At 58.7% G+C, this 69,529-nt stretch overlaps 1 protein-coding gene across 1 annotated transcript; it reads left to right on the top strand.

Annotated features, from left to right (window-relative positions):
• Nucleotides 1-47,630: 47,630 nt before the first annotated feature.
• LEMD2 (LEM domain nuclear envelope protein 2) lies at nt 47,631-59,716 on the top strand (the record flags this gene model as incomplete). The annotated part of the gene is made up of 9 exons (XM_080710662.1): nt 47,631-48,153; nt 49,581-49,621; nt 52,007-52,082; nt 55,283-55,359; nt 56,284-56,363; nt 57,732-57,877; nt 58,680-58,781; nt 58,869-58,971; nt 59,566-59,716. 9 exons carry the CDS (start codon nt 47,631-47,633, stop codon nt 59,714-59,716), a joined length of 1,299 nt encoding a protein of 432 aa, XP_080566788.1.
• Nucleotides 59,717-69,529: the final 9,813 nt, after the last annotated feature.

Raw genomic sequence — 69,529 nt, 5'->3', positions numbered from 1 at the left:
CAGGGTCAGTGTTTACCGAGGACCAGAATGTACCTCGAAGCCCCAAAGCCCCTGCAGGTGTGTGGTAGAGGACTGTGCCATTTAGGAATGGCATGGTGGCGGCCGGCCTCTGTCCAGCTCGGCTGGCCCAGTACTGCCCGTCACAGTCTAACGCCACGAGGGGGGCGATCTGCCCACGGCTCCCCTGCCAACTCACACCCGCCATCACACGTCTGCCCTGAGCGCGCGCTCAGTCCTCTGCCACCTGGAAGCTCCAGGTCCTGGGGCCCCTCCTGACAGCGAGACCACACAGCTGGGCGTCATCTGGAGCCTACAGCTGGCAGGGGCCAACGTGCCCCACAGGGCACCCCGCCTCGCGGGGCCAGTGGGAAGGCGCCACAGGCGCTGCCTCCAGCCGCAGCTGGTGACAGGTGGCCCCCGCAGGCCCCAGGCAGCCGGCCGCCATTCTGTGTAGAAATCTGCCAGGTCTCGCCCAACCCGCCTCCCACCAAACCCAAATCCTCCTGCGGTCCCCGGACCTTGAAGAATATTTAACCACCTGTTAAATGATTTATCCCATGGCGGCCTCAGAGCTCAGGGCATCTCACGGGCCTCCTCGAGAATTAACTAGGGCCATAAATCAAAGCGACATCTGAGAAATTTCTAGCCGCTGCAGACAGCAGGCAGCGGCCCCGGCCCAGACGGGGAAATGGCATTTCGGATGGAGAAACCAGAGCGCCGAGCCACCTGCTCACAGCTGGGAGGGAAGGAAGCATCCTCGCCACGCCAACAGCAGGCGGCGCTGGCTCCCCCAGGGCCCATGGCCCTCCACCCACAGCCCAAGAGCCTGCCCACCTGCTGTCCCACCTGGTTTCAAAACTGCCCGGGAGCGGGGCGTGGCGGCCCTCGTCCCAGCACTTGGGAAGCTACAGCAGGAGGGCCGCAGGCTGGAGGCCAGCCTCAGCAACCTAGCAAGACCTGGCTTCAAAATAAAAAGGGCTGGGGTGCCGGGCGTGGTGGCGCACGCTTGTAATCCCCGCGCTTGGGAAGCGGAGACAGGAGGATCGCGCAGGTTCGAAGCCAGCCGCGCGCGCTGGCTTAGGAGACCCTGTTTCTAAATAAAAATATAAAATAGGTCTGGGAGTGTAGCCCGGAGGTAGAAGGGCTTCCAGGAACCCCAGTACCACAAAAAAAAAAAAGGGGGCTGGGGTGGTTCACCCTGGCTTCCGCCCCCAGTACCTACAAGTAAATAAAAAACACACAGCCAGGGGGGCGGGTACAGCAAGAACACAGTGCGGCCTGGTAGAGAGGTCCCAGGCATCTGGGACAGGCTGGGGACAGTTCGGGCTTGTGGCAGCCAGGAGTGGACGCGTGTGGCTGGACTCGGGCACTGGCGGTGACTTGGGCTGGGCACCAAAGCACAAGGAGGCCAGGGGAGGCTGCGTACAGACTTCCAGTCGTGGAGGGGGCGTGTGGGAGGCATGCGCTCCACCCCCACACTGGTGTGTGTGTGTGTGTGTGTGTGTGTGTGTGTGTGTGTGTGTGTGTGTTTGTCGGTGCTGGGGATGGAACCCAGGGGCGCTCTACCTCAAAGCTACACCCTCAGCCCTTTTGATTTTTTATTTTGAGCCAGGATCTTGTTAAATCTCTGAGGCTGGCCTCAAATCTGCAATCCTCCTGTCTCCGCCTCCCAAGTACTGGGATTGCAGATGCTCACTGCCACACCCGGCTGCAGTCCCCATCTCACAGGTGAGCAAACAGAGGGAGCCTGACCTGCCCAGGCTCCACAGCCCGAAGCTGACTTCAGAGTCCACTTTTCTTGGGCTCTGCCAGGCCTGCTGAGGACGAAGGCCGCAGCCTCTGCCAGCGCCCTCACAGCTCTGGCACCAGCGGAGGCCGTTCTCCCATTCCCTGGGCCGTTTCAGCTGACCCAGGGCCTCTCTGTGCGGCCACACGCTTGACTCTGGCCACCCAGGCTCGGTGGCAGTACCTTCCAGGCAGCAAGGACACTGGCTCTGTAGGGAGAGAATTCCCCACAGACAGCACACAAGCCCGAGCTCGAGGGCACAGCTGAGCAGGACACGGGGCTGCCCATGGACAGCCAGGCTGCCGGCATTGGGCCTTGGTGGGCCCAGGCACACCGAGGAGAGGAGGAGGAGGACAACGACGAGGACGAGGACGAGGAGGAGGAGGACGAGGAGGAGGATGAGGAGGAGGGAAGGGGGAAAGAGAAGGAGGAAGAGGGTGAGAAGAAGGAGGAGGAGGGGAGGAGGAAGACGAGGCAGCGGTGGCGGCAGCGGCTGCAAGAGAATGCTATCTAACACCTGCCACAAACGTAAACCTCACATAGTCTCTGGCTTGCAGCCGTGCACTCGCCATGGTAATTTTGCATCGACTGCTTGGTGGCCTCCACTGAACAAGGTAACTCAGGAACGCAGGGTAGCGTCAGGTGGGCCAGCGTCGTTCTGTGGGTGCCCGGGGTGCAGGGCACCGCGATGAGCCTGTTCACGGGCAGGGCACAGAGCGGAGATGCCCAGCCCAGCCCTGGCCCAGGCACCCGCCCCTCCCCACAGCACCCCTCGGGGCAGGCAGGGCGAGGCTCAGTGTGGCTGGCTGCACCTAAGGACAGAGAAGGAGCCCCGTGGAGCCTGCACTCACCCTGAGACCTGGAGTAGCAGGTGGGCTGGAGCAGGGCTGGATGGTTGCTGGGGTCCCTAACTCGAGCCCCCTTCTCTGTCCACACCACCTGTCTCTAGCAAGGGTCGCCTCTGGGCACCTCCCCCCACGCCTGCCTCTACAGACAGCAAATCCCTCAGGACATACTCTGGGCTCTGGAGTCTGGCCCCAGGGGCGTCTCGCTCATGTAAATAACGGGTATGAATATCCATAGTCCCCAGGGCAGCGGGGAAGGCCAGCTGAAAGTATTTAGCCTTGCCTCCCGGGACCTGCTGTCTGCAGAGGCCCCGGCTGCCCACGTGGAGAGGCCCAGAGCTCAGCATCACCCTGATGGCGACAGCGGAGAGGGAGGGGAGACCCCGTGCTCACAACCTGGTGGAGGGGCGAGTGAGGAAGGGCCCCCGGGCTGTGAGATAGGTGGCAGGGTTCCCCAGGCAGGCAGAGGGGATCCCCCAGGAGGAGGCAAATAGCCAGATGGCAGAGAAGAGGCGCCGGCTGCAGCCTCCGCTGGGAAAATTAATTAAGCTTTCAATTAACACGAGCCTGCCCCTGTTGGCTCCAGAGGGCACCCAGGGCCCCAGCTGCCCGGCCCACACCCGGAGCTAATAACTCCCCCTCTAATGGACTCCACGGAGCTCAGCCAGACCCGCCGGCCTGTCCGCCCTTCGCCGGCCTCCTCGGGCCCCTCATCCACCTCACAGGCAGCCAGAGAGCCGCATGGCCGCCCCCTCCTCCCTGGAGCCTGTACCCAGTGCAGCAAGCGGGAAAGCGGATCCCGCACACAGGGCAGGCCCGTCCCAGAAGCTGCATCTCAGTGCTCGGTGCTGGGCGCTGTGTGGCCCTGGGGCCATAGATAAACAGACCCCAGCCCTCACTCCAGGAATTTAAGGCCAGCGGGGTGGTGTGGGCGTGGGGGTGATGTGGGGAGAGAAGGCACGGCAAGGCACTGGAGCCATCGTGGCTGTCAACAGCGGCCCCTCCAAGCAGTGGGAGGCTGAGACAGGAGAGTCGCAGCTTGGAGGCCAGCTTCAGCAACTTAGTGAAGCCCTCTGCAATGTAGTGAGAATGTTTCCAAATACAAAATAAAATAGGGCTGGGGGTGTAGTTGGAGATAAATGCCCCTGGGGTCAATCCCCAGGACGACACATACACACAAACAACAGCAAAAAAAATAGTAGGAGGGGGCCTCAGCTCAGGCCCAGGAGGACTGCTCAGAGGTGGCCAGGAGAACCCAACATCAGGTGAGACTGGCCCACTTACTGTTTTATATGTGAACAACCCAAAGTCCAGAGCGGGCGGGTGACAGGTCCAAGACCACACAGATCTTCAGGGTCAGGACAGGAATCGGAGCCTGGCCCGTAAAGAACAGGAACCCACCCGGGCGTGGTGGCGCACGCTTGCCATCCCAGCATTTGGGAGGCTGAGGCCAGAGGATCGAGGTTTGCGGACGGCCTCGGCTGCTTAGTGAGGCCCTCTGTGTTTGACCTTTGCGGGTCTGGAAGGGCAGACATGGCTCTTGCTTCTCTCCTCTGCACTGTGAGACGGGTCACACTCCGTCCGCAGTAGCTGGTTCTCAATCCCACAGTCCCTCCGCACCCCGTCACTGAGGGCCTGCGGCTGCGTCCCACTCTGGGGTACCAGAAGAAGGCCGCAGTGAGGATGGCCACGCGCAGCTCCAGGCCTTGAGCCCGCCTGCCGACGGGCTGTCTGTGAGCGGACTTGCTGCACTGTGGCCTTTCTGTGTCCAGGTTCAGTCGGTGCCAGCAAACAACGTCCTGATGCGGCTGTAGCGCTCTGGGCCCAGCGATCGCATCCGGGACGCGGGCCTCGCCTGCGCTTCCAGTGGCCAGTGACGCTTTGAGTTCTCTTAGGTTTATTGGCCGTTTGTGCACCCTCTTGTTAAAGTGCCTGTTTAGGTCTTTTGCTAATTCTAAATCAGATGGTCTGTCTTTTCCTTATTGATTTAGAAGAGGTTTTTTATATATTCTGAATTGCAGTCTGCCCTTCAAAATACGTATTGCAAATATCTTCTACTTACTATCTTGCCTACACACACACACACACACACACACACACACACACACACCTTGGGATCGATTTTATAAACCCCTTTCCTAAGAGGTGTTTAATTGGTGGTGGTGTGTGTGTATGTGTGTGTGCGCACACACACATATTAGCAGAGACTGATGGCCTGTAATCTCAGTACTTGGGAGGCCAAGAAGGAGGCTTGTAGATTCAAGGCTGGCTTCAACAACTTAACAAGGACCTCAGAAACTTAACAAGACCCTATTTCAAATTTTTTAAAAAAGAGCTGGGAGCTGGGCATGATGGCGCACGCTTGTCATCCCAGCACTTGGGAGGCTGAGACAGGAGGATCGCGGTTCACAGCCAGCCTCAGCTACTTAGTGAGGTCCTCTGCAACTCAGTGAGACCCTGTCTCAAAATAAAGAATAAAAAATAAGGTGATGGTGTAGCTCAGAGGTAGAATGCCCCTGGGTTCCATCCTCAGTACGTCAAAAAAAAAAGTCTGGGAATGTGGCTCAGAGGTAGAATGTCCCTCGGTTCAATCCCCCCTACCAAGAAAGGAAGGAAGAAAGGAGACAGGGAAAGAGGGAGGACGGAAAGAGGAGGAAAGAAAGGAAAGGGCGAGGGGTATTGGGTTCCCTGACCCAGCTTTGGGGCCCTGACCACTCTCCCACGGGGCTGCTCAGAGCTTTGATAGGACGGCGTCCAGGGGCACTCCACGGCATGCTGACTCTGTGAGCTGGGCCCTCGTGTAGGGAGCGTCACGTAAGCACTGGATGCATGTACAGAAAACACCGCAAGGAATCAAATTCCTCCTCCCGACCCCGGAGGAGAGGGCAGCTGGAAATGTCCGGTCCACGGGGAAGGTACGCGACCCCTTGGGGCCGATTTTATAAACCTTTCCTAAGAGGTGTTTAGTTGGTGGCATGGTTTGTTTGTGTTTTTTTGTTTTGAGTTTTTTAAAATTTATTTTATGTGCATGCATGCGTGTGTGCGCATGTGTGCACATGTGTGTGCATGTGTGCGTATGCCTGTGTGTGTGTATGCGTGTGTGTATGCGTGCATGCATGCTTGTCACTGGGGATCGAACCCAGGGACATTCTATCTCTGAGCGGCACCCTCAGCCCTTCTTATTTTTATTTTGAGACAGGGCCTCACTAAGTTGCCAAGACTGGCCTCCACCTGCTGTCCTCCTGTCTCAGCCTCCGGAGTACTGGATCAAAGGACCACCGCACCCAGCTCTGAGGAGTCTGACTAACCTCAAGTGAATCTCCTGGGCCTGTGCCCAGCGGGATAAATGCACTGTCGCTGGACATAACTGACCTTCCCGGACTCAGAGACCCAGCAGGCCAGTGTAGGAGGCTGGCCCTCAACCTCCGGCCCCCGCAGCGGGAAGGAGGTCAGGAAGGGCAGCCGGAGGCTGAGACAGAGAGCTCAGAACAGCCGGCCCAGAGGCAGGCGGTGTGGGCCATAGAGCGGGGCCTCCCCTCCCTGCAGCTGCTGTGGATCTGCTGGGGCCGGATCTCTGCTGAGATCAGCTAAGCAGCACCCCCCACACACACACACACACAAGCTGTGAGTGCTGGAAGGCTGGGACCATAAATCAACGTCAGGCCAAGGAGCCCAATCGAAATCCCCAGGGGAGCAGGTGGCGGTCCTCCGTAGAGTCCCTCTGGCCGGCGCCAGTCGTCCCCATCTGGTCTGTCTGAAGGCATGAGAGGGTCCAAGGTGGGCTCGTGCCCTCAGGGTCTCCTCGTGGCTGCCCTGGAAGGCGGTGGGCAGCCTCTGCCTCCCTGGCCCTGGGCTGGGGAGCCTGGGCACTGTGCCTCCTCCTGGCCTCCTGCGGAGAGGCAGAGGGATGGACCCTCGGGCGCCCAGGCCCCAGGCCAGCTCCCCTTCCTTCAGCCCAGCCCCAGCCTGCCGACCACCGACCACCGTGTGGCAGCAGCTGCTTCCCAGGCGCCCTCCCAGGTCCTTCTAAGCACGGCTGCCCCTTTGGCAGGATGAATCAGGATCACCGCGGCCAGCTCTGGGGAAGTGATGCCAGGTGGGACCCATCTGCCTCAGAGGGCAGGGCTGAAATCAAAGCCTGCGCCTCCTGCTACTCCACCACCAGCGGCCGAGGGCGGGCCGCCTGCGGGCCTCGCGGCCTCCCCAGAGGAGACCTGCTGTCCCAGAGGAGCTAGGGGCCAGGCCATCCCAATGCCCCTGAGCCAGGTGCGTGGGGCAGAGGGGGTCAGGCCAAGCCACAAGCCCGGTAGGCTTCCTGTAGGGAGAAGCGTTGAGCAGCCACTGGTGGCGCCCAGACCACACGAGGGGGTGGGACCCAGCACTCTGTGCTGAGGGGGATTCACTTGTGGCGGGCTTAACCAAAGGATAAGACACTCCCCAGAGGAGTCTCGCGCTGAGCGTGGTGCCGCACCCTGGAATCCCAGTTCTTGGGAGGCTGAGACTGGAGGGCCGCAGGTTCGAGGCCAGTCTCAGCAATGTAGCGTGGCCCCGAACAACTTAGCAAGACCTTGTTTCAAAATAAAACACAGAAAGGGCCGGGGTGTGAGGCTCAGAGGCAGAATGCCTCTGGGTTCAATCTCCAACTCACAAGAAGGAGGAGGGGGATTTGGAAGAGGAAGAGGAGGAGGAAGAAGAGAGGGAGGGAGGAAAAAAGGAAAGAGAATACAGATGATGAGTGGATGCCCCACTGTCCTGGCTGGAGGGGGGTCGACAGTGCAGCCCCTGAGCACAGCGGGCGCTGCCGCAGGGGCAGGCGTAGCGCGGGGCCCTTGTGCGCTTTCTGGTGGATGGAGCCTCGGCCTGCAGCTGGGGGAGGAGGCGGTGCAAGGCCAGGCCCCAGAACGGGGTCACCTGGAACCACGGGCGGCTGGAGCTGGCGGGAAGTGCGGACGCCAAGGCTCACACAGTGCGCACCCACCCAGCCCCCAGCCGGGCTCCCGGAGCCTCCACCGCCTCCCGCTGCCTCCAGCAGGATGGTGCCAAGTGATTTGTGGCCCTGACAAGGTGAATTGCAGGTAAAGCAGCTGTCCAAATTGGAACAGCAATTCAGCCAGCGGCCATCCATCAAAGAGAGAGATTATCAGCTGCCCAGCCTGGCCCTCGCTGCCTCCCCCCTGGCCCTCGCTGCCCCCTAGCCTGGCCCTTGCTGCCGGGCCTGCTGGCGAAGAAGGCCCCTCCTCTCGGCACCTAGGGTTGGAGGACAGGGGTGGTGGCAGGAGGACCGGGGTCGCCCTTTCCCAGGCTTGAGGGTGATTGGTCTACTTTAGGCTCTCCCATAGAATTTGCATGTTGTGAATTCACATAAAGGTGTATATATTGGCTGAGCCTGGTGGCCTGTAATCTCAGCACTTGGGAGGCTGAGACAGGAGGATCGCAGGCTTGAGGCCAGTTTTAGCAATTTAGCCAGACTCTTAGCAACTTGGCGAGACCTTGTTTCAAGAGAAAAAATAATTTAAAAGGCCGGGGGTGTCGCTCGGAGGCAGGACAGCCCTGGGTCCAAAGGTTCAATCCCCAGCGCTAAAAACATATACATCTCCCAAAAGGTGCATATAATTACAAACTGGGATCCGGAGACACGGAATATCCAGGTGTCCGGCTGCAATGCGCCTGGCATTTGCAGAAGCTGAGGCTCAGAAGTGGTTGCTGGGATTCCTGGGATCCCTGACCTGGCCTCCCGCAGATGGAAGAGCGTGGGCTGCGGCGCGGGGCGCTGGTCCAGGGGCCACCTGGCTGTGTGAGACCCGGGTTCTGGTCCCAGCACTGACGGAGAGGGAGAGGGAGAGGGAGAGGGGAGGGGGGAGGGAGAGGGAGAGGGAAGGAGCTGAGGAAGAACAGTTCAAAAGCCAGTGACCATCCCGCCTGGAGCCAGCCCTAGCTCCTGAGGATGACGAGGAGCCTCGTTGTCAACCCCGAGGAGCAGGAGCCCCAGAGGACACGGCGAGCTGAGGCGCCCTAAGGACTCCGTCCCTGCGGGAGCTGCGCCCCCACCTGAGCCCAGCCCCGCACCAGGCCTCGGCAGGGGCCCCAGCTCCTGGCCTCGAGGGCCAGAGCAGAGGGGCCCCTGAGCCCCTGGCTGGAAAAGATGGGCCTGGCCAGTCAGACTGGAACTGGAAGTGGGGCTTGAGCAGCCCAGTCAGGGGGCAGAGAGATGTGTGCGTGTGTGCGTGCGCACGTGCGTGTGTGTGCGTGTGTGTGTGTGTGTATGTGAGTTACTGGGAATTGAGCTCAGGAGCATTCTACCTCCCAGACCTTTGTCTGAGTGGGACCGTCCACTGTTCTGAGCTGTAGAGATGGTGGAGGCTAAAAATCTGCCCCCTCCCTGAGACATGCCCACACCTAAGCCAGGCCGCATGGCCATGACCTTCTATACCAGAAGAATGCCATTGCCTCGCAGGCCGATGTCTCCGTGGAGGGTGTGGAGCCTCCGTGCCTTTGCAAGTCCTGAGGAGTGCTGAGACGCTCAGAGGAGAGATCGGCCCACAGGAGAAGTAACGTGGCCGCTGCCCAGCAGCAAAGGAGGCTTCATCTCTAGAGTCTGGCGGGAGCTTGGTCCTGCTGACCACCTTGGCTTCCATTTTCAGCCTCCAACACTGTGAGAGCACACATGGTCGTCGGAAGCCACCGAGTTTGTTATAATCATTAGGGCAGCCCCAGGAAATGAACACACTCCCTGAGTGCAGGAGCACTGGCAGCCACCCTGTGTCATGTGGAGAGGGAGGAAGAGGGAGAGACAGGGTTCGGGCAGAGCCCAGGACACTGGTCACCCCTGAAGGCAGCCTTCCCTGCCTGGCCTTTTCCTAAACATAAACCAACACTGTCTCTTCTCACCTAGGCCAGTTTGAATCTTTTCCTGTTACTTGCCACCCAAAGAGCCTTAACTAACACCCTCACCCAGTAATTATCAGGAGCCTTAAAAATAGCTCACATCCTTCACCCAGTGATCCCAGCTTTCTGCTCCAAGAAAATAATCTGTAAGGATAGTCACTGCCGTGAGAAAGAGAAAAACAGAAATAGCCTATGCATGCAATGATAGGAGATGTATTATAAATTACACCATCCACATGGGAAACCATGGGATCACTGGAAACCAGGTTTTCCTGCTCATTATAAAATAATAAGCAAAAAGCAGGACATCAAAGATGTATACATACACGTGCAGATTTATATATAACCAGAACATCTCTACTTTGGAAAATTTTGGCTCAGAACGTTTTTAAAGAAGAAAGCGCCAGCCGCGCGCTGGAACCCTCTGTACGCTTCCCCCTGGCCTTCCAAAGCCCCTTCCCTCTGGGCTGGGCTTGTTCCCAGACGTGCTTTTAGATATTTACTGCCGAGGTATCGTCCATAAGTAAGGCGTGATGCTATCTGTACATTTTTACATTTTAATAAGTAGCGCGAGGCTTCTGCCACTTGCCTTCTCTCGGCCAACAGCCTGTTTGTGCATTTAATCCGCCTTGATACCGCGCAACTCTAGCTCATTAATTTTAACGGCTGTCAAGAATTCCATTTGCGAGCGGCCCACATTTTGTTTACCGTCTCTCTGAGAAATAAATGCTGGATGATTGACAATATTTTTGACTGAAATGCGGCCGCACTTGTGTTTCCTGGTACGCAGGCGCGATGTCTTCGGCAGCTGGGACCCTCCCTTGCCGGGCGCGGCCGCCTTGTGCCTCCGGGCAGAGCTGCCAAGGGTGAGCGGACCCCAGGCCCGGGCAGGGAGCTGACTCCTGTGCGCTCCAGGTGCCTTTCCCTCTCAGAGCTCCGCTGCTCCGGCTTGGCCTCCGCCCCTCCATCGTCCTCATCTGAGCAGTGCTTCCGGGCACCCTTCTACCAAGGCGCGTGCCTCTCCAGGAGAAAATATGTTTACATGACCTACACCCAAATGTCAACAGGGTTTAACAATTTTTTTTTAATTGAACTCAGGATCATTCTAACTCCAAGCTGCATCCAGCCTTTTTTAGTTATCTACTTATTTTGAAACTTGCTAAGTTTCTGAGACTGGCCTCAAATCTGTGATCCTTCAGTGTCAGGCTCTCAAATACAAGGATTTCTCTTCCCCTCCTCCTCCCCTCCTCCTCCTCCTCTCCGTCTCCTCCTTCCCTCCTCCTCCTCCTCCTCCTGAGGATTGAACCCAGGGGCATTCTACCTCCAAGCTATATCCCCAGCTCTATTTTTTTATTCTTTATTTTGAAACAGGGTCTCACTAAGTTGCAGAAGGCCTCACTAGGTAGCTGAGGCTGGCCTCAGACCTGCGATCCTCCTGTCTCCGCCTCCCAAGTACTGGGATCACAAGCATACAGTGCCATGCCCTGCTCTTCTTCTTCTACTAGAGATGACCCAGGGGCATTCCATCTCCAAGCTATGTCCACAACCATATTTTATTTTGAAACAGGGTCATGCTCAGTTGCTGAGATGGCCCTGAACCTGCGATCATCCTGTCTTAGCCTCCCTAGTACTGAGATGTATTTTCTTTTCTTCTTTATAGTAATAGAGCACTTCGTGTGGGCAGGTGGCCCTGTCTGCCTTTCCTTTCTGGAGGTCACGGCCCACCTCGCCGCGCCCCTAGCGCTAGCCAGCCCTTGGCTAGCGTCTTACCTCGTCCCGCCCACACGTCGCAGTGATTGGTGCGGAGTTGGGCTGTGACACCAGCCAGGCCAATCAGCGCCTTCCCTGGTGCTGCAGTTGGAAAAGTGGCTCCTCCCCCTGAAACTCTTTGCCAGGCAGCCAGAGGGCAGGCCCCCATCCCACTGCGGTGCTTAGAGGGGGTGTTGAAAGGTGAGTAGAATCACACGGGGTCATGGGGCGCCGCCCCCGTGACTGACACACACACACACACACACACACACACACGCACACACACACGCACTCACTCACTCACTCCCGTCTCACACCATGTGATGCCCAGGTCAACTCAGGACTCTGCCAGCAAGCAGTCCATCCCAGAGGCGACCCCTTGGACTCGAATCGTGAGCCAAAAGCATCCTCTTCCCTTTGTAGCTCGGCCAGCGTGCGGTCCTGCGTCGTCCTTAGCAACAGCAAGTGGACCAAGACACGGGGGGGTTCAAAGCGGAGCTGGAGGAGGGTGGAGGGCAGCGCTGCGCCCTGCTCGGTCCAAGGCTGAGGATGCGGACCCCATCCCAGCTGCGCGGAGGGCAGCCGAGAACAGACACAGCACGGGGTGGGAAGGCGCGGGGCCGGTGGGCAGCAGACCTCCCGGGCTCGGGCACCCCGCCGCACAGCCTTGGGGTGGCCCCCTGGCCAGAAGCCCCTACTACGCAGGGTCCCCAGCCTTCGGCAGCCCACCACCAGGCTGCGCCCTACCCGGCCTAGGGGGACCCCGGCGCTGACCCCAGATCAGGACTGTGGGAAGCCGGTTTCCTTGGGGTCCTTCCAGGTGTCTCCTGCCCCGCAGCCCCGGCATCCCTTCCCACGCAGGCTCACTGGAGGCTTAACAGAAGTGTGTTCCAGAAGATGTGGCTTCTGGGAAAGCAGCAGCCGAATCAATGATAAAACCCTTGCGCAAACACGGCTACTTCTGTCATTTTTAGAATGTTCTGATTCGGGCCACGAGAGAAATTAAATTAGAAACGCAGAGACTCCGGGTCAGAAGCCCAGCCACTCTTGTGGGTTTTTAATCTCCTATTAAGCGATCTATCTTCCGATCGCTTTTTTCAGCTTATACTGCGTAATAACCTGGGACGCGTGGCCCGTTGACCCCTGGCTCATCCACAGGCTGAGGGGGAGCGTGTTGCTGACAGCCAGGACCTCAATGGGGATGGGCGGTGGGACCACAGGGGAGAGCAAGGGGTCCAGAGCCCCGGGCATGGACCTCAGCGGGGGACAGGGTCATCTGTGGGCCCTGGCATTACAGACGCGCCACCAGGAGCCCGGGAAGCAGGAGTGTTCCCAGGTCGCCTTCAGAGGCAAGTTTGGAACCCGGGAGCCCTGGGCCCGCCCACCGGAGGACCTGAGCGCAGCCCCTCCTCCTCCCAGACGCTCAGTGTCGGAGCTGGAATCAGAAGGAAGCTTGCTCTCCATCTGCAGAATGGCTGGAGACCGGGCAAGTGGCCAGGCTGCCAATCGCAGCCCTCCCCAGGACCTGAAGGGCACTGCGCAGACACAACTGCCCCACCTGCACCCCACAGCCTCACCTGCGCCTCCTGGGGCTGCTCGGTGCTCCCCATCTTCTGGGCCCACTCCCACACGTCCCTCTCCTTGGACTGGCCAACAAGCCTCAGCTTTCGGCCTTCTGTGTCTCTCTCAGAAAGCCAGGGACCCTCCAGCACCCCCCTCCTTCCTCTTTCCTGGGCCTGGGCTCCTCCCTGAGCACAGACAGCAGAGTCATCCCAGGAAACAATCAGCACGGTCACGCCTGTCGTGGCCCTGTGCCTCTGACCCCCGGGCCGGGGCTGAGGGCGCAGGTCACTGAGTCCACAGAACAGGTGGGCTTGTGACTTTGCAACCCGGCGGGCTGTGGGTGGCAGATGGGGTCCCCTTTATGTGAGCAGTGGGGGTTGAATTGAGAGCGTACTATACCCCAGCCCTACTTTATTTTATTTTGGAACAAGGTCTCGCTATGTTGCCTCAGACCTGCGATCCTCCTGTCTCAGCCTCCCAAGTCCTGGAATTACAGGTGTGCTCCACTGTGCCCACCTCGGCTTTCTACTCTGCCCACAGGATCCCTTCTTCTGTGGACACCACGTCTCCTCCTACTCTTAGGCGGCCCTGGTAAGAGGAGCCCAAGGCCCTGGATCCAAAGCGCCCGCTTCTGCAGGCAGTGTGGGCAAGGCCCAGCCTTGAGAGGAAGGGGCGGCCCCTGCCCCGCACCTTTCCTCCTTCCCAGGACCTGCACGTCTTTACACCTTAATAGCCTTGAACTTGGGATCTAAAAATTGATAGCGTGTGCTGGTGTAATCAGCAGCGCTTTCCCCCTTGGTGGTAACTAGAATAATGGATCCTTTTAAAAAAATCAATGCTCTCTAGAGTTGATGAGATGGGTGCCTGGGAGCACCTGGGAGGAGGTGTGCCTCTCCATGGGCGCGGGAGGCCAGACCTCTTCCCGTGTCTCCTGCTCCGGTGAATATCTGTAGTCCCAGTACCTGGAAGGCTAAGACGGGAGGATCGCAGGTTCAAGGCCAGCAATTTAGTGAGACCTGGTTAAAAAAAAAAAAAAAAAAGGAGGGTGTAACTCAAAGATACAATGCCCCTGGTTTAATTCCTAGTCAGCCAGACGTGGTGGTGCACAAGTACTTTGGGAAGCTGAGACAGGAGGACTGCAGGTCCGAGGACAGCCTCAGCAAGCCGTGAGACGCCCATCAACCTAGCGAGACTCTGTTTTAAAATAAAAATAAAACAGGGCTGAGGATGTAGTTCAGAGGTTGAATGCCCCTGGGTCCAATCCCTAGTGCCACACACAAAAATTCCCCAGTACTGAATGATGAAGATGATGATGGTATTGCACCATCCAGGGAAAGGACTAGTTTGTGAAGTGCATAATGTAAACGGCTTGGGGTGTGTGTGTGTGTGTGTGTGTGTGTGTGTGTGTGTGTGTGTTACGGGGATTGAACTCTGCTTGAACCCAATGGTACCTTACCATAGCTATACCCCTACACTTTTTTTCATTGTTGGGGGTAGAACCCAGGGGCATTCTATCTCCAAGCTATACCCACAGCCCTAATTTTTTATTTTTTATTTTGAAACCGGGTCTCACTGAGTTGCAGAGGGCCTCACTAAGTAGCTGAGGCTGTCGGCAAACCGCGATCCTCCCATCTCAGCCTCCCAAATGCTGGGATGACAAGTGTGCCCACCACACCTGGCTCCCTACTCCTTTTTATTTCTTTTTAGTTTTCAAACAGGGTCTCACTTGCCAGGCGTGGTGGCGCACGCTTGTCATCCCCGTGCTTGGGAGGCAGAGACAGGAGGATCGCGCAGATTTGAAGCCAGCTGCGCGCGCTGGCTTAGGAGACCCTGTTTCCAAATAAAAATGTAAAAAATAGGTCTGGGAGTGTAGCCCCGAGGTATAAGGGCTTCCAGGAACCCCAGTACCAAAAAAAAAAAAAAAAAACAGGGTCTCACTACCTTGCTGAGGGTCTAAGTTGCTGAGGCTGGTCTCAGACTCCTGATCCTCCGGTCTCAGCCTCCCAAGTACTGGGATCACAGGTGTGTGCCACCACACCCAGCTGAGACCTAGGAATTTTGAAATAAAAATGCTGTCCCAGAGGAGGGAAGGGTGCTGCCCCCGCCGCACTCTGCACCAGGCCCTCCGTCTCCACTCCCCGCTGGCCTGGGGGACCCAGCTGGCCATCTGAGCAGACTCTGAGATCAGAGACTCTTGAAACAAACAGCGAAGACAGGGGAGGCTGCCCCGGATCCCCAGAGGGAAGCAGCAAGGTGCAGAAGGGCGAGGAGGACTGCAGGGCAGTGTAGACAGAGGCACTGCGCGCCCTCCTCACCTGCCCGCGGAGCCCACACAGCAAGAGGCTTGTCCACACAGCAAGAGTCCTGTCTGCAGAGCAGGGGGGCAGCACGCTCCCCGCTCCACAGGCACGCTGAGCAACCGCTGCAGGCTGGGTGCTGAGCTCAGGACCCACAATGAAGCAGACAGGCGAAACCTCTCCTCCAGGCGGAGAGACATATATTTTAAAAAATCCACGCAATTGCGGTGGTATGGCTCCTTGGCCCTTTTAACACTTTTACCAAGCGTACACAGACAGTGGTACAGGGCCGTGAGCTAAAATACAACAGAGTAAGGGGGCTGGGAGGGACGGGACAGGGAAAGCCTCTGGGCAGAGTGGACCAGACCTAAGTGAACGAGGAGCGGGGAGAGGACCGCAGGAAGCTTCAGGCCCCTCCGGCTGTAGGTGCAAAAGCCAGGACAGGCGTGAACTTGGGCAGGCCAGGGAGATCAAGAAGAGCGGAGCAGGAGTGGAGGACGGAGGGAAGCCAGGTCTGGGGCCTGGGATCCCGCAGAGCCCCGGGGCCCCGCGAAGGACTCGGGCTCCCACTCGGAGGGAAGGGGGACCGGAGAGGCCCGAGCAGACGCCGCAGTCTGACCTGGGCAGGACAGGCAGGCGGGACAGGACGCCCGCGAGGAGGCCGTGGGGATCTCAGCCAGGGCCGCGTGGTGGGGCGTGGGTACATTTAGAAGGCGCAGCGTCCAGTTATCTGTTGCGCGTAACAAGCTGCCCAGCCTCGAGGCTGCGAGTGACTGCACTCGTTTGCTTTGCTCACGCGTCTGCAAGTCCAGGCAGGGCTGAAGCGTGGGGCTCCCGCTCCCAGGACACCGGGGCCTCCCCGGGGCACTGCCCTCTCCTGGACGGGTCACCTGGTATGGCCCGCAGGCCAGGCGTTGCTGCTGGTGGCCGGAGCGTAGCAGCCGAAGGCGCCTGTGATCTAGCCTGGGAGGCCCAGGGCATCAGGTCCACCATTTCCTGCCAGTCAAGGGAGCGTCCAAGCAGGCTGGGGTGGTGCACGCCGGTAATCCCAGGACTTAGGAGGCCGAGGCGGGAGGATCGCAGGTTCGTGGCCAGCCTCAGCAACTTAATGAGGCCCTCAGCAACTTAATGAGACCCTGCTTCAAAAAAAAAAAAAAAAAAAAAAAGTAAGCCAGGCGTGATGATGCACACTTGTAATCCCAGCATTCGGGAGGCTGAGACTAGAGGATCGCAGTTCGCGGACAGCCTCAGCTACTTAGTGAGGCCCTCTGCAACTTGGTGAGACCCTGTTTCAAAATAAAGAATAAAAAATAGGGCTAAGGGTATAGCTCGGAGGTCGAATGCCCCTGGCTTCCATCCCCAGACCTGAAAAAAAAAATTAAATAGAGCTGGGGGTATAGTTGAGGTAGAATACCCCTGGGTTCCATCCCCAGTTCCACACACACAAAAGAGCAAGTCCATAGCTAGTCCATTCCAGGGGGCCTTAGACTCCACCACTGAGTCACAAGAAGATGTGTGGCTGTCACTAATCTGCCCCTGGGTGCCCCAGTACCACACACACAAAAGAGCAAGTCCATAGCTAGTCCATTCCAGGGGGCCTTAGACTCCACCACTGAGTCACAAGAAGACGTGTGGCTGTCACTAATCTGCCCCTGGGTGCGGAGAAGGGGCTGTTGAGGTGGCGCCAGGATTCTTGGCCATAACACCCTGGGCGATGCCAGCTGCGCCCAGAGGCAGCTGCGTGACCTTGGCCAGCCCTTTCCCCCGCTGGACGGGGCCCGCTGCTTCCCGTCAAATGGAGGGTTTGCACTAGTGACAGCTGTTTGCACTAGGGACAGCTGTTTGCACTAGGGACAGCTGTTTGCACTAGGGACAGCTGTCCTGGAAGCCTTGTGCACTGGCCACGGAGGGGAGCGGCCTGTGTGTGCACCCAGGGGTGATGTCTTCTCCCGAGGCCTGCAGGGGGGCCAGGCCCTCGCCCCTCCGTGTATCCCTCCTCTGCCCCCAGCCGGGCTCGGCTGCGCCCCTCCCCTGCACAGTGGGCCAGAGCCATGGAGGCCCACACTCTGGAAAGAGGGGGCCAGGCCCAGGCTGCTAATGGCGGGTTAGGGTTTCCAGAGTCTCTGAGCCTGTATTTATCAGGGTATAATCATGCATCAGGAGACCAAGAAGCCATCAGCGGAGCCCTGCGTGCCTTCCCTGGCGCAGCCGAGGGCCAGGGAGGGCTCGCTGGCCCAGGAACAGCTGAAGGGCACCCGGTCCCTCTCCTGCGGCAAGGGAGCAACGTGTGCCACCCCAACCCTGAGTAGCTGAGGCTGTCCTTAAACCACAATCCTCCCGTCTCAGCCTCCCAAACGCTGGGATGACGAGTGTGCGCCACCACGCCCGGTTGAGACAAGGTATTTTGAGGAATTTGTTAAGAGGGGACTTTCTGGCATTATCCACGGGTCAGACAGCGGAGGCCTCATCAAGGACCTAGAAGAGGGCCAGGCGACTAAACCACCTTGTGACCAGCAGACAGACGGCGCCCGCACGTGCCTCCCACACCCTTCATCAAGGTACTTTTATTTTTATTTACTTTTACTATTTGTTTGCTGTTCAGCGGTCCTGGGGCTGGAACCCAGGGGCATTCTACTCTAAGCTGCATTCCCAGGCCTTGTTTATTCTTTTATTTTGGAACAGGGTCTCACTAAATTGCAGAGGGCCTCACTAAGTCGCTGAGGCTGGCTGGGACCCTGCCATCCTCTGGTCTCAGCCTCCCACCACGCCCAGCATCAAGTTATCTTGGGAGGCTGAGACCAGAGGATCACAGGTTTGAGGCCAGCACTCAAGAACTTAGTGGGACCTGGTTTCAAAATAAATGAAATAAGGCTAGGGATGTAGCTCAGAGGTAGAATGCCCTGGGTGCAATCCCCAGGGCCACAACAACAACAAAATAAGAGCTGGGAGCCCCAAGGCTTCGCTCCCTCCCAGTGGCCCCATTCCCGGACTGCGTGTACCTCCTTTCCTAAATAAACTCCGAGCCTCTGCTGACAGGAGCTGAACTTCTTTCCTGTGTGAAGGACCCTGCCAGTCCTGATTAGAGTCCTCCCTCTCTCTGTGAGCTCCTCCAGACCCTCTTCCAGAGAGATCTCTTCTCCCACGACCAGAGGAAGAATCCCCTGTCCCCGCAGGCCTGGTGTGAGGGCCCCCAGCCCCGGCCTGGAGAGGAGGCTGGCCTGGGGACAGGGGCACGGGAAGCTCCTGGCTCCCACCTCCCGGATCCACCCTCCCCCCAGGGCACAGCCCAAGCGCCAGGCCCAGGAAGCTGTGCTGAGGCCAGCCCAGTGACCTCTCCCTAAGCCACAGCAATGCCGGACGGCGCTGAGACCTGCAGCCCCGTAGGGATGTCTGGCGCCACGGGCATACTCACACTGCAGCAGAACTGAGACCCTTTCTACTACAAGCAGAGCCCCCCACGCGAGGCTGAGCCCCAGTGAGAGCTGGAGGTCTGGTGGCCCCAGGGATGGCGGCAGCTCCTCGCAGACTCCCCCACACCCCGCCCTCGTCTTCCCGCCCTCCCCTCTCTCCCGCCTCCTTGCACAGCTATTTTTCTGGGGTGAGCACCACCCTCTCCTGTGGCCTCATTTCAAAGCATCTGGGGATGTTCTCTGGTGTAGCAGGGACTTCCCTGGAAGTCAAGTGAGAACAGAAGGTGGGACCAGACAAAGAGGGAGGGAGGGGGGAGGGAGGGGAGGGAAGCTAAGAAACGGTCTGTGCTTGCCCACAGGGAGCAGCTGGGCAAACTGGGCTGAGCCAAAACGTCTCTGCGATGTGCCCAGAGCCCCGCGCCCGGGCAGGGCAGGGACCTGGGAGAGCCGTCGCCTGTCCACCGCACGCCCCGGCCCCAGAGCCCCACCGCCCACCTAATGGACGCAGCAGGTGGAATTGGGTTCTGAGGCGCAAAGGCCGCCGTTCCCGCCACACACGCCACGCACAGTGACCAGATGCGCAGGTCCATCGAGAAGACAAGTCCCAAGCCACTCTCTCACCCGAGCCCCTGGACCGTCACCCTCCCAGGAGCCCGTTCTCACCCCGGTCCAGTTCTTTAACGGCTGGCCCAGACCTCACAGGGCTTTACAGTGTGGAGCGTTCCCAAAATCTCCGTGCATGGTGGCACACGCTGTAATCCTAGTACTTGGGAGGCTGAGCTAGGAGGCTCGCAGGCTAAAGGACAGCCTCAGCTACTAAGTGAGGCTCTCAGCAACCTAGCAAGGCCTGTTTGTGGTTTTTTTTTTTAAGGTGGAGGCTGGGGTATAACTCAGAGACAGAATGCCTCTGTGCTCAATCCCCTCCCTGTACCTCCCCTGGAATTAAACCCCGACTACAGATGGGATATACTGTCCCCATGCTTGCTTTGCTGCTTTGCAATTGTCTAAAGATGCTATTGGAACTAATAAAATGCAAATTCACCCAAGCCGCCCCTGAATCCACTGTGGATTTTCACCATTGTGAATTTCCTACACAGTGACAGATGTTAAAAGAACAGATAAACGGTTTTGTTTTCAAACAAAGTCATGCCCGATTTTATTCTTTTTTTGACACCTTTTAAAAGTGCGTGTGTGTGTGTGTGTGTGTGTGTGTGTGTCTGTGTGTCTGTGTGTGTGCGTGTGTGTGTGTGCCTGTGTGTGTGTGTGTGTGTGTGCGCGCGTGTGTATGTTTTACTGGAGATTGAACTGGGGCTGTTCTACCTCTGAGCTACAACCCCACCTCCTTTTTTTTTGAAACAGGGCCTCACTAAATTGCTGATGGCCTCGCTAAGTTGCTGAGGCTGGCCTCGAACCTACGATCCTCCTGTCTCAGCCTCTTGAGTACTGGAATTCCAGGCGTATGCCCCACTCCCGACAGGGTTCTTCATCTTTCAACACCATTGCCATACTCCAAAATGAAAAAGAAGAAAGCTTAATGGTGACTCGCTGGCAGGCGATGCTGCCGGAAGTTTGTTGGGTTTTTATGTCAAATGTGTGTCCTGCGAGGCATGGCGGCACACCCGCCATCTCTCCCACACTCACGGCGCTGGCTCCTGGCAGCCCCTCCCCCGCTGGTGCTGAGTCGGGGGCCTCCAAAAGCCCCAGCACGCCCACCCGCACCCCAACTCGACATGACAGTTGAAGTAGCTGAGCCAAGATGGAGGAAATACCTCGACATTTAGTGCGCACCTGCTGTGTACACTATATTGTGCGCCTGCTGTATATACTCAGCTCCTTCCCTCCTTACTTGTTTAATGATATCCCAGCAGGGCAGGACTTATGACCCTCATTATTCGCATGAAAATGTTTCTTGCAACTTTAATGGCCAGAAGCAGGAATGAGCTTGTGTGTCGAAACCGTCCGCCATTCTCCGGATCACGTTGTGGGAAGACAGCTCCTTTGTTCAGAGAGAAATGATGTAGCAGGTATTTTTTGGTGGGTGTGTAAAAGTACAGCCAGACTCTTCTGGACTAGAGGGGATAGATCTGATGAGGGCACAGGATTCTACAGGCAGAGCGGCCTCCGCGTGATATCTCTCTCTCTCTCTCTCTCTCTTTATCTCTCTCTCTCTTTATCTCTCTTTATCTCTCTCTCTCTCTCTCTCTCTCTCTCTCTCTCTCTCTCTCTCCTTCTCTCATACTGGGGATTGAACCCAGAGGTGCTTTAACAACGTGGAACCCCCCTTTTTATTTTTTATTTTAAAACATGACATGCCGGCCTCCAACCTGTGACCTCCTGCCTCAGCCTCCAAGTACTGAGGTTCCAGGTATGCACCACCACGCCTGACTCAGGCACTCTTTTTTTTTTTTTTTTTTTTTTGTGGTACTGGGGCATTTTACCTCTGAGCAATACCCCCAGCCCTGTTTTTTTTTTTTAATTCTTTATTTTGAAACAGGGTCTCACTAAGTTGCAAAAAGCCTAAGTAACTGAGGCTGTCTGCGAACCGTGATCCTCCTGTCTCCGCCTCCCGAATGTTGGGATTACAAGCGTATGCAACCATGCCCGGCTAGTCTTTATTTTGAAACAGGGTCTCACTAGGTTGATGAGAGCCTCGCTAAGTAGCTGAGGCTGGCCAGGAACCTGGATCCTCCTGTCTCAGCCTCCCAAGTGCTGGGATCATAAGCGTGCGCCACCGCGCCTGGCCCAGAGGCACTCTCGTCAAAGGTATGAGTGGCCTATAGCCATCAGATCCAGCCCAAGCTGAGAACAGCACCGTCGGGGGCAGGACGCCGGTGAGAGGCGTTGCCATGGATTTGCTGATGGGCCAGAATTCCCCGGGGATCCCTCAGCACTTTGGACGAGAACCTGGCAGCGATGACTTCCCACAGTCCTTGGACTGGAGACGCTGGGGGCACCTTGGCTGCTACAGATGGGGAACACCAGGCCAGGCGCGGGCCAAGCGAGGCTCCCTCACGTCCCTGCGCGCTGGCTGGAGCGCGCGGCTCTTCGCCTTGGCCCTTCCTGGAGCAGGCGCCCCTCAGTCAGAGGCTCCTCCGCAGAGAGGAGGGGTGGCCCCGCAGGTGTCTGCCCTCCAGCCGGCTCTGACTGACTGCCTCTCCAAGCAGTAATGAGGACGCCTCTTCCATAGTAAGCAGGCACTGTCATGACGGCCCCACGCTAGGACGGTCGCTCTCTCCTCCTCTGCACCCTGGAGACAGCTTTCTGACAAGCCCGCTGCTCCATTTCCCTACAAACAGGCCAAAGGGCTCGAGAGAGAGGAGGCCGTGTGGTGAGAGGTGGGTGGCTTGCTTAGAATAGAACAAGGCATGTCCTGACCCACTTCCCATCTATGGGGGGCCTAGGAGACACCCTCATGACCCCACAGCCTGCAGACGCACCCAGCCCCGTGCCCCAGACCCTTCAAAAAGGTTTTGGAGACAGAGAAAGGAGAATTGCAGGTTCAAAGCCAGTTTCAGTAACTTACGGAGACCTTGTTTCAAAATAAAAAATAAGCCAGGCTTGGTGGCGCACACTTGTAGTCCCAGAATTCAGGAGTCCGAGACAGGAGAGATTGGCAGGTTTGAAGCCAGCCTCAGCTTCTTAGTGAGGCCCTTTGGAACTCAGTGAGACCGTTTCAAAATAAAGAACAAAAAATAGGGTTGGCAACGTCGCTCAGAGTTAGAATGCCCTGGGATCCATCCCCAGTACTGCAAAAGAAAGAAAGGAAGAAAGAAAGAAAGAAAGAAAGAAAGAAAGAAAGAAAGAAGAAGGAAAAGGGGAAAGGGGCTGGAGGGAGTGCAGCTCAGAGGGAGAATGCCACTGGATTCTATCCCACTACCACAAAAAAAAAAAAAAGGCTTTGGTGTAGCTCTGTGGTAGAGCACCCCTGAGTTCAATCTCCAGTACAACAAGGAGGAGGAAGAGGAGGAGGGGGAATGAGGAGGGGGAATGAGGAGGAGGAGGAGGAGAGGGAAGAGGAGAGGAGGAGGAGGGGGAGGAGGAGAGGAGGAGGAGGGGAGGAGGAGGAGGAGAGGAGAATACAGATACTGCTGGGCTAGACTCCTTGAACTCTCGGGGGGTTTCTGAGGGAGGCCATGCTGCCCCCCTGCCCGCCTGTGTCCCTTGCTCTGCTCCGGGGCCCCAGCAATTTACCTTCCCAGACTCCTTTCCTGGTGGCTTCGGGTCAAGTTTGGAGGCCGGTGAAGGAGGAGAAGCAGAGGTCTTCTCACTGTCTGATGTGTGGGGTCCCTGCCAGGGGCCGCTCTCGGCTCCCACAGTCAGCCCCGCCATAGCTCCGGTTCCAGCCTGGAGCAGCCCCTTCTCTACCCCACAGCCCCTGCTGCACTGCCAGCTCCCGGGCCCCATCCCTCGTTCCTCCATCTCGGGGTACCGCAGTTCTCGCCCTTGGCAGTCTCTAGCCATCCCGTCTCCTGTCCCAGGTCTTCTAGCACCTTCCAACCCAGTCCTGCGTCTCATGCTCCTCTAGTGGCCTCCTGGCCACAGCTCATCCTCCCTGCTGGGCCCTCACGGATACAGCCTCCGGTGGACATGGACCTGTCCACCTCCCCCAACAAGTTTCTCAGCTAATTAATGAGGCCCTTAGGAACTCAGTGAGACCCCGTTTTAAAATAAAGAATAAAAATTTGGGCCGTGCTGGGTGTGATGGCGCAGGCTTGTAATCCCAGCATTCGGGAGGCTGAGACAGGAGGATGGCAGTTTGTGGACAGCCTCAGCTACTTAGCAAGGCCCTTCACAACTCAGTGAGACCCTGTTTCAAACTAAAGAATAAAAAGTAGGTCTGGGGGGGGTCACTGAGATGTAGAATACCCCTGGGTTTCATCCCTAGTACCGAAAAAAGAAAAAGAGACATCCTTCGGCAGAACAGCCTGTACGAAAAAGTGCCCAGTGGCCCCCATGTCCTGAGAGGGGCCCAACTTCCCTCCCAGCTTTGGGCGGTCGAGACTCAACAGGAGCGAAGGACCAGCCAAGCTGAGTCTCGTGCCCAGGCCTAGCCACGAAAGCGCAGGAGAGACGGAGAGGGTCTGACCCTCTGGCTTCTCCCTCTTCTCCCACATGGAAAGAAAAGCCACTGCCAACTGCCAGAGTGACCAACGCGTGCCAAGCTGGCTGCCAGCTTCTAGAACATGACCACCCTTTCCAGCAGGCTGCCCGGCGGAGGAGCAGCCCCACGCCTGGCCCGCTGCCCGCCTCCTGCTGCAGGGGTGGAGGTGGGAGCCAACCCTGTGTCTTGCCAGGGGTCAGGGCATGAGCTCGTTGGCCGCAGAGTGTCAGCACACTCTTGGCTCCCGCTGCTCCCTGGGGGCCCTTCCTCGGGTGCCAGCTGCACCCTCCCCTGCAGGGCGACTACCCCCGATGCAGGGTTTGCCCTCAGTGGGTGCCGAAATCCAGGTCCCCTCCCACCTCCCGGCCACCTCCTTCAGCACCCACAGCTGCATCAAAGACAGTGTTCCTCTCTGGCTTTTTCCTTTTAAGAAGAAAAACAATGGAGACACAAACTCCAGGAAATCAAGTAAGGGGAGGGGCGACAACCAGCCCTGTGTTCTGAGGAAATGTTAAATCAGCAGTTGAAAGCCCAGAGGAAAGCAGGAAGGGGGTGGAGCCTGTCACACGCTGACTCTGACAGTGCCGTGGCGGTGGGGGATGCAGGCCCAGCAGGGAGGCCCCCCACCGCCATGCCAGGCTGCCAGGCTCAAGGTCTGACTCCGGGCCCCTCCCCTGCGACTCTCCCGGCCTGGCTCCGCCCCCTCCAGTGTGGGCAGCTCAGTGTGAGTCCAGGGGAGGGCTGGCCTCTGCCCTCCTGCCACCAAGTTAAACCAAGTCCCCGCCATCCAGGAAGACAGCGCCCCCTCATGGTGGGCTCGTGAGTGTGGCAGAGCCTGGCTCCTTGGCACTCAGGAAATGCCCCCCTCCCCTCGGAAGGCACTCGGACCCCAAGGAGCCAGACACACTCCTAGTCCCCAGGACGCCGTGCTCGGCGGCTGACCTATGTCCCTGGGCCTCCAGACACGGAGGGAGGTTTCTGTGCCCCTCCAGTCCTCAGTGGCAAGGAAGGGAGAGAAGAGGTGGCTGGGGGTGCAGGAGGAGCCCCTCAGGTGTGGCTCTCACTGTGAGGCTGGGGGGAGGAAGAACGGAGCGGTGCACGCCGGCTACCCCAGTCCTTGGGAGGCTGAGACAGGAGGATCACAGGCTCAAGGCCAACCTTGGCAACTTCGTGAGGCCATCTGCAACTTAGGGGAACCCTGTTTCACAATCAGTTTTAAAAAGTAGCTTAGCTGGGCGTGTTGGCACACACTTGTAATCCCAACATTTAGGAGGCTGAGACAGGAGGATCGCGATTCGCGGCCAGCCTCCACTATTTAGTGAAGCCTTTGCAACCCAGTGAGACCCTGTTTCTTTATTTTTTTTTTTTCTTTTTTGGTGGTACTGGGATTCCTGGAAGCCCTTCTACCTCCAGCTACACTCCCACAGGCTACACTCCCAGACCTATTTTTATACTTTTTTTAATGTGGAAACAGGGTCTCTTAAGCCAGCACGGCTGGCTTCGAACCGGCACGATCTTCCTGTCTCTGCCTCCCAAGCGCGGGGATGACAAGCGTGCGCCACCACACCCAGCAAGACCCTGTTTCAAAATAAATAATAACAAATAGGGCTGGGGGTGTACCTTGGACGTAGAATGCCCCTGGGTTCAAACCCCAGTACCACAAATAAAAGAGAAGAAAAAAGAAAAAGAAACCCAGAGAGGCCGCTGGCGAGGCGGGCGCCTGAGCAGCACCAGCCTGAGGGACCATGCGAGCCTTCGCGACGGCACCTTGTACGTTGGAGGGGACAAGACTCCCACTGCCTCGCAGGCTCTCGGCCTCCTAATGAGCTGTCTTCTCCCTGCACAGCCCCTGCCCGCGTGGCTCTGTGCAGAGCCCATCTTTGTAGGGACCTGGTCGCACCGCGCCAGCTGCAGAGTCTCTTAGGACAAATTGGGGCCTTTCTCCCCGGCACAGCACAGATGATCGGGCCTGCCATCAAGAGCTTTGAGAAAAAATAAAAACCTGGAGTGGGGAAAATCAGACCTCTCTACCGACCTGACAGTCCAGTGACTGAGGAAAGAAGGACTGAGCTGGTCTTTTCAGAGGTCCTCTTCCTGGAGCAGGAAGGCCGCAGAGCCAGCCACCCTCCTCCCTCCTCCCTCCTCCTCCCCATCCTCTTGCTTCCCCGAGTACCCTTGAAGGAGGGTAATTATCCTAGGGACTCAGCAGGGCATGTTTTTCTGCCCTTAGGGGAAAGGGAAATATGTCCAAGTCGATTTGTTTAAATTATTCAGCCCTTCAAGTTCCAAAGCTGCGCGGCAGCCCAGGTTGGCGGGAGATGAGGCGTCAGCACCACGGACAGCGGCCCGGGCCCCGGGGGCGTCGGCACCACGGACAGCGGCCCCCACCACCGGTGGGCCATCGGCACCACGGACAGCGACCCGGGGCCCGGGGGGGGGGGGCGTCGGCACCACGGACAGCGGCTGGGCCCAGGCCGGCCTCTGGGCTGCCGAGGATGGAAGGGAGGGGAGGGGCGCTCGGCAGCCAGGACCACGTCCCTTTCACCACTGCTCCAAGGGACATCCGATAAGGAATGTCATGGCCGGGCCGGCTGTCTGGTAATCAACCATCCTCAGTGCCCTGCATGGGAAGGCAATTAGAGTGAGAATTAAAAAGCCATCACATCATTTAAAATCCAATAACACGCTGGCCTGAAATGTGTCCGCAGTCCCTGGGGAGGGTGGAGGTGGGACATGGGGAGTGCGGAGGACACAGGGACGGCGGGAAGGAGAGGGTGGCATGGGCAGGGGGAGTTTCTGAGCCCGCAGGCCTTCCCTGCCATGCTCCCGACTGCTCCGCTGGCTAGTCCTTCTGGAAGCCCTCCCCAGGACTCTGGCCCTGAGGATGCTCTTTGCAGTCCCCCAGGGCTTGCAGCCCGAGCTATGTGCCATCTCGTGGAATTCAGCCTTGATTCTGGGCAGGTTTTGTTCATTCTCAGCCCCAGGATGTGCTCCTGCCAGGAGGGGGCTGTGCTCGGCTCTGCAGGGTACACATGTAGGTGCGCACACGCACACACACGCACACACACGCCTGTGTCTAGCATGGGGCTGACCGCCAGGCAGGAAGGATCTCATGACCTACTCACCGAGGGGTTCACTGGTTGCAGCTTGTACCCGCCACCCCAAACCAAGTGTCGTCTCCTCAGGCCCCACCCAGGTGTGCCCAAATTAAAAGGCTCCCACTCCCCATCCTCACATGACTGGCCATGGCCCTCCTTGGCTTCCGGGGTCTGAGGAGGATCCGGCACCTCCCTTCATGTACAAGCTCTGGATCTGTTCTTGCTCCTAACTGAGAATTTCTCATCGAGGGGCGATGACTATACCCTTCTCACATGGAGCAAAGCCCTCCCGCGGTCGTCCTCCTGTCAGGAGCCCCTGCCTTGATGTGCCTCCGAGGGAGGCAGGGCTACTCACCCCTTCATTTACCATCCTCCTTAGCAAAACCCGAAGCAGAGGATCCGGGTTTGATGGGAGCTGCTCCTGCAGCGTATGCCTCCTGGCCTCGGGGCCTACACGTGCCTGTTTAAATCCTTCTCCCTCTCTCACTTTAATTTAATTAATTAATTTATTTATTTATTTTTACAGAGAACAACTGCAAATCTTCTCTGAGGGAGGCTTTTCTTTGGGGGAGAATTTAGTTCTGACAGCCAAACTTTCATGAGACGAGGCCTTGGGTAAAGAATGGTAGCATGGACTATCTCTGAGACGGGGTCTTGCCCGAGGGCTGGGGTGTTCTCTCAAAGTCCCGCACCGCTCTGCTTCTGTTTCCCAATATTCCGATGCTTCACTTGCAGGGAAAAAATCTTATTCTAAGAAGCAGAGAAAAATAAAAGAAAAATGCAAGGTAGGCAGGCAAGCTTCCCGGAAGGAGGGCAAACCTGAGGGCTCCCTGTCCTAAGAACTGCTCTGAGCCGGACATGGTGGCGCACACTTGTAATCCTAGTACTTGAGAGGCTGAGACAGGAGGATCGTGGTTCGCGGACAGCCTCAGCTACTTAGTGAGGCCCTCTGCAACTCAGTGAGACCCGGTTTCAAAATAAAGAATTTTAAAACATCAGTCTGGGGTTGTAGTTTGGAGTCTGGGGTTGTAGTTTGGAGGTAGAATGCCCCTGGGTTCAATCCCCAGCACCACAGCGGGGGGGAAAAAAACTGCTCCAGGCAGCTGGGCATGGTGGCGTAATCCCAGCACTTGGGAGGCTGAGACAAGAGGATCGGGCTTCACAGCAATTTAGTGAGGTCTTCAGCAGCATAGTGAGATCCTGTTTCAAAATACAAAATAAATAAATAAAACAGGGCTGGGGGTATAGCTTGGAGGTAGAATGTCCCAGGATTCCATCCTCAGTTCCACCAAAAAACAATAAACAAACAGACAAGAAGCACGTGGGCAGCTCTTCTGTCTGCAGTGGCGGGGAGCGCGGCCTAAGACTTGCCTCCAAGGGCCTGCGCCCCACAGCCGCCCTGCTGCAGGGCCGTGCCTCTGGCTCACCCTGCTGCCTGGCCTGAGACGTGGGACCTGCCGCGCGGTGCGTATGTCCCCTGGATGGGGCACGCATGCAGCCACAGGATCCAGAACCGAGGAACCCGCTGGCTAGGGCGGCAGACCAGGTCTCTAGGATGTAGACACGCTGGAGTCTTAGCTCGCCAGGGAAACGGGGCTGCGGCTGGTCCCTGACGATCAGGCCTGACCAGCACACAGTTCGCAGATGAGGCCTGGTGAGCGCACCCCTCCCCCGGCCCCATGCCTCCCCTTGTCCCCCGGCAAGCTGGACCCTCCCCTTCGCCTGTGGTTGCCTCCCTGAGACTGCCGCCCACGGCTGTCAACAGCACCGGCTGCATGGGGCCCACTGTTTCCATTCGCAGCCTCTGGCAGCCCCCCAAATTCTAAAAGCATCGGCCCAGCAGATGCAGAGAGTCAGCGACTGAGGCTGGCGGCTGTAACGGGAGAGAAAACGTTTGGACAGCTCGCGCCTTTTGCAGGCATCTACCCTGGATCAGGCTGACGCTTGAAGCAGCGTTGGCTCCCGTCCACGCGGCGTAAGGCTCTACCAAGACTTCTTTCCTTCTTAAACATGAAAGTACAAACTCTTCTCAGCCGCGGACTTCCTTAATCATTCATGAAGACGTGTCAGCCTTCTTGCTCCAGAGCCTGGTGCCCTGGATTGGGGAGGCGGGAGCTGCAGAGGAAGGAGAGAGGCAGCTAAGAGAGGTTTAACCTTTCCTTATAATTAATGCGTCACTTCTCAAGCCATCTGCTTTCTCTTCAAACACATCTATCATCTCCATAAAAATATAAATGCATATATTTTCAATTCAATTAAAAAGAGATCTGGTGCCGGGCGCGATGGTGCACGCCAGTAATCCCCATACTTGGGAGGCTATAATCCCAGGACTTGGAAGGCTGAGACAGGAGGATCGCAGGTTCAAGGCCATCCTCAGCAACTTAGGGAGGCCTCTTTCAAAATAAAATAAAAATAAAAATAAAAAACTGGGAGTGACGTTCAGAGGTCTAATGCCCCTGAGTTCAATTCCCAGTAGAGAGAGAACAATCTAGTAACACAGACACCAGAAAGGAAAATCCAGCCCACAGACACCCAGGCCAGAGGAGGGCCTGCCCTCAGCACCAAGCTCCTGTCCCTGGAAAGAAGGTGATGTGGCCTCTCTTGAAGTTTTATGGCATCGGCTGTCATGATAACCATAATAGAAAGGGAGCCAGGGGCAAGAGGGCGACTGATAAAACCCATAAATAGAAAGGGAGCCAGGGCAAGTGGGCGACTGGGACATTTCTGAGAGTGTTTTAACCACCCGGAGAAATATTGAACGGAAGTCGGCAGGGAAGCCATTGTAAAACTCAGCCGAGCCCCGGACTTGGACGCACACTGTCAATAGTCCACGAGGCTGAGCCAAGAGGAATGCGTTTTATTGGATTGTTTCGGGTCCAGGTTGTCCTTGCGCATTGAGTGGGCTCCGCGGGAAATTGGAGAGGCTGGAATGCTAATTTGGGCAGCAGATGTAACACACAAACACACAAACAAGAGCCTGGCAAATCGGAAATTCATTCTGGACGGCCCTCCCTGCCCGTGCTTCCTCGCCGCTCGCACGTCTCCATCACGGGGCCCTGGGTGCGGGGTGTCTGCCGCAGATCACCTCCTGAGGGCCGAAAAAAGACCCGGAGCCAGAGAAGGAAAAGAATAAAAATACCCCACGGGTCACCAAAGCCTGTGTCCCCTGGGGTACAGCCGTTGCCCAAAATACACCTCTCGGCGCCTTGCTTGACCTAGTTTCGAGAGCCGTCACCATCCAGTCGCGTTTCTGCTCATGAGACTGATCTGCAACCTCCGGCCCTGAGAGGGACCTCAGGACTGTGAGCTCCCCCGCCGCCCGCCGCCTCCCTCGCCTCGCCTTGGCCTTGCGTAACGGAGCCACGCTCCCTTAATTCTTAGCCGTGTTCTGTGCCAGCCAACCTTTCGAAACCGGCCATTTTTCATCTTTATGGCTTTGGCACTCCCAGCAATCCCTGGGCTATTCTGGCTCCTCTGAACCCTGTCTTCTCCCAGCCACGATCCTGCGCCCCTTGGAGGGAGCCTTCTGGAGAATGAGGCAGTGTGTTGGCTGCCCCGCCTGCCCCCGGTCTCCTCTGCAGGACCTGCCTCCCTCCCCACCCGCTCCGTCCCGCGTCCTTGGGGCCTCGTGACTTATGTCCGGCCGCTGGCCGGCCATTCCCAGCCCAACGCCCTAGCCTCCCGCCGTCTCCACGCGCTGGGTCTCCATCCTCCCTGGTGTTCGCTACACCTCCCAGTTTAGTATCATCTGCAAATTTAATTAACATGCCGTCGCCTCCTTGTTCCAGGCCATTAATGGAGATGTTATGGCCGTGCCCGGCAAACAATATTTTCAAGGTCACAAGGAGACAAGAGCTAAACTGCTAATACCTCTGCACAACACGGGGGAAAGAGGCAGTCAAGTGCCCCGCGGGGTTGAGGCATCCCCGCTGAGTTTTGTGCACACACACGCACACACACGCACACGTGTGCACACACACATACGCAGACCTCAGCCACTGCATGTTGTGGTTATTCCCATTTGGAAAATGAAGACCGTCCTTTTGTCCTAGCAGGAGAAACAGCCACTAATTGAGCTTTTTAGGTCGATAGGCCGTGCCAGGCGAAGACATCCAGCCTCCTCTCCACCACCAGCACGGAACAGGCTGATGAGGACCAAGGAGCCGATAGAGGGAGAAGAGGAGACAGACTCCTGGCAAGGTGCTCCCTGAGGGCAGAGCCCCAGGGTCCCAGCCCGGAGGCTCCTGCAGCATAAGGTCCAGTGGAGACCTGGCCCGTCAGTCTATTCTCCTTGTACATGAGGTCCAGTGGAGACCTGGCCCGTCAGTCTATTCTCCTTGTACATGAGGTCCAGTGGAGACCTGGCCCGTCAGTCTATTCTCCTTGTACATGAGGTCCAGTGGAGACCTGGCCCGTCAGTCTATTCTCCTCGTTCTTCACAGCAAGATGCTGCTGTGACCCCTGTGCCTTCCCTTCCTGCCCGCAGTCTGGATCAGGAATTCATGCGAGAAACAGGGGGTAAAGCTCTCCATGCCCAGAAAATGGGTGCTGGGTGAGTTACTGCTTCCACCTGGAGTCCAGAGGTGCCTCGGCACTGCTCAGAGAGCGTCTGGACGGTGTCTCTGGACCACAACCCTGACTGGCCTGGCAGAGGCAGAGCCGGACCTCAGTGCCCCAGTGCAGAAGGGCCTTGCGGAGCGGCCTGGCCCAGCCAGTCTTCCTTTCAGCCTAGGCTTGGCTTCTCCTAGCCAGTGTGCACCAGAACAGCCCGCCCAGCCCGCCCTTGTCCTGGTTGGCCCACTCAAACACCCGGCTCAAAGGGACACTGGCAGGGTTGGAGGATTTTCACCAGGCGCTTTCTGTGGACATCGTGTGCTCGCTCACCATTGCCGAGAGGCAGAAACGCAGGGGTTAAAAACCTAGCCACTAGTACCTGGGAGGCTGAGACAGGAGGACCGCAGGTAGGAGCCAGTCACGGGCATCTTGGGCTCTAATTCCTCAAGGTGAATCTCAGAGGTGCTGGGATCCACATCCACCAACGCTGCTGGCCCAGCGGGAGGAGGTCTGCCGGCGGACGCAGGCTGGACACCAGGCAGCCTCGCAGAGAGGGGATCTAGAGGTCGTCTGTGATGGACTTGAAGCATCGCAAACATTTATTTCTCCCTGGAAGAAAAAGCCATAGCAGTGGGGATGGGGGGTGGGACCAAGGGGGCAGAGGGTCCTGGACAAGAAGCAGGACCCCTCTGAAGGTTTGGGGCAGTCTCTCTGGAAGGCGTGACTATCAAAGGCGATTGTCCTGGGAACACGGCTACTGACCACCAAGATTGTTGGCTGGGTGACCTTCCTTCTTTCCTTCCTTCCTTCCTTTCTTCCTCACCTTTATTTTGTACCGGGGGGGGCGGGGAGGGGGTTTGAACCCAGGAGCATTTTATCTCTGAGCTACAACCCAGCTCTATTTACTTATTTACTTTTTCATTTACTTATATAGTTATTTATTTTTTATTTATTTATTATTTTTGGTGGTACTGGGGTTCCTGGAAGCCCTTCTATATCCAGGCTACACTCCCAGACCTATTTTTTTATTTTTGGAAACAGGGTCTCTTACGCCAGCGTGGCTGGCTTCGAACCTGTGTGATCCTCCTGTCTCTGCCTCCCAAGTGCGGGGATTACAAGCGTGCGCCACCACGCCCGGCTTATTTATTTGTTTTTTAAGCAGGGCAGGATTTTGCTATGTTGCTAAGCTGGCCTTGACCCTCTGATCCCCCTGTCTCAGCCTCTCGAGTACTAGGATTACAGGTGTGCACAGCGTGCACACCCTGGCCTGCCGTGCTTTCTCGCTAGTCGGCCGAGACGCTGCCCCACCTGAATGCTTTCTTTCATGAGAGGATTTGGAAGGAGGCTGAAGAGAAGTTATCTTCCTGAAACAGCTCTGACAGACTGACAGAATCAGATCGCCGGCGAGTTGGCCTAGGGACGCTCAACAGCATCGTATATTGAAGGAGGAAAAAACCAAAGATTTTTGTGAAAATGAAGCCGGGTGCGGTGGCGCACGCTGTGATCTCAGTGCTTGGGAAGCTGAGACAGGAGGATCACAGGTTTGACACGAGCCTCGGCAGCCTAACACGGCTCTAAGCACCTTCGCAAAGACCCTGTTTCAAAATAAAGAATAAAATAGGGCTGGGATGTAGCCTGGGTATAGAATGCCCCTGGCTTCGATCTCTAGTACCAACAAAGAAAAATATTAAATTTTTAAAAATTAAGCCGTGCATGGTGGCGCACACTTGTAATCCCAGCATTTGGGAGGCTGAGACAGGAGGATCATGGTTCGCGGCCAGCCTCAGCTACTTAGTGAGGCCCTTTGCAACTCAGTGAGACCCTATTTCAAGATAAAGAATAAAGCTGGGCGTGGTGGTGCACATTTATAATCACTGTGCTGAGACACATCATGGTTCGCGGCCAGCCTTAGCTACTTAGTGAGGCTCTCAGCAACTTAGTAAGACCCTGTTTCCAAATAAAGTATATAATAGATCTGGGAGTATGGCCCAGAGGTAGAAAAGCCCCTGGGTTCCAACCTCAGTACCACAAAAGATAAATAAATAAAATAAAGAATAAAAATAGGGCTGAGGGTGTAGCTTGGAGGTAGAATGCCTCTGGGTTCTATCACTAGAACCCTGACTGTGGCTCCCAGAGAGGCCTCCAGGAATCGCCAGAAGCTCGTGGATTGGAGGCACTGCCATTGTTTCTACGAGTCTCAAGAATCCAGGCTCCCCACCCAGATCCCCCAGTGACATGGCCAAAGGTCAATGGGCCCACACGGAAGAAGGGGGGGCTATATAAGGGCCCTTCGCACCAGCCAGGCTCCAGAGGACAAGCGGACGCCTCTGCCAGGCCCCTCAGAGCTCGCTCACTGGTAAGCAGCCTCTGGGAGACGCGGTGGAACTTGAGCACAGAGCGCCCGGGCAGCCCGCCGGCCCTGAGCCCATCCCCAGGGCGATGGCTAAAGCCAGGCGTCAGGGGCAGAGCCACAAGTGGGTGGGCTCTGAGCGCAGGGTCCTATTGGTGGCCTGGCAGCATGGCTCTGGAAGGTAATGGAAAAGCTGGGCCAAAGGAAAGCCGCCTCCATCCTTGCAGGGACGGGGCCAGCGCTCGGCACTGGCAAGCAGACCCCCTCCAGTGACGGAAGAGGGGATTGAGCACCCCATGGCACCGGTGATAATAACCCCCCTCCCCAGCTCGCCAGGATGGCCATATGGGAACGAACGGAGGGCCTTGCCCCTGCCGCTTGGACGGAGAACATGAGCGGCAGTTAGATTTTACCTTTATTTTTTTATTTAACGTTTTTATCGATTCCCATGGAGTGAATTAAATGCAAACATTGGAATGGAAAAGGGATGTAAGCAACTCTGAAGGATACAGGATGCCATAAATGTGACAAATGGGAGGCCAGAGGGAGGGCGCAGGGCTCTAACCCACCCCCCCTACCCCACCCCCGTGCCCTGCCGCTCGGCTGCGGCCCTGCGGATCTGTGTGCGCCGGGCGGGACCCTGGCTGTCTCTGCCGCCATGTTCTTGCTCATAGCAAAGCGTCAGAAGGAAGTACTGAGAGAGAAAGTAGGAAGGGGAGGAGAGAGGGTGAGGAGCGAGCCGTAGATGGCAGACGAGCGGAGGACGGCTCAGGGGCGGGGAGGCAGGTCCCAGCGCAGGACGCAGGACGAAGCCTGGAGAGGCGCTCTCTGAAGGCATGAGTCAGAGGAGCGAGGAGGCCGGCCCGGAGCAGGCCGCTTTCCTGCCCACGGAGCCCAGGCTGCCGGGCCCTTGGAATGCTTTATCTGAAGCCTCTCAAACCTGTGCCCTGTGGCGGCAGAAGCCGCGGGTCTCCCCGCTGCTCTAGGAGCCTCGCCCCGGGCTTGCTCGGTGGTCCACCCAGCTCAGGGATGCTGGTGCCCCAGAGGCACTCAGCAGGCCTGGCCTGTGACACCTCCCCTGACCCTGAGGGACCAGGCGGCCTGGACTGCAGTCCTCAGCCCCAGAAACCGGGGGTCCTCACCCAGGGCCAGCACCCCACCAGGCCAGGCCACCCGCTCCAGGGCCTTCTGGACTCCTCTCTCAGGTCTCTACCCCTGCAGTCAGCATGCCTACCTGCTTGCTGGCAGGACCTGGCCGCCCTGCAGCCAGTCCCGGGGCAGCCATTGCACACATGCCAGGCTCCCCAGGACTCACCCGGTGACTGTGGCTTACGGGGAGCAGGCCTGTCCTGTGTTGGTGGATGGTAGCCGGCAGATGGTTAGGTGCACCGGACTGCGCATGCCGTAGGGGGCGGGGCCGCTCTCAGCCCCTGAGCGCTGGGTCCCCACCTGGCTCTGCCTCTGCCTTTGCTCCCGGCAGAGCTGGAGCTGAGGGGTCTGGGTCCCTCTCTCTCATCATCCCAATCAGCACATGGGTTGGGGCTGCTCCTTGGGTTCTGTTGATAATTTAGGAGTTCTTTCTCTGAGCAGCGAGGTCCCTCCTGCCTCACGAGGGGACCACTGAACCCAGAGGCCTCACATAGCACAGAGAAGGGCCGCCTACTGGAATGATTCTTGCCTGGCGTGTGGCCTTTCCTGGGAGCTGGGCTGGCTGCCACCCCTCCGGGGCAGGGAGGGCACACAGAGGTCACCTGGGAAAGCCCAGAGAGGCCCAGCGCTCGCTCAGGATCACACAGTTGCCGAGTGTGTACCCAGGGCGGAGGGCTCCTGCCTCCCAAGCGGCAGCTTGCCTTGCGCGCTGGGCCTGGTGACAGGAGCCCTGTCATGGTCCAGCTCCAGGATGCTGTCCCCCAAGGCCGTGGCTGCCCTGCTGGTGGTGCATGTGGCCGTCATGCTGGCCTCGCAGGCGGAAGCCTTCGTCCCCATCTTCACCCACAGCGAACTCCAGAGGATGCAGGTAAGAAACCCTGAGCCCACCTGGGCCGTGTGGCCGGGCGCATCCTGGCCCATTCCTGTGGCAAACACTGTGTTGCCTGTGCCAGGGATGCCAAGGGGAGCCGGACGCCAGCAGCCCCCCACCCCTCCTCCACCAGCGCCACTCAGGGTCAGTAGCAGGAGTGCCGCCTTCCCATACCCGCCCATCCTTCCCTGGGCTCCTCTGCAGTACCAGGGGCAACCCCTGGGAGGCGCCCAAGTATGTAACAATGCTAAGCCCGTCCTGTCTTCAAGGACAGACTGGGAGCCGCGGCGCAAACCACAAACATGAAAAATTAATTTACCTTCGAAGACAAAAGAGAACTGTGACAAGACAAGACGGGGTGGATTTCCCCGAGTGGCCTGTGCTGAGCGCAGGGCGCAGGAGGGAGGCCCCACGGCTGGACGATCGGGAGTGAGGGATGGATGGATGGGAGCCGCCTCCGCTGCCCTTCCTTTAGAGGCCAGGAGAAAACGGGACGGGCCTGGTGGGCCTCGGGCAGCGGGGACTGAGGAGCACTACACTGGCTTCTGGAACCTCTCACTCCAGACTCGGGGCCTCTGCTGTCTGTGAAGGCTTTTGGCTCCCTTTAGCCAAGGGGAAGGAGAAATGGGGCTGTGGTGCCCCACCCTGAGACCGAGGCCCTAGGAGCAGTGGTGGGGTCACTTCTCGGCGGGTCTCCTAACTCCGTAGTACAGCTGAGTTTTTTCTACACACTGTGTGGGATGGGTCTCCACTTTCCCAGGGAATGGGGCCCTTTGCAGAAGCCGGACTGGATCCTCCCCCTCCCCAGGAGATGACTAACCCTTCTAGAATCACCACCTCCAAGCAGGCCGATTGCAGAACCCCAAAGAGCATCAGTAGAGACCCCAAAGGAGTCAGGTGCAGTAGCGCACTTGGGAGATGGAGACGGGAGGATCACAGGTTCAAGGCCAGTCTTAGCAACTTAGCGAGACCCAATTCTTTATTTATTTTTGTGGTACTAGGATGGAACTCAGGGGCTTTTCTACCTCTGGACTATACTCCTAGACCTATTTTATATTTTATTTGTAAACAGGGTCTCACTAAGTTGCTGAGAGCCTCAGTAGCTGAGGCTGGCTTTGAACCTGTGCAATCCTCCTGTCTCAGCCTCCCAAGCGCTAGGATTACAAGTGTGCACTACCACGCCTGGCAGCGAGACCCAATTCTAAAATAAAAATAAATAAAAAGGGGTTGGGGTATAGCTTGGGAATAGAATGCCCCTGGGTTCAATCCCAGTACGAGAGACAGAGAAAGGGAGAGGGAGGAGGGAGAGCCCAGAGGGATGGGGCGAGTCTGGTCTCAGGGCCTGGAACTCAGGAGTACGGCGAGATTCGGGGCCGGACAGAAATAAGCAACCTCAGAAAAGCTCAACCAGCAAGATGGCGGCTGAGGGCGCCGCGCTCGTGCCTCCCGTGGCTAGCCGCCTCGTCCTTGCAGGCGCTGGGATTTTTATGAAGAAACCGCAGGCTCCTCCTCCATAATTCATCCCCCTGTCTCGTCTCGTATAAGTCACTTCCCAGGGACTCCGAGCCCCGGCCCCCACTGCGCCCGCGCAGGCGGGCCGTCTCGCTACCTTCTTTATAGGCTCTCTGCTAAGAAAGACACATTTCCACACTTAATATGCACAAAGGACGGCCATTATTCTCTGCATTTTAACTTAATTAACGGTAACAATCTGGGCGCGGTGGTTGGCCACACAGGAAAGAGCTGCTCCCCGGCCGGCAGTCTGTCCAGGGCTGCCCTCAAGCGCAGGAGCCAGCAGGGACGGGGCTGTCTTGGTCCTGGGGAGCTTGGGCCAGGGGCACCCCGGGTGGGGAGACGGGCGAGGGCCCCCCGGGCGGGTGCTGCAGTGGACCGCTCTGTCCCCAGGAGAAGGAGCGCAGCAGAGGGCAGAAGGAATCCCTGAGTGTGCGGCCCAGGGCCGAGGCGGAGGCTCCGCTGGAGCCCGAGGAGCCCGCGGAGGAAAGCGAAGGCAGCGTGATCACGGTGAGCACAGAGCGGGCAAAGTGGAGAGGAACTTGGCACGGGGCGCGGGAACCCACACCTGCAGGTCACAGCCAGCCCTGGAATGTCCTAGATCGTAGCACCAAACAAGACCTCCAGGCAGCGTGCCCCGTCCTAGGAGGAAGAGGCGGCCACCGTCGAGGAGACAAGTGCCTCCTGTCAGGCACCAAGGCCGGGTGGACCTTAGGGAGAGAAGGCCTCGCGGAGGAGGTGGTGGCCAACTTGAAACTGACCGAAGAGGGGGAGCCGCCCAGGCAAAGGCTCCGCCCCGGCATGGCAGGGCTGTCCTGAGCGGGCACAAGTGGGCAGGAGCAGCTCGGGCAGAGCTGGGAAGCCATGGGGCTCAAGACGGGCGGTCACAGCAAGAGACGGCAGCGAGCCAGGCGGCCCCTGCTACCCCCAGCCGGACTCTGGCCCTACAGACCCAGGCCCAGGTCCTGGGGGCGGAGGCAGCGGGCATGGCTGTCGGGCCTGGAGTCTGGGGTCTGTTCCTGGGGCAATGGAGAAGACAGAACAAAGACAAGGGGCACAGAGCACTGAGCAAAACTACCGCAGGCCCTTGCAGAGAGGCGGGAAGGAGGCGCCAGAAAGACAGGGACCAGGGAAGGCCGCTCTCCGCAGGCGCCGACAGAGGCGCAGCAGAGCAGGGAGGCAGGCTGCGTTTTAAACAGGGAGTGCAAAGACCTGAAGAGTGGGAGAGAGTGACGCACAGGGACATCAGGGGGAGAGGGGCCACGCAGAAGATAACACCAGTGCAAAGGCCTTGGGGTGCGGAGGGAGGACGAGGAAGAGGAGACAGAAAAGGAGAGTGAGACCAGAGGGGCAGGCTCAGCCCAGAGGCCAGGACGGATGCAGGACAGAGTGGTTGGGTTTTTGGAGATACTTTGGCGACAGAGGCCGCAGGATCTTGTGAGTGAATGGGCCTGAGATGTGCGAGGTTTGCAGCCCGCACGGCTGGCAGGAGCGACTGGGTACCCAGACAGTGAGTCTGTGGGGCGGCAGGTGGGCCCAAGGAAGATCCAGGAGAGCAGACCGGACGCGGGAACCCCGAGTTGCCCTTGACATCCAGATGGGGGTGCTGCGCGGGCAGGCGGTAAACATGCGCGTCTGGGGTTCAGAACTTAGGGCTGGGAAGAGAGTGTGGGAGTCACGAGTGAGCGACGGCTCCCCGAGAGCAGGTGTGGGTGGAGAAGACAGGCCTGGGCTGATTGGAGGGCACTGCGTGTACAGGAGCCCGGGAGGTGGCCCCAGAGGGGCGAGGCCAGGCGCCTTGCCTCGCGACACTGACACCCAGGCCCCACAGTGGCCCGGCGAGGGCAGGTCCTTCCTGGGGGTGGGCTTGGGTGGGGCACCTTGTCCCCTGTGGTCTCCTAGGGACTGTTCCATCAGGGCTGGGAGGTCCTTCCCCCACTGGTCTAGCCTCCTCCTTTGATAGTGAGGGTGCTGGGCCTGGCTTGGCATCCAGGGATGGATGGAGCCTGCAGGGATGCCTCTCGGGCATCCCAGCCCCCTCCCACACCCAGGGAGCCGGCTGGGAGGCGGGGGCCGGGCCAGGCCACTCTCGGAAACACAGGGAGTCCCGAGTTTGCAAAAGCCAGGAAGGCTGAGGCGGGTGAGATTGTTCAGAGCCTGGCTCCATCTCAGGGCCACAAGCACCCCTGTTGGTGGAGCGCCGCAGACAGCGCCTGCAGAGTCCCATCGTGTCCCCAAATCCAGGAGGGGTGGCGTGGGGTCTTGGCGCAGGCGCTGGAGCCAGGCCCGCTGGTGTCACGTCTCCGTGCCTGCTTGTTATTCCCAATGCGGCCTTGAGCGAGTCTCCCGAGCGCTCTGCCCTCTCATTCTTAGTTACAAAACGCGAACGCTGCCAGTCCTCGGGAGACAGTACAGATGGAGCACTTTAAGCCCACCAGCCGAGTTCCATGATGGTGGCTATTGTTACTGGGGAGATGAGTCCCTCCCCACGAAAGCCAGGTGGGGTCCAGCCTCCCCATCAGGGAAGGCCTGCTCATCCTCCCAGCTGCCCCTGGGCAGAACCCAGAGAGGCGCCAGGCCAGGTGAGGTGGCACTGGCCTGTAATCCAGTCCTTGGGAGGCTGAGACAGGAGGATTGCAGGTTTGAAGCCGGCCTCAGCAACTTAGCCAGACTGTTCCCAAATAAGAAATTAAAAAGGCTGGGGTGTAGCTCAGAGGTAGAATGCACACACACACACACACACACACACACACACACACACGCAGGGGGTGTAGCTCAGAGGTAGAATGCACACACACACACACACACACACACACGCGTGCGTGCGCGTGCACGCAGGGAGGTGCCCACAGCCCAGGGATGGGGACTGGAGAGCGGCGGCAGCGTGGCTTTCATGGTGCCTCCTGCCACCTGTAGGGCGGCCAGGGGTTCAGGCGCGCTCTGCACCTCTCCCTTCTCATTAACTCTGCCTTATTTCACAGCTGACTGCTCCTGTGGAAATAAGAATAAGGATGAACTCCAGGCAGCTGGAAAAGTACCGCGCGGCCCTGCCAGGGCTGCTGAGCCAGGAGGCTGCGCTTGGTAAGGGCGGGCACCGGGCATCTCTGCGGCTCAGGCCCGCCCACCCGGAGTTGATATTCTAGCAGGACTGGAGGACAGCGGTTTGCTTTCTGCGTTGCACTTGAGGACGGAGCTGCCTTCTCCTCCCGGGCACCCTGGTCTCCCGGGGCTGCTCAATCGCAGGGCCAGCGGGCTGATGTGTTCCAGATGCCCTGTGAGCCCAGCCCAGGGCCCTGACAAATAACGGCCCACCCAGGCCTCCGGGCCCCAGAGAGCATCGTTTTCTCCCAACACCAGGAGGCTGGGTGGCTCCTCTCAAAGAAACCCTGGTCAGCTTTTTTCTTTCTTTCTTTTTTAATCTGTTCTGCAGATGGAAGTCCTACGCGGCTTTTGGCCGTGCCCAAGTCAAGCGCTGCCCAGTTACTTGTGCAAAGCTAGACCTTGTCTGACAAACAGCCGCTAATTACTTCTCCCAGTCCCCGGGAGGAGAGCAGAGAAGTGGGGGCTGCGGTGGTAGCGATGGAGAAGCCGGGAGGCTAAATGACTAGCCCCAGGCTATAGAGAGGGCGTAGGAGCCCAGCAGCCTCCCAGCGGCCCCCAGCGTGCTCCTCCTCCCCCAGGACTCGCAGTGGGTTGCGGCAGGCAGCTTTCCCCAGAGCTGCAAGCCTGTGCTTTTCCCAGCAGCTCCGTGACCAGCCGCTCCAGGGAGAAGGTGGACGGATCAGGGACCCCCACCCACCCGAGTGAGCCCCCAAAACCTGCACGCCTCAACCACCGGCCTTGAAGAGAAGGAGCCCGCTCCAAGCAGATCCCTCCCCAGCAAATAAAGCATGAAATATACAGAGAAGACTTTTTATTTAATATTCTAATTTCCAAAGGGCAAACGCGGGTCACCAGGAAAGGGGGGAGAAGTTAGCGCCGAGGAGAAGTAACTGACCATAGACGCTACGCTACATACATTAGCAGAGGGCGAGCTTTTTTTCTTTTATTGTCTTATTTTATTTTGCTACTAGGAATTGAACCCAGGGGCCTTCCGCCTCTGAGCTACACCCCCAGCCCTACTTACTTGGGCCTTGTGATGTTGCTGAGGTCGGCTTTGAACCTGTGGTCCTCCCAAGTACTGGGATCACAGGCGTGTGCCACCCTGCTGGGCTAGCGTGCGCCTTTTATAAGTGGTAAGATCAAATATGAACTCGGATCCGTGGAATGGGAAGATCTTCCAGGCCCTTCCATTATCAAGGAGGAAACTGAATTCCCGGAGAGAGTGGTTTTATTTTTTTATACCCACAGGAGTCGATGGCAAAGTGAGGGCCAGGAATCCAGGTCTCCTTCCCGGCCCTTTCTCTGTGCACTGCCAAGCCCCAGGTCTGATGGGCTCCGGATCTCAAGGCCTCTGCGCTGGGCCCCTTGCTGAGTGACTCCAGCCAGCCCTTTAGCCCCCATGAGCCTTTGCAACAGCAAGGTGGTGATATCTGTCTTGAGATCTGGGGACCACGGTGGCAGCAAAGAACAAATTACTATTATTATTATCGCCTTGTGACTACAAGGTCCAGCATCCGCAGCAAAATTGCATTGTAACCCATTTCTTTCTGCCTTCTAAACAAAACGGGATGGGAACTTTCGCTCTAATTTCACATCAGTGAATGCTCATTTATTTATGAACTGGGGCCATATAGGAATCGCAGCTCCCTCCATCCACAGGTCACCTGCAAAGAGACACCACTCTATCTATCCCTCTCTCCCCACCACAGAAAGTGTCTCTGACTCTCTAAGGGCCCTTGTGGTCAGGCGTGGTGGTGTGCGCCTGTGATCCCAGTACTTCAGAGCCTGAGACAGGAGGGTCAGAGGTTTGAGACCAACCTCGGCAACTTAGGAGACCCTGTTTCTATTATTATTATTTTTTTTGTGTGTGTGTGGTGGTACTGGGGGTGGAACCCAGAGGCTTTCTACCTCTGGGCTATACTCCCAGACCTTTTTTATATTTTATTTGGAAACAGGGTCTCACTAAGTTGCTGGAAGCCTCACTGAGGCTGGCTTCGAACCCATGCGATCCTCCTGTCTCAGTCTCCCAAGCGTGGGGATTACAAGCGTGCGCCACCACGCCCGGCTGAGACCCTGTTTCTAAATAAAACAATAAAAAAAAGCTGGGGGTGCAGCTCAGAGGTAGACTGCCCCTGGATTGAATCCTTTGTAACACACACACACACACACACACACACACACACACACACAGAGTCGAGCTCTTGTTTGGGGTGCTCTGATGGTGACATAGGACACCCAACCCTCCTATGGGCCCCAGCCCAGTGTGTGTTACCACACATTTCCAATGCACGTGGCTGCCAACCCCAGGGCTGCTGCAGTTTCCCAGGAAAAGCCACCAGGGTGCTGTACTGAGCAGAGAGGGCGGCTGCAGCAGGGCACAGCCCAGAGGAAGGGGCAGAGACCCAAGCCTCTGGAGAGCGCTGTCCCCGAGATCCCCTCACCCTTCCGAACCCCCCCCCACCCCCCGCAGTTCACCCATTGTCTGTATCACGCTTGGAGAAGCAGGAAAACATGAGGCTCCAGTCTTTCTCCAGAGAGATCAACCGCTTCCCCGCCGCGCCCATCTGCCCCTCAGTGAGACCATCTGCCCCGCCAGCCGCACGGGAGGGCCTATTTCTGGGGCGCCCCCTCCTCCAGGGATTTTTCCCTAAGATCCTGGGGTTGGACGGCAAAGTTAAAATAAATGCCAGGGAGAGAAACGGGTCCCCATGATGGTGTGTTTTTAATGGGAACTGGTTCAGCAAGCCAAGCCCACAGCACCTGCGCAGGGCGGGCGTGGACCCTCACCTGCGGCCTGGCCTCTGACAACGGCGCTCCACCGCATCTGTATGCACAGCCCCCCCAACGCGGCTCAGAAGTGCGCGCCTTTCTTCTCCGATCCCCTCCTCCAGCCGCTGTCCTCACAATCAGTTCAAATAATTCTTTTTTGCCAACGAACTCCTTCAGTTTCCAGGACAGCGAACTGGATTGCTTACGGGACACGGAGGGCCCGGGGAGGAACTGAAGTTGGGGGGAGGTTGGGGAGCAATCTGCAAGCCGAGCGAAGAGAAAACAGCCATGTTTTCACAAAACAAAGAGAGGCACACTCCTGGTAAAAGCTATGGAAGGAGGGAGAGAGACCAGCCTGGGTAGAGACCGGCGGGTGCCCGGGACAACCTGGAGGACGGGCTGCCCCTGCTCAGGTCTTACAGAGATTGTTTGTTTGATACCAGGGTTTGAACTCAGGGACAGTCAACCTCCAAGTTCAGCCCCTAGCCTGTCTTATTTTGCAACACTGTCGCTAAATTGCTGTCTCACTAAATCCAGGAGGCTGGCCACAAACCCGAGAACTCTGAGCCTCTCAAGGACTGGGATTACCAGGGTGCACCACCGCACCCCGTTCTCATGAAGCTTTATCCCTCGAAATCTATGAAACCTCTGTGGTTCTGGGGTACGGACCAGCCCGTGTTGGGTAATTACGGGGCGACCTGAACCCCGCTTCACAAGATGGGATGATGAGGTATTTTCTCAGTAACCACGTTGGTGTGATTTCCTAATTACGGAGCCACGTGAAGCTGCCATGAAATTGAATAGTTAAAAGCAAAGAGTAATTGCCTGATATCTGTACTCTGCAATTTAGTATAATCGAATCATGGACAAAGCCCCAAAGAAATCGCGCCGAAAGCATTACGTTTCCTTCACACACAGTTGTTGACGTCGGGTAATGCATTCCCTGCCTTTTTTTTTTTTTTTTTTGCGGGTCTGGGGATGGAACCCAGGGGCATTTGACCTCCGAGGTACACCTCCTGCCCTATTTTTTATTCTTTATTTTGAAACCAGGTCTCACTGAGTTGCGGAGGGCCTCACTAAGTAGCTGAGGCTGTCCGCGAACTGCGATCCCCCATCTCAGCCTCCCAAATGCTGGGATGACAAGCGTGCACCACCAGGCCCGGCTCCATTCCGTGCCTCTTTAAAGGAACTCTTACCCGGAGATAGCCGAGTGTGAGCGAGGCCCAAAGAGTGGCCGTCTTGTTTAATTTCCAACAGACGACGAAAGCGGAGGGGCGTAACGGTCCTTAGCCCAGTCCCAGCCTTGCCCTGTGACCCCACTTGCCCCTGAGTGGACGCATCCCCAGGCCCGGAGAGAAGAAAGAGCGCCCTGTGCTCCAAGCACGAAGACAAGCCGTGAGAAGCTGGGCTCCCGAGGGTGCCGGTCGCCATCTATGCCCTGCGTGGCACCCACCCACGTGCCAGCCACACTCTCCCGGCCCCTGGTGCAAAGCCGCCGAGGAGTGTCCAGAAGGAGGCCCAAACAGCTGAGCTCCTCAACCAGGTGGGTCAAGGACGAGTCCACCATGCCCCAGCATCTTGGAGGACCTGATAAATGTGTGCCGGGCTTGCTGCGGGGGGAGAATGGAGCCCAATAAAAGATTTATGGCCATTATTACTGTTATAAGGCTCTGCGGAGACGGGGGGGGGGGGCAGCCCGAGGCAGGCGATGCACGGCGCCCCGGGGATGCAGAGGGTGCTCGGAGCCGCCCAGCCTCAGCTACACGCGTGGATGTGGTTACTAAGTAGATGGAGACACTGCAGCTTGTTTTTCCTCTTCTGCCTTTAATAAATCAGGAAGACCGGCCGCGGCCTGAGCCACTCACCTTAGAAAATCCACAGGAAGCAAAGAGAAAGGAGGACACGCAGGGCGGCAGCTGACTGCTACACTTCCCTGTTCTTTCAAAGAGCCTTTTCACTGGGCATAGTGGTGCGTGCTTACAATCCCAGCATCCGGAGGCTGAGACAGGAAGACTGCAGGTTTGCAGTCAGCCTCAGCTACTCACTGCAACTCAGTGAGACCCTTGTCTCAAAATAAAGAATGAAAAAATAAGGCTGGGGGCATAGCTTGGAGGTAAAATGTCTCTGAGTTCAATCCCTAGTATGGCAAATAAAATAAGTGAAATAAAATATGCCTTTTCCTAGCTGGGAAATGATGCAAGCATATAATTCCAGTACCTGGGAGACTGAGATAGGAGGCTCACAGGTTCAAGGTCGGCCTCGGCGATTTAGGAAGACCCCTCTGCAACTTAGCAAGACCCTGTTTCAAAATACAAATAAATAAAGCCGGGCGTGGTGGCGCACGCTTGTAATCCCCGCGCTTGGGAGGCGGAGACAGGAGGATGGCGCAGGTTCGTAGCCAGCCACGCTGGTTTAAGAGACCCTGTTTCAAAAATATAAAATAGGTCTGGGAGTGTAGCCCGGAGGTAGAAGGGCTTCCAGGAACCCCAGTACCACCAAAATACATACATATATATAAAATAGGGCTAGGGTATAGCTCAGAGGTACAATGCCCCTGGGTTTCATCCCAGTTACACACACACACACACACACACACGCACGCACGCACGCGCGCGTGCGCCAACAGGAGGCACTGTGACCACAGGGGAGGAGCAGGAGCGGGGAGAGCTCGGAGGAAACCCCAAAGGCCAAGGCGGGAGGCGGTGCGCTGCCTTGAGAGACTTCCTTTAGGGGCTGGCCAGCAGCGGGCCACTGGCAAGCAGCCCTGCTGTGAAGGACCAGGGCTGTCAACGCACCGCACGGGGCCACCAGACCTGGAAGGCCACGCCTTAGGTTGCACAGCCGCCATGGATGCAGAGGGTGCGCCTAGGGGGCCCAGGGCGGCGGCGCAGACCCGCTGGCTTCTAGGCTAGAGAGAAGTCACGGGGCTCAGGGGAAGAGCTGTGGGCCATCTGCCCCTTGCCGGGTGTAGGAGTGGCAGGGGCATCTTGCGGGCAAGGAAGGCCCATGGAGCCCACTGTGCCCGCTGCCCGCCGGGTGCCTCCAGTTCAGTCCCTAGTTCTAAAGTGCCCTGAGATGCACCATGGTGGAACAGACCGAGCTCTGGGAACGGCTGCGGCGCTCGCTGTGTTTAAGCATCGGTTTCAAGTCCTCTTAGAACACACAGGGCCGGTATTGATGCCGAAAGGCTCATTCTTTATATATTGAACCGCACAGCTGCAAGGAGCGGCGAACGCCACCAGCTCATTTGTCATGCAAACAGTGCTTCGGAAAGAAATAAAATACTATTATGTGGTATATGTGTTAGGCAATCACTATATCAAACCCATGGCATTCCGTGCAAACACAGGCAGAGAAAAGGAAAACAACACTTGGTGAGAGAAATCGCACCACATGGGAACCGCTAAGCCGGGGAGGTGGGGAGGCTAACCACCGCGCCCCAGCAGAGGCTGTAATTTTCCCAGCGACAGGGCCAGTGCTGAACACAGAGCAAGTGGCAGGAATGCAAAACCGGACAGGGGAGCAGGGCCTCCCAGGGTGGGAGCTGCAGACAGGTGGGGGCGCAGGGAATGCTGGGTAAAGCCACCTGGAGACCCCGGGAGGAGGGCTGGGGAAAGGGGGCAGGAACAGCAAAGGGGGGAAGGGAGTTGATGCAGGATGTGACAGGAATACCGAGGGACAGGGAGGTGGGTGAGACCAGGAGCGATGGCTCCATTTCCCTTTGCCCGGCTTGTCTGGCTTCCCTCGGGGGTTTCCTGCTAAGAGCCTTCGTGCAACCAAATCACCTGCCCCGTGGGAGGCTCTGCACAGCACTGGCTGCAAAGATTTGGGTTAAGTATAAACACGGAGGCGCTCTGCCAGGCCCGCCCTGAGCCCCTGACACAAATCACCTCTCCTAATCCTCCCAGCTCCCTGGGCCTGTGCTGGCAAACGGGCTAGAAATGTTAATGGGATATGATCACACATGTAATCGTTGTAGGGTTGGGATCTGAAACCCAACAGTCTGGCTCCAGAGCCCACATCCGAAACCCTTTAATGGCAGCAAGACTGCGGGCGTCTTGGGTCTCCCCAACCTGATCGCTTATGAAAACCCCTGTGTTTACAGCGCCCGGCCGGCTTTCGGTCCCTCGTCTCCACCGCAGAGGCCGGCTGTCCAGGGTGGGGCTGCACCGGGCTCAGGCCGCCACTGCGGCCAGACACGGGGGCGGCGCGGGCTCCCCCACCCGCAACACCCGGCCGCGCCGCCCGTGGGCAGCGGCTCGCCTCCAACCACCGGGCGGCTCACCCGCTAAAGCAACTTCATCAAATGCCCACCACGTGCCAGGCACTGCGCTAGGGGCGGGGATCAGGGACAAACGCCGCGGGTCCAACGAACGAGAGGGGCGGAGCAACAGGAGAAAAAATGCAAATGCAAAATAATGTATTTCAGGACGACCTCCCCAACATGGCGGCGACAGACCTTCCCAACATGGCGGCGCCGCCCTCCCCAACATGGCGCCGCCCGACCTCCCCAACATGGCGGCGCCCCCGCCCCGCCGCGGCGGCCGGCGGGAGCAGTTCCGGGGGCGGCGCGCCGGCGGCGTCTGGCCATGGCCGGCCTGTCGGACCTGGAGCTGCGGCGGGAGCTGCAGGCGCTGGGCTTCCGGCCGGGCCCCATCACCGACACCACGCGCGACGTCTACCGCAGCAAGCTGCGCCGCCTGCGCGCCGAGGCGCGGCCCCCCGCCTGCCCGCCCCGCCCCGCGCCGCGCCCGGGCCCGGCGGCCGGCGGCGGCGGCGGCGACCTCGGGGCGCCCTGGGCCGGGGCCGGGAGCCGCGGCCTCGCCCGGCCGGCCGCGCCGCTCCGACGCCGCGCCTCGCCGCGGGGCAGCTCGGACGAGGACGAGGCCGCGCGGCCCGCGCCGGGCCCCGGCCGCCGCTGGTGGGCCCCGCCGCCCGGCCCGCGCCCCGGCCCGCCGGCCCCGAGCGCGCGGCCCGAGGCGGGGAGGCGGCTGGAGCGCTGGCTGTCGCGGCTGCTGCTCGGCGCCAGCCTGGGGCTGCTGCTCGCCTTCCTGGGCATCCTGTGGGTGAAGATGGGCGCGCCCTCGGCGCCGCGGGAGGCGGAGGACCGCAGTACGTCCGGGCCCCGGCCGCGTCCCTCCTGCTCGTCGGGCCCGGCCCCTCCGCCCCCCACCCCTTGCAGAGGCCCCCCGCGGCCACGTGCTGCAGCCAGTGGCGGTTTTCCCCAAACTCCGCTTTTCCTTCTGCGGAGAAGGCCACACCCCCTCCACACGCGGGTCCGCGCCCACCCCTTTTGGTTCTCTTTTTTAATTTCCCCGCGCACCCACACTGTAGTGCCCGATCTAAGGCACCCCGCGCTACACTGGCCCACAGATCTCCTCTGGCTGGGGTCCAGCTTCCTAACACCAAGACCGTGTGTCCCCTGCCTCGCACCCTGGCGCCTGGTGTGTCAAAGGAGATTGCTAGCCCTGCCTGTGAACAGGTGTAGGAGGCTTTGAAGGGCCGAAGCGGACCCCAGCCGGAGGTCTTGCTCTGATAGCTTGGAGGCCCTCCTGGGGTGGCAGGGGAGGCTCTGAGATTCCAGGGCGCACTCCGCCACCCTCTGTTCCACGACTGCGTAACTAGACCCACCAGGGAGCGGCTGCACACACAGTATGTCTCCTGAATACCTAAGGACTTCTGTGCTTCCTCAAGGGGACATTTACCTGTCCCTTAACTCTGGGCTCTAACAGGAAACGGCGTCATTGCGTTAGGAATTTAGGTGAAAATGACATTGTAGTTCAGCGGCCTTTCATCCTCTTCGCAAAGCCTGAATGGTCCAGGCCACATCTTGCCGTAGCCAGCAGGAGCGGCTGACATACCGGAGGAAGGTCCGATGTGTCTTAGGTGTCTTAGTAAACGGGGTTGGGTGTGGTTCACAGACCTACGCAGACGCCCAAGCGATTTCTCCGCTCTGACAGCATGTCGACTCTGGCATGGTTCCTTGGCCTGCTAGGGAGATGGAGCACATCTGTGTCACGGTACCATGTTGGTACTGCAGTCACGCCGCCGAGGTCACACAAGTCACGGTCATACTCGCGCCCAGGTGCCCTAACACCAGCTTTGGGGCTAAGAACTGGGACTGCGGGCCTGGAGTTCCCTTCCCACGGTGGTCTTAACCCCCTAACACACTGTTTACAGTGATGGAATCTCACCTGTCCTGTTCAGCCCTAACTCCTGGGGTCAGGCAAGGAAGATTCACTTACTCCCACGTCACAGATGAGCAGCCCGAGGCCTGAGAGGCTGGGTTGCCCAGGCGCGTGTGGCCGCTCACGCTGAGCTGGGATGCGGACCCAGCTATCCAAAATCCTAACTCAGGACTGGGAAACTCCTTAGCTTTACCCTTACCCTCACTTCGTCTGCATTTCAGAAGTGCCACGTTTTTCTGATTCCCACCACCGCGCCAGTGATACTTTCTTCCCCTGAATTTTGAGTGTGGTCTCTTTGTCTTCCTCAAGTCACAGTTTTAATTTCCTGTGTGTTTCTTTTTTCGGTCTCAGTGAAATTATTGCCGGTGGACTGTGACGGAAAAACGGACAAGGTGAGTTTGAGCCTCTCACTTGTGTTTCTTCTGAAGATCTTAGCCTCCACCAGGAGGTAACTGCCCCAGCAAAAAGACCGTACTAGGGTCATTTTCAGAGAGTGCTTCCTGCGACGCACCAGAATCGCTTCATGTTCTGCGATGTTTGTGTCAGACTTCATTGTAGCCGTGAATGCGGAGACTGGAGTTCCCCAGACCCAAACATCAGGGGCTTTGGTCTTGGCCCGTGTCGATCCCAGGAGACGCGGTGGGTCATCAGAGGGCCTCCCGGGCTCCCTGGCGTCGGGAGGAAGCGCTGGCAGTTTCTAAGCACCAGCGAGCCAGGGTCTCGAGTCCACGTTCTCTGGTGTATATGTGTGGCTTTGGAGATGCTGTTCTGATTGGACGCATGGGGGACTTCCTTGAAACACACCGTGAGTGGAATTCGCCCTCTTGGTCGATGTTTAGATTTGTTTTATGAAGCCCTAATGGTCCCTGTGGATAATATTTGGGGAAGGCAAGCGGCCCCATGGTTCATGAGTCATGCAGCAGCAGCATTAGCGCAGAGCCAGGATGCTGGCATTGGCAACAGGCTGGAGAAGATTCGAGGCAGTAAATTTTCAGGTCATAAATCCTACCAGGAGGTGCTGCCCGAGGGCATGACTTGGTCTAATTATTAAGTGTGCAAACGCAGGCCTCCGCGGCCCGAGGGCCAGCAGAGAAGGATGCGCGGTCGCCGGACGCCCGGGCACTGACTCCGCGCGTCAGTGAAGGGCACCCTGCGCAGAGCTGGCTTTGTCGTCCCTTGGTTTCTGATGCGTCCTATTTGGGGTGCCGTATAGCACGCACCTATTGCACGTGTCCGCTGAATGTCTTTGTTTCCCAGTTGTTCAGCAAAAACAGATTCATAGTGAATTTAATGGCCCTTCCGTCTTAAGCACAGCAGCTGATTGGAGGAAGCGGCACAGTCGTATAGGGGGCCAGAAGGGAAACTAGAATTCTGAAGACCAAAAGCCAAAACGGGAAAAATAAGTTTTCTGTAAAAAATAACTTTCTCTCCAGTGGCAGTAGTTCTGTTCCCTAGTTTCTTTTCTCGTTTATTTATTATTTTTTTGAATGGAACCCAGGGGCATTCTGCCTCTGAGCTCTCCTCTCAGCCTTAGTTTTATTCTTTATTTTGAAATGGGGTCTCCCTAAGTTACTGAGGGCCTGTCTAAGTAGCTCAGGCTGGCTGTGAACCTGCGCTCCTCCTGTCTCAGCCTCCTGGGATTCCAGGCGTGTGCCACCTCTCCCAGCTCTGTTCCCTGGCTTCTGTTCCTCGGTCCTCCACCTCTCTCAGCGGGTCAGACCCCAAGCAAATGGCACATTTGCTTCCTGGCTCCCCGGAGCTAGCCATGCTAGACCCCTCGGTGAGCCCAGACAGACACCCTCAGGTCGCCACTCCAGGCCAGCTCGGTGAGCCCAGTGGGGCCTGGGCTCTGGTCGTCAGGATCGGCATCTGCGCGGAGACCTCGAGCCTCCTCAGCTGCTCTCACGGGCCTGAGGCAGGCAGGTGGGGCGTGCTTGGAGGCTCCTGCGGGCGGCTCCCTCCCCGGGTGGCTCCCCCAGCACCCAGACAGGCCTTGGCCACCAGATAAGCGTCCCCTCTCCTCTCCACCACCCATTGGCCACCAGATAAGCGTCCCCTCTCCTCTCCACCACCCATTGGCCACCAGATAAGCGTCCCCTCTCCTCTCCACCACCCATTGGCCACCAGATAAGCGTCCCCTCTCCTCTCTGCCGCTTGCAAGGACCGTGACACTCAGTGTTGCTCTTTCCGCGTCTGTGCTGCAGGAGCGTGGGAGGGAACAGGCTGGAGTGGGCGTGTTGTCTCCATTGGGCCATCTTGTTGTCTGGTGCCTTCTGTCCTCTTTCCATTGGGCGCTGTCGGCTGAGCCGAGCGGGCGCTCGTTGTTCACACGTGCCCACCGTAGCCCCGACTCCCGTGGGGGCCCGCGGGCACGCTGCCCCGCTCTGCCTGGCTGCTGCTCTGTCTGAGGGCCCGGCCGCGGGCTCCTGGGCCTTCCGGTGCACTGTGGCTCCAGGACGGCCGTCCTTTGTTACTGTGCCTGCCCCTGTTTTACGGCGTCCTCAGCCACTTCACCCAACATTGATCACCCTCTCCCTGGCCCTGCACTCTGCAGAATTCCTACCTGGTGGTTCTCGTTGTTGGGGGCGATGCTGTTGATGTTTCCTTTTGGAGAAGAGGGGCACAGGCTCTCGTCGTGTCCCCAAGCGAGCCCCCTGCTCCACCTCCAGAGGAGCTGGGATGACAGGTGCGCGCCGCTGCGCCCAGCTGTTCCTGGCTTATGATTGTTGTTACAGATGTGCCTTCTGCCCCCGCTGACGGTGCCCTTTGCTTTTCAGTTCTGCCAGGCCAAGCAGAAGGCGGCCTTGCTGGAGCTGCTGCACGAGCTGTACAACTTCCTGGCCATCCAGGCGGGTGAGTAGCCACGGCCCACCGTCCTCCTAGCAGGGGTGGGCTGCCCCGACTCGCGAGGCCACCAGGCCCCGTGGCGATCCCTGAGACTCGCGTTCAGAAGCTGGCTGTCACCGTCCCACTCCGCGCGGGCCTCCCATCGGGCAGAGCACAGCTGGCTCGGGTTCCTCTCAAGGGCTCCAGGGTCCTGGTCGGTGCACACGCCTCTCAGCAGCTGCCCCTCCTCTGGGACGCCTACCACCTAATGCTTTGGGGGTCCCTGTTGGCGTTGGAAGGGGCTGGCCCAGGTCTCCCCAGCGCCCTCTGCCCTGGGGGGCAGACCGTGTGCTGGTGGGCCACAGGGCCACTCTAGCCCAGATCACACCGCCTGGCTGCGGGGCTTAGGACAAGACCCCGGGCTTCTTGGGGCCCGTCTCTCTGTCTGACTGAGTGATCCTGAGTCTGTCTTCTCTCTCCCGTCCAGCCCTGCCCTCTAGGGGAGGGCACCCCACACCCCCCTCTTCCAGGAGGGCCCCTTCACTGGTGAGCTCGTGCCCAGAGACGTCACCCACATTATCTGGCCCTCCCCACACCTGGCGCTCAGGAAGCCCTGTAGTCAGTCACTTGTGGCCGGCGCAGGCGGAGGTCCAGGCCCGCGCCTGGTGTTAGATGTACTTGGCATGAGGACCAGATGGAATGGTTCGGTCTTGAGGATGTTCAAGAGGCGCCTCTTATCCCGGGGTCAGAGGGTGGTGGGCCCCGGGCCGCCCTGGTCGAGTGGGCTTGAACCAGACGTGCTACGCGAAGCCCAGCCTTGCAGGCATCAGGTCTGCTGCCCCCTCTGCTGAGGGCCCTTGGGGGCCGGGAAGCACCCGCGAGCCTTTGGAGAGTAGGAGCTGAGGCTCCTGCTCACAATCAGAGCCACAGAGACTGCCCAGGGAGTCGAGAGCCCAGTGGTGTGGGCTACAGACTGGCCCTGGTGCGTGTGGCGGAGCTCTGCGTGTCTGTCGCGGTCCTGGCACCAGCAGCACCAGCGTCACTGGGGACTTTACTGGGACTGCAGAGGTCATTCCAAGTCCGTCTCAACCCATCAAAGCAGAACTCTAAGAAGATCTCTAGGTACTCAAGAGGCTGAAATAGGAGGATCGCAGGTTTGAGGCCAGCAGCAACTAAGCGAGACCCTTTTCAAAATAAAAAGTTAAAAGGGCTAGGGCTGTAGCTCAGAGGTTCAATCCCCAGTACCGAAGGGAAGGGGGGAAAAATGGCCTCTAGGGAATCTCTAAGCGCGTTGAAGCCGAGGGGCTCTGCTCTGCACTGGCCCAGTGCTTCTCCGGCATCCCTCCCTCCGCGATTGTCCTGCCTCATCTCCCGACAGGCCAGGTGGGTCAGCTGGCAGGGCATGGTCTCGCCCAGACAGGCCGCAGGGGCGCGAGGGTCCTCCCTGAGGCCAAGCTCCCTCCTTCCCGTGGGGGCCAGCTGTGGCCGGGCACGGTGCCGGCCCATGTGGGCTAGATGACGCAGCCCGGGCCTGCCCGCAGGCTGTTGTGATCTAGTAGAGGTGGCCCTCCCTCCCTGGCACTGGCTGACATGAGCTGTGATTGGGCGAGAACCAAGAGGCCACAGGTTACGGAAAGCAGGTGCGGGTTAGGTGGCAGTCGGGGAGGGAGGGCCAGTGGGACGCCTACAGCGGGGCAGGAGCCAGGAGGTCGCAGCTTCCCAGGAGGAGAAAAACGGGACGCAATTTAGAAATGTCAACCAGGATCCGCTGAGGATGGCCACGGAGGGCCAGGCACACGTGGAGCAGGGGAGCGATGGGCTAGAGCCAGGCGCCAGGAAGGCAGGCAGGACGGCAGCTTGAGTGGCGTGGTGTCGCTGAGGCGGGGCCATCTTAGGGCTTCGTTCGGCAAGCGCGGGGCTAGAGGGGCAGGGGGGGCCAGCGCGGAGGCGGCCAGGCATCAGGCAGGCCTGGCGAGGCCCAGGCCGTCCAGTGGGGCAGAAGGAGCAGAGTGGGAGGATGGGCCGTGCTGGGGCTGGGGACTGGCCCGAGTGCGTTCTTAAGAATGAACTGAGCCGGGCGCGGTGGCGCACGCTTGTCATCCCAGCATTCAGAAGGATGAGACAGGAGGATCGCGGTTCACAGACAGCCTCAGCTCCTTAGTGAGGCCCTCTGCAACTCACTGAGACCCTGTTTCAAAATAAAGAATAAAAGATAGGGCTGGGGGTGTAGCTCAGAGGTAGAATGCCCTGGGTTCCTTCCCCAGACCCGCACACACACACACACAAGAATGAACCGAGGAGCACCTTCAGCTCTTCCCACCTCCACACAGGCAGGCAGACGCAGGCACAGCGAGGCTCCCAGCAGGCTCAAGGCCAGCCTCAGCACTGCGAGGCCTCAGCAGCCTGGTGGGAACCTGCTTTCAAAACTAAAAAAAGGGGGCGGCGGTGTAGGTCAGAGGCAGAATGCTCCCGAATTCATCCCCAGTACCAAGAAAAAGAAGGGGCGGCTGAGGCTCCCAGCAGGGCAGCCATACCAGCTGAGTGTTAGGGACCTTGTGAGTGGGTGCCTACCCTGCACTGTCCCGGCTATGGGGAGTCTGTAGACAAACTACAGCCATGTGGAAGGCCAGCCGGCATACCTGGACACGCTGGCTGACCAGAGGACTCAGGGAAGGCTTCCGGCTCCATCTCTGGGAGCCCGCCTGCCAAGGTGAGCATCCCCTGGCCTGCCACGCCGGGGCCTCTGCCCGGCACAGACCCCCCCTTTCCCCAGGGGGCCATTTTGGAATCTCTCCCAGGACCCCTTGAATCAGTGGGCGTGGCTCCCGTTGCCAGCTGGTTCTGATGAGATCCTGGGTGCCCCGGCCTCCCTGCCTGCCTTTCTTCCAGGCTGTTTATTTCTAGTGCTGTTCCAGTGCCTTCTCAAGCTATCTGTCTGGTCCTTTTAGGGATCAATTGCAAGCGGACCTTGGTATTGGGCAGCTTTTTAGTCATTTAATGCAAATCGCCGCGCTGCTTTGCAGGTCAGGTTTTAATGATCTGGAATCGATCCAAGCTAAGTGGCTTTTGATCTCGCTGCGGAGCGAGGCCGCCCCCCAGAAGCGGCGCCGTCGGGCCACGCGCTCCTGATTAGAACTGATGGCTTGATTCTTGCCGTGTTTTTAGTCCGTTTCAGGGCGATTTTTCCCCACGGCTCCTCTGTGTTTGAACGTGTCTTTTTTCCCCAGGTAACTTTGAGTGTGGAAATCCAGAGAAGCTTAAGACCAAGTGCATCCCGGTGCTGGAGGCCCAGGAGCACGTCGCGGTGAGTGGCACCGTGTGCGCGTGGCCCTCAGCCCTGTGGGGGTTAGCGCTTTTTGTTTTCGGTGTTTTTTGGGGCTTTTCATCTGTCTTTATTTTTTTACTCAGTGGAACGTTTGGCTACCTGATGTGAGGCAGGTTGCGTGGCGGGGTGCGCGGGCGGTCCGTCCCACTGCCACCGCTGAGGCCACCATGGGCCTCCCCTTCTTTCTTTCTTTCTTTCTTTCTTTCTTTCTTTTTTTTTTTTAAACTGGGGATGAATCCAGGAGCATTCTACCTCTGATCTATACTGCCAGCCCGTTTTATTTTTAATTTTGAAACAGGGTCTCACTAGGTTGCTGAGGGCCTCCCAGAGTTACTGAGGCTGGCCTTGAACCTGCGATCCTGTCTCAGCCTTCCAAGTGCTGCTCCTTCCTGAGGGCCCATCTCTGATCCTCTTCAGCATCCCTCCCCCCCTTCTCGGCAGCTGTAGGGGCACACGCTCACGCTGTCTGTCTCCCCTCCTGGTCCATAGACCACTCGGGGCCATTTGATTTTTTTGCAGGGCCTCTGAGGGGCCCAGTTATGCAGCTTCAGAGCCAGGTCAGTTTTCATTTCACAGATGGGGCACAGGCCTGGGGAAGGCCAGGCGCTCCCCTGAGGCCGCCCTGCGCCTGGCCCCGGCCCGCCCCCTGCTCCTTTCACCCTCTCCGGCCGGACACGCTTCCCTTTGGCGGCCTCGGCTGCTCTGCATCGCTCCTCTGGTGACAGGCTCCTCCTGGCTCTCGGGCCCCGGGTTGCCTTCCTGCCAGTTTGCTGTGCATCTAGCAGAACGGGGCCTGGCGCGCATGGACACGGGAGAGGGCTTCCTTAATCCAGCAACAGAATAATGCCATTCCGTCTGCTGGGCTAGAGGCAGAACTAATCCCCCTCCTCCCTCCCTCCCCAGAATGTGACCAGCAGCTCCTCCGCCAAGTTTGAAGCGGCCCTGACCTGGATACTGAGCAGCAACAAGGACGTGGGCATCTGGTGAGCAGGCGGCCCGCTGGGCACGCGCGCCCAGGGGCTCAGGCCTGCGAGGCCGAGGCTCCGGGGCTGGGCGCGGAGCCGGCCGCGGGATCCGGGGTCAGGATGTGCGCCTGAGCCCGGCTCATCTTGCCTGGGTGCCCGGGCCTGCCCCACACCCGCCCTGCCCACCCGTGGGGTTCGGAAGCGCTCTCCTGTGCTCTCTCCCCTTGGGTGCACGTTTCCGTTTGCAGATGAAATGACGCTCTGTGTTGCTTTTGCTCAGCATGGAAATTGCTTGGGAAATACTGGATTCCGTTTTGACCAGCAGTTTCCGCCTCGTCTTTATCTCTGGCGAGCTCTGTTAGCAGAGATAGCGAGCCCTTTCAGCCCTGAAAGGCCCTGTGCCTGCTCAGCGGGGGAGGGGCGGGCAGGTGGGCCCGGCCCGCCTCCAGCTCAGTGCTGCTGGGGAGGGATCTCTGTTCCGGGCTCCAGCTCCCCATATTGGAACACGCTCTCGGGTTTTGTTCGCTTCCTCTCTAATCCACCCAAATTACTAATTCCATCAGCGGCGCAGCCAGCGGAAGCCCCTCGGGCGGCGCGGCCAAGCACTCGGTAACTGGATGCATGGCACGATTAAAATTCTCTGTCTTAAAAAAAGCGCTGTCCTGAGTGGCTGAGCGATTTTCCTGTGTTAGAAAAGGCAGAGGAGAATACAGATTTTCTCCTCCGCGGCGCTCGTTGAAGCCGCTGACATGGAAACAGCGGCACACGCCTCTCATCCTGGGGACAGCGGCCTGAGGGTGGCCGAGCCGCCCGGGTGACCCGTGGTGAGAGCCTGGCACCATGGCCTGGCCTGGGGCCTGGGTGAGGGGCACTGCAGGGTCTGGCCTGGGAGCACCGGGGATGGGGATCTTCTGTCCCCGCACCTTGCCAGGGCCCCGCCTTCCACTTAGGCAGCCCGTATGCCCGCGTGTCACGGAGGAAGCACACGGCCTCGCAGAATTCTGCCTTTCGATTCTTGCCACACAATTGCAAAGCCTGTGATTCAGTAAACATTTCCATTTCTCTATGCTGGGAGGTGGGAATCCAATTTACAGTTTAATCTTCTGCACGCTGAGAGAGGCTGTCAAAGACCCAACAGAGGGGATGGCGCTTTAGCGGCAGGGGTGTGAGGTTGCTGCCATCTTTAAAGGTTTATTTCTTCTAAGTAGCCAGTGTGGGAAGTTTCTGGAAGGAGCACGGCCAGGACACCAGCCGGGCCGCTCCACGCGTGCGCGGGGCCCCGGGTCCCTCCTTCCTCCGCCGCCTGCTTCTTCCCAGTCGAAGCAGGCTTGCACCATAGCTCCTGTGAGCCTTGGCGTGTGCGTAGAGCCGTGTGTCCTGTTTCAGGTTGAAAGGGGAAGATCCCTCGGAACCCGTGACCACCGTGGACCAGGTGGTGTGCCTGGAGTCCGCCCGGCCCCGCATGGGCGTCGGCTGCCGCCTGAGCCGGGCCCTGCTCACCGCGGTCACTCACGTGCTCATCCTCTTCTGGTGTAAGTCCTCGGCCGCCCTCCCCTGGCTGTGGGCCCCGAAGTCCCACTCAGCGCCCTCCTGTGATGAGCCAGACAGATCCCATCCTGGTTCATCTCCGGTGAACCTGAGGTCTGCTGGTTCAACACAGATGAGCAAGCAGCCTCTGCCCTGCGCCTTCCTTACCTCTGGAGACTGGGGCCGTGGCCTTGGGATAACTAGCAGTGTCCTTGGTGTGGCAGGGCCTGTGGGCCTCCCTTAGAGGGAGCTGAGCTGGGCCGTGCTGCAGGGATCCCGGCAGGAGACCAGCAGGGGCTTGGCCTAATTCTTCCTGAAATGTACAAACATCTCTTGGCGAGCTGCTAGCTGATGGAAGCGTGTGGCGGAAGGCGAGCAGGCCTGCCCCTGGTGTCGGGTTGCTTTGAGCAGACACCTCAGGTGTCTCCAAAGGCCAGAGGCTGGGGCGCGGAGACTGCAGCTCCCCAGAGCCAGAGCCTCACCCCGCCGCCACCAAGTGCGCAGCCCTCCCCCGCGCCACAAGGCGAGAAATCATTATCGCAGCGGCTTCTCAGAATACAAAGGGCCTGGCATGTATATATGTATGAACCGCAGTGTTGGGTTCACGAGGAAAGAGATGAAAGCGGGGCGAGGCTGGAGGGCGGAGGCGATCTCTTCTTAGCCCGCTCTCTGCACGGGCACGGCCAGGTCCTGTTTCCTGTGTGCAGTCCCTGGGCCCGGCACAGTGGGTGCCGCACGCCCACAGGGACCCTCGCCCGGGTGGGCCGCCAGGGCACACGGGGACTCACAGCGCCTTGTCCCTCACAGGCTTGGCTTTTCTGTGGGGGCTCCTGATTCTTCTGCGGTATCGGTGGCGGAAGCTGGAAGAGGAGGAGCAGGCCATGTATGAGATGGTGAAGAAGATTATAGGTGCGTGCCGGCGTCGACTGCCCGAGCCCCAGCCCGCACTGCTGCGGCCCACCCTCACGCCTGCGCTCTCTCGCCCTCTCCCCGCAGACGTGGTGCAGGACCACTACGTGGACTGGGAGCAGGACATGGAGCGCTACCCGTACGTGGGCATCCTGCACGTCCGCGACACCCTCATCCCTCCACAGAGCCGGTGAGTGCTGGCCACGGGAGACCCAGACCAGGCGCAGCTCCTCGCAGTGCCCCCCCCCGCTCCCCTGCTGCTGGGCCGGACGCTGCTCTGCCAGCGAGGAGGTACCCTCTAGTCCAGTGCAGAGTGCCCCAGGCTCCAGTGGCGGAGGGTGCCCGTCTCCTCGGTAGGGCCCCAGGCACACCCTGCAGGGCCCGGTGGCCCACATTCCTTACCTGTGCAGAGTCAGGGACTGGTGGGGTAGTTTTTTAGATTTTATAACTATGAGCCCCAGTAAGAAACCCCCCGTCACCTGCAGCCCCACGGCCCAGCTGCCACACGCACACACGTGTGCACACAAGCACATAGGTGTGATGCGGCCCGTGGGCCGTTCCCAGGGCACAGCTGCGTGGGGAGAGGCGGCAGTGCTTCATCTTGCGTGGCTGCAGGACACCCGCCTCGTGGCTGTGGCCGGCAGGGGCGCCTCATACTTCCCAGCCGCCCCACAGAGCCGCAGCACCATCCCATCCCCGGCAGCACCGTCCCGCGCTGCTCTGACTCCACTGCTCTGACTCTGAGTGCGAGGCTGGCGGCTGAGCCCAACCACTGTCCTCGCAGGAGGCGCATGAAGCGGGTCTGGGACCGCGCCGTGGAGTTCCTGGCTTCCAACGAGTCCCGGATCCAGACAGAGTCCCACCGCGTGGCTGGAGAAGATATGCTGGTGTGGAGATGGACTAAGCCCTCCGCCTTCTCTGACTCAGAGCGATAGGCCTGGGGTGGCGCTCCCCGGGCGAGGGCCCCAGACCTGCTGGTGCTGAATTCACACATGCCTTGACGTTCGCCCCCAACACCAGCCCCCGAGGCCTCTCAGAAGACCCCAGAGGTGCCTGGCTCCCCAGGAAGCACGGACTTCCCCTGGGGAAGAGCAAGAGGGCGCAGCTCCTCCTCTCTGCCTTGATTTGCTGGCAGAAGAGGGGAGAAGAGTTTGAGTTCCCTGAGTAGGAATGGGAAGAGGGCAGTAGCTGGGAGACCTGCAGAGCCAGCGCGCAGCTGGCCGTGGCCTGCTGTGGGAGGCGGGTTCTGATGCAGTGGGGAGCTAGGCGTGGGGAGCGGCTTGGTCCATGTGCCTTCAGAGGTGTTACCTGGGTCCTCCGTTAAGGGGAGGAAGCCTGTCCTCCGGCTGGGTGGGCTGCCTCTGCCCCAAGCAGGGAGATGCTAGACATTACCAAGTGGCTGTTGCGGAACCGTCCAGAAGCCCCAGATCCTGGCCGTGGGCAGCAGGTCGGGAGGGAGCCACCGTCTCAACCTCCGGGAAGTGTAGGGCAGGGCTGAGGGAAGGGAGAGCCTGCTGCCAGGGCTGAGAGCCGCCAGGCCCCCGCATGCAAGGAACACCTCATCTTATTGTGACCATGGCCTCCCCATCCCGGCTGGGCTGTTGGCTGGGCTGTTTATCGGAAATTCGCGGCCCCGGCGCTGCAGCTGCACACTGCCCCCTGCTGGCCGCCCTGGGGAGCGGTGCCTGCGCCGCCGCAGAAACACCAGGCAGGGGCCTTATTAGTTAAGTGCTGAACCTCTCCAGCATAGCACATCCATCTGGCCTCCTCCGCGGAGCAGCCGGAGGAGATGAACAGCTGCCTCCAGGAGACACTGCCGCCCCTCTCCGGGCGTGTTGGTATTTTTTGTCTTCTTAATAAAGCTCCAGTCTCCCTCACTCGAGCAATACTCTCATTTCCTCTGGCCTGGCTGGTTGCCGGCGCTGGACTCGGGGCCCTGGCCGTGGTGAGGCTGTGCTCATGATCAGGCCCCCGCCAGAATGAGATGCCGCCACAGGCGTATCGGGGCCAAAACTTGGATAAATAAACTGTTTATTAAAAATGGATGTGTTTCTCGTCCGTGGCACTTTTCCTTACCCTAGGCAAGGCAAGGGTTGGTGTGCCTGAGCCGGGCAAGACAGCTTGGGGTCGTCCAGAAGCCCCAGACCCTGGCCATGGCAGCAGGTCGGAGGGAGGCCCTACCGCAGCCTCCAGGACGAGGGAAGGCGGCTGAGGACAGGGGGAGCCAGGCCCAGGCGCTGCGTCCCTCTGCCTCGGGCGGCTGCAGCACCAACCTATTCCCACACTGCAGTGCCTACCTGCAGGAGGCCGGAGAACTGGAACTCAGGCCCCCAGCGGCCCGTGGGTGGCCAGGCGTGGGATCGGTGGGGCCTTGACCTTCAGGTCCAGGTCAGCCCCAAGGTTCCCCGGGGAGGGGGAAGAGGGGGAGTGGAGTGAGGTTGGGTGAGCTTTCTAGCATGATAGTGTCCGATTTCTGGCCTCTGGCCCCAGGCACGGGGGAGACGCCCGGATGGCCCAGGGAGTTGAGCAGTCATTGGAATTGGTGCCAGGGTGCAGAAGGTGGGTGGGGGGCTTCTTTTCACAGGGAACCGCTGTGATGAGCCCCAGGGAAAAGGCAGCCTCTGAGCCACGCCTCCTAATGTCTGCAGTCAGACAGCCTCCCACGGCATATAGCTCCAATCCACGACGCTCCCATTAGCAGGAAGCCTGGTGCTCAGTCCACAGTCAGAGGGCCCCGTCCACAGCTCGGAGAAAACGAGCCCGGCTCTCCCTCTCCGCTTTGCAAGGAAGATTTGCCCTGGCTGTTTTGTCTGAAGCCAAGGGGAGCTAGCGCGTGACTACTGCCAGGAAGCGGTTTGGAGAGCAGGAGCCAGCTCAAAATAAACGAAATAACAAAAGGCCCGCGCGCCTCCTTTATGGCAGGCGGCAGCTGGCCCAGGAGCTCCGGATCTGGCCTCGGCGCCGGGGCCTCCGATTGTCCCTGAGCAGCCCCCCCACCCCGGGACAGCCAGGGCGCGGGCTTGGTCCAAGGAAAGGTCTGAGGGCGTCTCGGGTCTGAAGCTTTGGTCAAGAGCTTTCAGTTGCTGGCCAGGAGCCCTTCTGAGCCCTCACCTGTCTGCCCTCAGTGACAAACTGCCCTCCAGGGCCCCCAGGCACCAACAAGGAAGCCTGGCGGGGGGTGAGGGGAGGGGAGCCTGTACCCCACAAATCTCAGCCGCGGACATCCTCCCCAGGCTCGTCCTCAGGAAGAAGGTAAACACGGCCATTTGTCAGTGACTTATCATAAGAGCTGCGGTAGCAGCTGTTCCCCCTTAATTAATGCACCATCGACTTTGAGCCTCAAAAAACTCCCTTCTCTGAAGCACAAGTGTGGACAGGAATCCATTATCCCGCCGGCCTCCCCCACAGCGAAGGGGCAGGGGAGCAGTTAGAAGTCAACCGGATCCACCCCGTCCCCAAGAAAGCCCTGGCGACGAGGCCCGAGTGTGGGCCTGGGGAGGGAGGCAGAGGGCCCCGCGGCCCGTTACCTGGCACCTCCAGGTCTCCCGGGGATGGTGCTCCACGGGCCACACAGGGCTCAGCGTCCTTGGGGGGCTGGGCAGCTCGAGACAGCGTTGGCAGCGGGCTGGCGCTCACAGCGTCCTGGCCCCGCGCAGTGGGTGCTGGTTAGCCCCCGGGGGAGGGGAGGCACTGCTTCTCAAAGGGAAGGCGGGAAGCCCTCTCAGGTTTGCTGTGCGGCTATGGACTGACAACAGCACAAGCGTCATTCCAGGGAGAGACCGGATCCTCCGGCGGCTCTGAGGCCTGGCCATCTGCCCCTGGCCTCTTCTCAGGTCCTCCCAAGCTCTGCTCCGGCCTCAGCCGCTGGCTCCTGCCTCAGGGCCTTTGTGCATGCAGCCACCTGCTCTGCCTCCCCTCTGTCCTGCGGGTCTTTTCTGTTGTCACCTGTGTCCGGGGCACACCGGCCTCGCCCGCCCCACGTGTTCTCTGGGGCCTGGCACTCGCCGACACCAGGCTTGCTGCGTGTTTGATTCTGTTGTCTTGCCAATACCGCGCCAAAGCCGGCCGGCGATGTGAATCGTGTGGCTCTTACCACAGTGGATGGCTTGGAGGCGCTCGGTAAACAATAGCCAACCCGGCACATGCCTGTTATCCCAGTACTTGGGAGGTCGAAACAGAAGGATCGCAGGTTCAAGGCCAGCCTCAGCAAGTAGTGAGACTGTCGCCAACCTAGTGAGACCCTGTCTCTAAATAAAAATAAAATAGGGCTGGGGGTGTAGCTCAGAGGTAGAAAGCCCCTGGGTTCCATCCCCAGTGTCACACACATACAAAAATAGCCAAAAGAAACAAATTTGAAACGTTAATTACCCAGAAGGAAGCGAGCCAGCATGAGCCGCTAAGGTCCGAGCTCCTCGGGGTCCTTCAGAGGGTTTTCCTTTTTTTTTTTTTTTTTTTTTTTTGTGGTACTGGGGCTCCTGGAAGCCCTTCTACCTCGGGGCTACACTCCCAGGCCTATTTTTACATTTTTATTTGGAAACAGGGTCTCCTAAGCCAGCGCGCGCGGCTGGCTTCGAACCTGCGCGATCCTCCTGTCTCCGCCTCCCAAGCGCGGGGATTACAAGCGTGCCCACCACGCCTGGCTGGTTTTCCTTTTATACGTACTTATTTCTCTGGGTGTGGTGGGCACACTTGTAATCCCAGTACTTGAGAGGCTGAAACAGGAGAATCATGGTTCACAGCCAGCCTCGGCTACTTAGTGAGGCCCTTTGCGACTCAGTGACACCCTGTTTCAAAAATAAAGAATAAAAAATAGGGCTGAGGGTGGAGCTCAGAGGTAGAATGCCCCTGGCTTCCATGCCCAGTACCGGAAAAAATAAAACTAAAAATAAATTTACTTATCTATTGTTTGTTTATTCTCTTTTTTAATCCGAGGGACTTGGGTAAATTCCCGGCCCTACCTGCCACGGCCCAAGTGCGCCCCGCTTCCTCGCCGTGCACACCCATCCCCTGCAGGCAGCTCCCAGGGGGCGCGTCTCCCCAGCCTGGGGAAGCCCCCACCAGCCTGGCCACCGAGGGAGGGGACAGGGCTGAGCTGGCAGAGATGCCAAGCAGGTGTGTGTGCCACGTTTCAGGTGGCCCAAGGCAGAGCCGCGGTGGCCTGCCCAGCCCGTAGCATGCGCGTCAGAGGATGCCGTGGACGGGGCGGCCAGGCCCTCCCTTGGTCCCCATACCCACCGACAAGCCCCGGGACCTGCCAGGACGCTGCAGGGAGTCCCCATGTGACTCATCCCCTGCCCTGGTGTGTGAGACCTGGGGGAAGGAAGACTTCACTGGATCGCTATGAAGGGACGGATCTTTCTCTTTTTTCTATGTATTTATTTGTACTGTGAAGGGAGCCCCGGGACATTCTACCTCCAAACTACACTCCCAGCCCTATATTATTTTTTATTAGGTAACAGTCTCACTAACTTGCTGAGGGGCTTACTAAATTGCAGAGGCTGGCCTCAACCTCACGATCCTCCTGTCTCAGCCTCCCAAGTACTGAGATTATAGGTGTGCCCCACCCGACATGACTGTTACTGGATGTTTCTCCCTGCCAAGTGTGTGGTCCATTTTTGTGGTTGCTTTTTTGTTGTTTGGTTTTGTTTTTGTGGTACCGGGGATGGAAGCCAGGGGCATTCTACCTCTGAGCTACACCCCCAGCCCTATTTTTTAGTCTTTTTTTGCAAACAGAGTCTGAGTTGCAAAGGGCCTCACTAAGTAGCTGAGGCTGTCCATGGACTGTGATCCCGTCTCTGCCTCCCAAATGCTGGGATTACGAGCGCGTGCCACCACGCCCGGCTCATGTCGTCCATTTTATTTATTTATTTGTGTGTGTGTGGTCCTGGGGGTGGAACCCAGAGGCTTTTCTACCTCCGGGATATACTCCCAGACCTATTTTCTATTTTATTTGGAAACAGGGTCTCACTAAGTTGCTGAGAGCCTTATTAAGCGTGCGCCACCACACCCGGCCTACGTCGTCCATTTTATGACCAGGCCCCTCCGTGAAGCCCAGTGAAGTCATCACAGCGTCACAGGGCTACGGGAGCGTCCCGCTGGGGGCAGCTGGTTTGCAAACCATCAAAGTACCGCCCGGGACCCAGAAGCAGGCCTCCCTGGGCCGCCCCGGGCCGCGTGGAGGAGCAAGGGCAGTCCCAGGACCAAGCTGAGCCCACACTGAGGAGAAAGAGGACGGAGGGATCCCTGGAGCCTGCAGCCCCGCTCCTAGCGGCTCCTTAAGGAGACAGGGAAAGTACAGTAATTTTCTTCAATGAAAACAGGCAACAGAATTCCCCGTGCCTCGTTCCCCTTGCAATTAAGCCCTTCTCTGCAAATGGAATGATTTGGTTTTCATGGGGACTAATTTAAGCGCACTGGAAGGACCGCTGAACTTTTTGATTGCAAACACCAGCGTGAGCAAAACAGGCTGGCAGCGACGCCCGGCTGGCGCGGTCGCTCGCCCACGGGGACCGGGCTGCGGCGGCAGGGAGGCCCGCTCGGCCCTCTGCGACCTCCTCCGGAGCCGCCTCGCGCCCAGCGAGGAGGCTGGGCGACACCACCTGCGGTCCCCGCAGTGCTGGGCACGGGTTAAGGTGCCCTCGTTCTCTGCCCCGTCAGCCCAAGGCAGAGTCTCCTTCGCCTCCACCTGCTTGGGCTAGTGGACACTGGCCAGTTCCCACCTGGGCCCTCCAGAGGCCTCGTCTCTTCTGATTTCACCTCTTGGGCCCTGAGCCACCATAGAAAGAGGGCTGGCCCCTCTACGGGACACACCTTGTGGGGAGAGGCGTCTGGCCAGCCCTCAGCGGCCCCGGCACCCCGGCTGGCAGTCAGATGGGTCCCTGGTACCAGGCCTGTTCTGTGTGAACCGAGAGGCCATCGTCCTGAATCCTGCCCAAATGGCGGAGCCACGGGAATAAACTGAGCTGTTCCTGATGTAACACTTCCCTGGGTTTCCTTGTTTTATTTTGTTTTGCACCGGGGACTGAGCCCAGGGGCATTCTGCCTCCAAGCCTCAAACCTTCCCCTCGTCTTCCTTTCTTGAAACTCTCACTAAGTTGCTAAGACTGACCTTAGCTGGGATTACAGGCGTGCCCCTCCACACCCGGCTCGCCAGAAGGTTTTGATTGGAAATAGTTTGCCTCACAAGAAGATGCAAAGACAATGTAGACAGCCTTCACCCGCCTCCCTCGGCCTCGGCGGCTGTCAACCCGAGGTGGGCCTGGATAGCTGCTGCTAACTCAGCCATGGCCTTATTCTGTTTCACCAACTCTTCTTGTGCGCAGGTCTGTGTGTGTGTGGCTGAGGGGGGAGTCCTATGACATTTTAGCCCGTGACTCCACTACGTTCAGAGTGGTCCGTCATTCTCTCAGAGGCAGGGTGGCCTGAGAGAGACCCTGTCCAGGGGGTCCCACATCGATGACACAGAGCAAAATCTCCAGCTGGCCCACAAAGAGTGACATGAGCCAGAGACCAGCCGAGAACGTTACCAGCCACCAGGAGTCCGGGGCTATTTGTTACTGCAGCATAGTTAGCCCACCCTGATTCTGCAGCTAACTATTGCTAAAGTCTTCAGAAGAAAGAACAAACAAGACGGGCGTGGTGGCGCACACGTGTAATCCCCGCGCTTGGGAGGCAGAGACAGGAGGACCGCGCAGGTTCGAAGCCAGCCGCGCTGGCTTAAGAGACCCTGTTTCCAAAAATAAAAAAGCATAAAAAATTAGGTCTGGGAGTGTAGCCCAGAGGTAGAAGGGCTCCCAGGAACCCCAATACCACCAAAAAAGAAAGAAAGAACAAACAGCTTGCTTTGCAGTAGGGAACGGGGTGGATCTGAGTCCACTCCAACATCCAATGCCTGGAGGCTGGGGAATGGACTAGAAGAGTCTAGAAGGGTCAGATATGGTGGTGCATGCCTACAATCCCAATACCTGGGAGACTGAGACAGAAGGACTGCAGGTGCCGGATACAACTTCAACAACTTAGTGAGATCCTTGGCAACTTAGTGAGAACTTGTTTCAAAATTAAAAATTAGAAAACGGCTAGAGGTGTAGCTTGGAGGTAGATTGTCCTGGATTCAATTCCCAGGACCAGAAAAGAGGAGAGGAAAAAAAAAAAAAAAGTCTGGAAGTCCTGTCCAGGCCCTGCGATTTCGGTTCTGTGATTTTTAGCTCTGTGGTTTCAGGCTCTGTTGAGCCTTGTGCAGAGCGACCAGGGCAGTGTCTGTGTGAGAGGCTGAATCCTTCCAAGCCGGCTACTCCCGCGATGCAAGTGCCACCAAGCCAAGGCCCGGCTCCCCCAGAGAGAAGTTCAGAGAAGCAGCGCCCAGCAGGAGCACAGGCAAGAGGAGTACTCACCCTGGGCCGCCGCCACGCCCCAGCAGCAGCAGCCCAGCCACCAAGGAGCCTGGGGCGCACGCCGCCTAGGCGCATCTTACCTGCTGGCAGAGGAGGGAGGGCCACACAGCAATCCCTGCAAAGCCCAGGCACAAGATGCCTGCTGGCCCGCCCACACTGAGCTTGGTGGTGGGAGAAGCTGGAGGGACAGGCCCCGTGTTAAAGCCGTCTGTAGGGTGAGTGGCGACCACGTCTCCCAGCGTTGCGTCCCCCATAGCTGCTGAGCGCCAGCGGCCTGTGGAGGCGGTGCCCAGGGCCCCAGGGATCTCCAGGGTCAGGGGCGATGAGCCTGGTGGAAGGAAGCGTGCAACACAGACTTGTGTGCACACTGGGGCTGCGGCCGCCCGGCGGGGAGAGGCTCCTGGGAGACGAGCACGCTCCACACACTTCCCCAGATTTGCAGATGCCACAGCGCTCGGAGGTACGATGGCGAGTACGCCGGACGACAGAGCTGGGATCCAAAGAGAAGCTGACAGGCCGGAGCGACGGGGTGGGTCTAACGAGATGAAACGTAACAGGGACAAACGTGTTTATTCGTCTTATGTATTTATTTGCGCCCTGCCTCCCTGTGCTAGGGAAAGGCGGTTCCCAGGAGAAGGTGACCAGCCGGCCAGCTCCCGGGCACTACCCAGACCCTCGCCGCCGCCCCGCTGGGACCGTGTCACCCCCTCTGCTGCAGGTGTCCTGCATGAGACCTGGCCGGGTCCGTCCCCCAAACTCTGGCTCCTGGGACTCTGCCAGGCTCTGAGTGGGGCTTGAGTCCTCACCCCAACCCTGAGCTGCAGGAGGAGGCAGCAGGAGCCCCACTGTCCCCTCCCGGGGGGAAGGGAGAGAAGGGGGCTCTGGGAGGGAGGCCCATGTGTGCGGAGGCCAGCGGGGTCAGCAGCACAGCAGGTGGGAGGGGAGGTCACCAGGCTGCCGCTCGACCAGCTCTGGGGACAGCAGTGACAGAGTGCCTTGCTCCAGGGGAGGCAATCCTGAGCCCAGAGCCAGCTCTGAAGCGTCCAGTGAGGAGGCCCAGCATGTCCCAGGCGGGAGGGGCCGGCAGAGACGGGCCTGGCGTTTCAGGGGCTGGCGCAGGGTGCCGGCCCTCAGGAGTGCCGGGGACTCAGCACGTCCCCAGCCCCTGCGTGTCCCCAGCACTCCTCCCTCCGCTACCTGGTGTTTGTTTTACTGTCTCCGTTCTACATAATAATCCGCCTCCGCTGCAAAGTCACGAGTGCTCCCCTTCAGGCCCCATCTATCGACTCAGCCTAGGAGCATCTTTTACCCTCCCCTAGGATGGGCCCCATCCCCGCCTGCCTCTGCAGCTCGTAGGGTTTTTATGATCCGCACCCCACGTTCGCGTTATTGTCACGCGGGCGAGCCGTCCTCCGGCAGAGCCATCGAGGCCGTGGCTCTGATGTTCCCTGTGCAATATCTCCGCTTCCTAAAGCTGGCTGGTTTGCTCTTCTTTGGTTTCTTGCTTATTCCCTGAGATTTCCGGGTCTCTGTCGTAGGTCTCTCCCCACCCTGACTGCACTTGAAACCTCCTCTCGGCGGCCACACCCTCTGCTAAGCTTCCTGCGCCCCGGCTTCATGGTTGTCTTGGCCGCATCCCCCTCCCTGGCAGGTCGTCCAGGCCCGCGGAACCCCGGGCCTGGGACCCTCCACCGCTACCCAGGCACGGGGTAAACCTTTTTCTGAGGTACCAGGAATGGAACCCAGGGCCATTCTGCCTCTGAGCTACACTCCAGCCCTATTTTTTATTCTTTATTTTGAAGCCGGGTCTCACTGAGTTGCAGAGGCCTCACTAAGTAGCTGAGGCTGCCGTGAACCACGATCCTCCTGTCCCAGCCTCCCGAGTGCTGGGATGACAAGCGTGCCCACCGCGCCCGCTCAGCCTCTTTCTCACATCCTCCCAGAGCTCTCTGAGAGGGGGTGCTAGCAGTCAGAGCTGTTGACACCTTCGTGGCTCAGAGCTGGTGTCTCCCAACCCCGCCCCCGCCGTGGCCCTACAGCGTGGCCAGCTCCCTGCGTCCCGCACTCTCCCCGCAGCCGAGTGACGGGAAGCACGCTGGCCAGCGGGGCATGGAGCGCGCCCGCTGCGCCTCTGAGTTCGCCTGAGCGCGCTGGGCCGCCCCTGCCAGCCTCCGCGGCCTCTCCTGTCTTCGGCCCCTGGCTCGGCGGCTGGCCAGCCACGGCCCGGGCTGAGACCTCGCTTCTTGTTGAGCCCCCAGGTGCCGGCCCTCCCAGGCGGGAGAGCGCAAGGGTGGCCCACTCACCCGTCCCGGTCACCGCCGGACCTGCCGCCTCTCCTCTGCAGTCTCCTCTCGCCCA

This window comes from Muscardinus avellanarius, assembly GCF_963383645.1.
Source record: "Muscardinus avellanarius genome assembly, chromosome: 14".
Taxonomy (NCBI): Eukaryota; Metazoa; Chordata; class Mammalia; order Rodentia; family Gliridae; genus Muscardinus; species Muscardinus avellanarius.
The sequence above is the reverse complement of the archived record's forward strand: the minus strand, read 5'-3'. Positions and strand labels throughout refer to the sequence as shown.